Below are 72,089 nucleotides of genomic sequence, written 5' to 3'. Positions count from 1 at the left end.
ATTAGTAGGAGATGATATGAGATTTGTTGTAAATGAGTAAAAGGAAAATGAATCAGGAGGGTAACCAACTGTTGCGTTTGTTCTCATTTGGTCCCTTTCCTTTTTTTTGTACTCAATATACCATCGAACTTGTTGTCTGTGTTCACCATAACCCTTTGACCGGCTATCACAGGTCAAAAGCCGGTCAAAAGGGCTATGGTAAACACCAACAACAAGTTCGATGGTATATTGAATACAAAAAAAAGAAAAGGGACCAAATGAGTACAAACGCAAAAGTTAATTACCCTCAAGAGTCATTTTCCCATATATAAATAAGTTCTCTATAACCTAAAAATATGACTTTTAAGGATATGTTACTTTTCTATTCTATGAGTTATTGAGTCTTTTATAAGCATTCTAGTAATTCAATTAAAAGTTAGTCTATGAATGACTAAAAAATCATAGAGCTTGGCAACTGGATGGATAAAATTACCTATGAATCATTAAGTATTTCTCTTAATTGTTCAACATTTGAAAACCCTCTGAACTATTAAGTTTCCTAAAATACACCTTTTGCCCTAAAAAAATGTAACCATCTCTTTGGAACAATATCTACCACGCATCACTTCTCCTTTTTATGTTCTTTGATTCATGCCTCTAAAGTCTCAAACTATAAACACCCTTTGTATGGGTTAAAAAGTATAATGTTTTCTTTTTTAAAATATTAAACCATTTTAAAATTCATCAAATGCAAAAATAGGTCACAAAGTGACTGATCATTAATTACTTTCATTAGAAGAAAAAGGGCAAGAGTGGTATGATACGTGTGATAAGCTGTGGTGTTTTAGTTTAACCATCGACATAAATTTTTCAAGCTCTCATCAGTGTATGGTACACTACGCTGAATCATCAGGCTTTAAAGATGAAGGTAAGAAGAAAATGAATTGTTTCAGTCCTACTAAGGTGGAATCAACGTGAATCATCAACAATGATAACCCATCAGCAAGAAATGGTTTAATCCTTACATCATAGAGTTAGTTACAATCTAGAATCAAAGATTCACTGTCAATTCATTATGGTACCATGTCATACCTCTGATTATGAGGTCAGGGACATGAATAACCCTTTAGCATTTAAAGACCAGACAAGTAAATCTTACACTGATGACTATGCAATCAGAGTAAGCCATTGGGTTATGCTCAATGTTTCAGCAGAACATGAGACTTGGTGCATACGACAAGCATGCTTCTAGGGACAGAGTCAGGTAAGGTAGTCAGGCGATGAGATGGTTGTCTGACATGGAGGGTTATTTCTTCACGTGTTTTTGTCCAGATGACCAGAAGGTCAACTGCGCCCTGAACCTTCTCAGGTTGGGGGCAAGGGATTGGTGGAGATTGGTGACTAGTTCTTATACTCCTGAGTAGGGGGCGCGAAGACTTGGGAATAGTTCTCGGAGATGTTTCGTGCAAGGTATGTTCCCCTGGTAAAGAGGGAGAGACTGGCCCAGGAGTTTCTGGATCTGAGACAGATGACCGAGTCGGTGACGGAGATCACCGATGTTCACTAAGAGGCCTTTGTTCAGTCTTAAGTTCACTGTTGCAGAGCAGGCTTAGATGACTTGGTATTTGAGCATGCTAAAGACGGATATTCGACAGTTCGTGTCCATCCAGCGTTATGGTTCTCTCACTGAGCTTCAGGATGCTACGAGGAGGCGAGAGATTGAGATAGGGACCCAGGCGAGGGAGCAGTTTCAGGCTCTGGATCAGTCCCAGCCTGCAGCAAAGCGGTTTAAGTTTGTCGGCCAGAGTTCGGGATCAGTTGGAGGGAGACGCAGATCTGTTCCATGCGTCGGTGTGGCGAGGAGGGCGATTTTGGTAGAGACTGCAGGCAGAGTGGGCGAGTTAGTTTCCATTGTGTCAGGAAGGCCACATTAGAGCTCACTGTCCTTTTCTCAAAAAGGTGTTGGATCCTACACCCTTAGCTTGGCAGTTACCCGATGGTCGTCAGGGGACCGCGGGGGTCCCAAGGACCGAGATTTAAGTTGGTACTTCTTCTAGTTAGATGTTGTGGTAGTATTGGTATTTATCTGTAATTTTGTTTGTGTTTCAAGGTTCAGATGTAATCTTGGATGATCAGTTGAATAGAATTATGTTATTAGCTCTATTTTGATTGAATTCTTAGTATGAATGGATTGATTATCTTTGTCCTTGATTATATGTGTTTTGGAATGTATGAATGATGTGTGGATTCAGATCCTACCATGTATCAGGATATCAGGGGTTGGAATCGAGAGGCATAGTTTGAGTTAGTCTTGGTTTCGGAGGACTATGTAGTTCTCAATTTCTAGCATATTTCAAGTGGGGGAGAGTGGAACCTCGTGGCAGGGAGATTTTGTGCCAAGGTTCGGTTCTCAGTCAGATTTCTCTAAGTTCCAGACTTCTGCCTAACTGCTAAATATTCGGGTTTCGCGACAAGATCACAGTCAGCTGTTGGATTTTCCCTTCGATTCGTATTTATCTTAGTTGTGATAGTGTCCATAGGACGTGCTTGTGGTTAGGCCTAAGGTGTTAGGAGCTCAGGTTGAGGGTTTGCTTGTCTGTTATCGTCTGATCAGGGGTAAGCCTCAGTGTTGATAGTGGATAAATCAGTTGGGCTGTCGAATCAGAGTAAGAGTGTGGTTCGGTTCAATAGGAGATTAGTTAATTTTCATTGCAGTGATGCCCTTTTGATGTGGGATTAGACTGTTGGTGTTTAGCCGAGAAGCTCAGAGACCGATTGATACTGCGGATTTTTGGTCATCTTGGTCACTGTGGGGGAGTGCATCATGAAGTAGAAGCGGGAGCTGATTTCGAGGACAAAATCTAATTTAAGTGGAGGAGAATTGTAACATTCCATTTTAAATAAATAAATAAAATAAGTAAATGAATAAATAATAATCCCTAAAACCCCGAGACGTATTTTTATTTTATTTTATTTTATCCCTAAGTCGTATTAAATTAGCAGGGTGTACACCTTGGGTGTTAAAAGTTATATTTTCTGGTATATATGGTCAAAATTGTAACATGCAGACATGAAACGTAAGGAATTTTGTAGAGCAGGGGTTGTAGTGTAAATATTGGACCTTATCTAAACTAATTTGTGGAGTCAGGGATCAAACTTGTAAAAATGTATCAGATTTCATTTGAACATAGGATTTGAACCCGTCCCTTTCCCCTCCCATTTTTAAGGTTCATGTAACCCAAAACCGTAACACTAACATCACCAGCCGCCACTTTATCACCCTTCCAACTTCTAGTCGCCGCCACCTTCTTATCGTCGTCGTGAGCCGCCAACCGAGTCGAGCAACCGCCGTTATTACCGCTTCCGGCAAAGACAATATCCGCAAGACCGACATCGTGTCGGTCAGGGAGATTGGAATCATTGTGGTCGTTGTTGCTGTTATTCGCGGTTGGATCGCACACATTCTTCCCCGTTTCTTCCGTTGTACACCCCAAATCATGTTATGCCACCCGTATTGGCGGCGGCGCCGCTGCCGATGCTTTATTTTGTCGTTACTTTCGTCGCCCCTCCGTCGTCCTCCTCCTGCAAGACTGAAGTACAAGCGTGGTGGGTGTTTTTGCTCGTGTATGTGTGTGTGTTTCAGTATGTTTGGTGTGTGTTGTTGGCCGGAGAACAAGAAGACCACCATGGCAACCAACCATGGTGGTTGCCGCCATTTATGCTCTTTCTGCCGCCATCAGCCACCGTGAATGGTGGCTGTGTGTGTGTGTTGTAGTGTTTATGTGTGTGTTTAATTGTTTGAGATTGTATGAGCATTTCTTGGCCGAAGAATTGAAGGAAACCCACCACCACCATTAAAAATGGTGGTTGTCGCCATGGACCGTCGTCGTCCACCACTGCCCGAGGTGGCAATGGGTGGTGCTCGACCTATTAAGCACCAAATTATATAAATAATTAACTTTAATCCGAGTGGAACATGTTTGGGTTGGAAACCTTAATTAGGGTTTAGAAAACCCTAATGTCAAGAAACCTTAGTTTTTGGAGTTAGTGGAGGCCCGCATTAAAACTATTAATTGAACTTAAAATAATACTTAATAATTATTTACAATTAACTTAATGCAATGTTGGAATTAATGGATTGAGTCCTTAAGGGGTTACGTGTGGAACATTAACCCTAGTTATCATTTTATGTGGAAATCCTAGAATCGGGAAGCTTTATTTTGGAAATTGAGCGGGCACGTATTTGGGCTGTTGATTGGATTATTATTTCACCCAAGAATGACTAAGTCAAACCTTAATCAGTCACACCCGTAAGTGATTAAGTCCTTAATGGGTTAAGTGTTCTTACTTAACCCTAATCGTCATTTTATGTGAAACCCTAATCGTCATTTCATGTGAGGTGGTCACTGTTGCAAGTGACTATCGGGTATTGACTCAAGCATCTTCCTATAGGTGATTGGAAGTGAGTCGAAGCTGGTAGAGTTCTTCATCACTATGGTGACTATCTACACGCATATCGAGGTGAGTTTCGCCTCACTATACCTATAGGTCGAAGGCACCAATGCTGGCCCACTAGTTTTGGTTATCTATTAGTAGAAGGATGCCCTAGGGATTGTATATAGTCATGTAGGATAGATTGGGGACTCTTGATCTAAACTCTCTTACATGTTCCTTGTTTGGTTGTGATTCTAGAGTAGGATCACCTGTCCAGGTGACTATCTCACCTCTGAGTATATATGGGCATGCATTCCTTGGATTGTTGATATTTAGTATGTTGCTATGTTGTAGTGGTCTGTTAGATCTGTGTGCTGGTATTGAGTATGTTGTTATGTTGTAATGATCTGTTAGATTTGTCTCCTGGTATTGAGTATGTAGCTTTGTGGTAACAACCTGTAGAATTGTATGTTATCTGTGCTTGCTAGTTATCATCTATGGAGTGCTCATATGGAATGTATGTGGTCATGTAGGATAGCATGAGAGCTCTTGGTCTAGTCTCTATTGCATGTTCCTTGTTTGGTTGTGGCTCTAGAGTAGGACCATATGTTTGGGTGGCTATTTCACCTCTGGTTACAGTATGGTTACACATTCTGTGAGGGTAGCTGGTAGTGGGACTGTATGTTATGAGAGGATTAGTAAGTAGCAGTGAGTTGTATGATTACTGTTTTCATGTATTATGTTCCTACTTGATCTTGATTGTTTATATGTCGACATTTTGTGTTTGGTTTGGTTTGAGGCAGTCCTGCTTTGTGTGGTAGGCCAAGATACTCGGTGCAGGCTGGTTGTAAGTTGTATGCACGGAGGCTCGAGAAGAGCGGTGGGGTTGAGGTGGTAGGCCAACAAACCCTATAGTATGCCAGATATGAGCTGAGGGCAAGGGAGGGCATGCCAGACTCATACTGAGGACTCATGAGCATTCCAGATACGAGCTGAGAGCCAGGAAGGGCATGCTAGACTCGTACCGAGGGATTAGTGGTATTCAGTCCGATGACTGATCAGGTCGGGGAGCAAGCCAGACATAAGCTGTGGGCCCTTGGGGAAAGCCAGACTTATGTTTTGGGCTCAGGAATAATCCATACTATTAGTTGTGGACACATTGAATGTTGTCATTATATTTGTGTTATTTGTTATGTGTCGGTATTTTGGGGGAAACTAATTAAGATTTAGGCTTAGAGTTTTGGGTTATGTTTCAGGTACCTCAGAGGATCGCGGGAAGGCGAAGGCTTGATCGTGCACTTCCTTGTGTTTTGTGTTATGATTTTGGGAAAACTATGATATTAAACATGTTTTGAAAACTAGGTTGTAAACAAATATGATTTTCTGGGTGGTTTTAAAAAGTTTAAATTTTTCATAAATTTTATGGGTGTTACAACGTCGTGGCCACAAAAATTCCAAAACTTAAATAATGACACTTTAAGAAGAACATACCAAAAACTTAGCGTTACACACTTCAAGATATCCAGGCTTGAACTTGCTAATAGATCCGGAGAATAAGAGTTGCATCAAGTGTCGCCATCCATGGGACCACACAACAAATGGTCACTGGTAGCGATCCAATCGACGAATCGTGTTCGATTCTAATAATGAAATCCTTGGAAGTTCCTACAGACACACCTCAAGTAGCAACAATAGTAAAAAATTGAAGCATGGTGACACCTTCCGGCCCGAAAAATTCAATCTATGGGAAACGAAGAGGAACTCACAACCAAAGAACGAGAAATGGAAGAATACAAAGCCTTTAAAACGTACAAGGCCATGAAAAAACGACAAGTAGAAAAAGGAAAATTAGAATGCACATACAGAGAAAGATTGGGAACTCGTGTCTATTCATAGATACAACTCAAGTAATTCTAAATGCAAAGCTGGAAAGAATCGACGAAATCACGACAAAGGTGAGGATGTAGGGAGAGCGAAGAATGAACCAATGAAAAAGATGCCACAAAGTGTTGTAGAAGTTAGAGAATACAATAAAGCCTTTGATAACCTTAACTTCGGGAATCCACTCATAGACGATATCAATGAAACGCCAATCCCTGTGGGGCTCAAAAGGCCCAAAGTAAGACGTATATTGGTACTGGAGATCCAGATGATCACGTCTCGAACTTCTAGTGGGTCATCAAGATGATTCCTATGGATCCGAAGTTATGGAGCCTTTACTTTGTTGGAACACACATATGGGTCAGCACGATATTGGCTAGCTAGTCTTCTTATGCATCTATAGTTTCGAAGAGTTGTATACATAGTTTTGTAATAGTTTCATATAATAATGGAGATTTCAACAACATGCACATGTTATTCATTTGTAGGCAACGGGATGGAAACAAGGCATATTTCAAACGGTTCAACGAAATAAGCAGGAAGACGCTTACCCACGACAATCTCATGATTATAGTTGGGTTGTTGGGAGGGGAGTTGTTCAGGAAGATGGTGGGAAGAAAATGGCAGAATGTCGAAGAAATGATAGGAAGGTTAATAGGTTCCTTGGGCAAGAGGAAGAAAGTGTTGAGAAAGCCTGGGTGGAAGGAAGAACTAAGTCTAAGGTAGAAAAATATTCTCCTTGGGCCCATCCCTTGGAAATTCCCATCGTGTAGGAAAGTACCATAAGTTTGGTTATAGAGGGAAAAAGAATAGGAGGTGATATGTCCATCCCCTGTCAACAGGAAACATTCGGAGTGCAGTCTCAAAGGAATCAAAGGAAAGGAAGTTGTGGAAACAGTCAAAGACCCATATCCCAGAGATCCCAACCAGTAGTGTGACTTTCACAAAAATTTGGGTCATGCTACGACAGACTGCGAGAGTTTGAAGAGGGAAAATGATAAGAATAAAGAGTCAAAGCAAAAAAGAGATCCTAGACCGAAAGAAGGATAAGATAGTCTACGATGCGGAAGTAATGATGATTCGATGGGAAAGCAACAAGATGCCAATAAAAATAGAAGGTGGAGCAACTTAGAGTTCACACACAGCAATTTGATATCACCAAGCCATCAAGGCACTGAAACCCTCATTATCAAAGGCTCGATCGGAAAAACCTTGGTCCACATGATATATGTCGATAATGGAAGCTCAATCAATATTTTGTACAAACATTGCATGCACAGCTGCCAAAAGATGTTAGAGTTTTAGTTAAACCAAACACGTCATGCGTAGTAGGCTTTGTCGGACAGTCGACGTTGGCAGAGGAGGTGGTGATGGCAACGGTGGTGTCAGGGGTGGTGGAAAATGAAATCACATTAGGGTTAGAACTTAGAAAACGTCTATTAAAATCAAAAGTTTTTTTTTTGTTTTGGAAAAAAAATGTCAAAAGACTTTTTATATCTTTTGTTTTTTTAAAATCAAATGGGTTTTTTTCTTAAATACTCCCTTCGTCCCAATATTATTGTCCACAGACAAAAAAACACACAGATTAAAAAAAGCATTAATTACCACTAACTTTATATAATAAAATGACAGTTTTGTCCTTACTTTACATTTAATGTTACACTAAATGCTTAGTTAGTTAAGTAATAATGAGGGGTTTTTTAGTAAAAATGTTATTTATTTTTAGAAGTGGACTATTATTTTGGGACAAACCAAAAAGGAAAGATGAACTATACTTTTGAGACGGAGATATTATCATTTTGTCTACGAACATAAAAAATATAATAAAAAAACAAAAAAAAAAAACTTCTCAAAAACAACCACCTCTTTAATTTCTTTAGTGGCACTTTGATTAATCTTCATGATTGATTACATTGCAACTTTTATATAATAATATTAATTGCTTATAATTATGTGTTCTTGGTGAATCTTCATGATTTGAAGGAAATTTGTAGATTAAATTACAGTTGTGTTTTTTTGAAATTGAATGTTAAAATGGCAAACAACCACATCATGTTTTGTTAAAAATAGGGTTTAATGTAACAAGATATCAATTTCCGACTGTTCCAAACAACCATGTTCTATTAAAAAAATAGGGTTTTATCAATTTCCGACTGTTCAACAACTTACCAAACAACCACGTATCTTTCAAGTCTTTGAATCATTCAGCCTCTACCAAACAACCATGTTCTGTTAAAAAATAGGGTTTAATGTAACAAGATATCAATTTCCGATTGTTCGCTACAGTTTGACCGGCAGACCAAGAGGTGACAAATGTCACATCAGTTTCAATGCCAGCAGGTCGTAGTGTTAAACACTTGTCAATCAGTATGGTTATTACCACATCACATTTTAAGCTTAATTAACCTCCGTTTCTTGTGTTTCAAATTTGATGAATATTGTTTAAAATATTTTTTTTGGAATTTAAAGTTAGAATATATTCAAAATGGATTCTGTTGCGAAAAAACAAATCAGGAGTCTGGACTCAAACTAGGCCCAAGGGGGAGAAGGATTTTTAGGAGTGCTCAATTTTTCAAAATATTAAACATTGGAAAACCAGTAAACAATCAATTTTTTATTCTGTTAAGTTAAATTAAATTATCAATTTTCTTGAACACACCCCTAGTGTGACCCAAGTTAAGTATAAAGAACATACCTTCGAACTTTATCACAGATTAATTTGTAAACAGTAAATAGGAATATTGATTAGAATTTTCCCAAGTTGTGGCCTAAAGTCCTCATAAGAATGTGCTACTTTGATTCTTTGAAGGCAACTTCAAATCACATACAGCAATTCATTTGGGATCAAAGGAAAATTCACGAATTCAAGGTGCTATTTCAATACCAGAAACATTATCCACCATAACAGTTTAACAAAAATCTCATTACCAATAATCTACCAACAATATCAAAACTTGATAAGAAAACATACGATGAACATAACATTGTATAAAGAAATAGAAGAGTTAATCGAAGAGTGAGAAACCCATGTCATCATCACTCTCCTCCTTCTCTTCCTTCTTCTCCTCAGCAGCAGGTGCTTCAGCAGCTGCTGCACCTCCAGCTGGTGCTGATGATGCTGCTGCAGCACCACCACCAAAAGAGCCACCACCACCACCACCACCAATGATCACCTGCACAGAAGAGGCTCCAAATATTATATGTAGAACAGTTTTTTGGTGTTTGAAAAAAGACTAAATCCAAAAACTAGCAATTTACTTTTGTTTATTTTTTCATTCCAGCATCTTACTTTTAAATGATCTCAATTATAGATTTATATCATTATTATTTCAAATGTTTCCGTTTTAGAGGACTGGATATTTATTAAATCCACCCATTATAGCATTAAATATTGCTTTCTACATTGCTATTAGTAAATAGATTTTTCAAAGTACAATCTTGTAATAAGAAAGAAATAAAAGCAGAATGCTGATAATAAAGTATATTGCTTTTTAACCTCACAAAATAAATGGTCTACTACTACTTACTCTAAGTTTCAGGTTTGATGATTATTCAATTTATCGGTTTTGGTTAGAACTTTTTTCTAAAAAATCTGATATTTAAAACCAAAAAATCAAGGAAAAAATGTAAACAGAATTACAGATGCTCAAATATTTTGATTTCATGTTCAAACTTGTTTACCAAAATCAGACAAGAACTACGAATAGCTGCAACAGAAATCACTCGGATTAAATCAAAATGCATAATAAATTGTGCACAGTGATTGTCGTCTACTATGTCAGAGTTAGATCTAGCGAAATAAGATACACAAAGATAATAGATATGTTTAATTCTAACATTTAAATCAAATGTACAAAGCAAATTCACCATGATTAAGGACTAATAAACGATTTACCATCAATCAACCAACAGCGACATTCAAAGTCGAAATAGAGACAAACAGATATGAACAGATCAAAGCGTAATTATACCTGAAAAACAGCAGAATCGGGGAGGACGTAGCTGAAAGAAGACTGGATACCACCGGAAGAGTCGCAAGAATAAGCGGCCTGAACAAGAGACCTCTGAAGAGCGTAGGTAGAGTCGGCGGAGCCTTCAAGGTCTCCCTTTAGCTGCTTGGCAGTCCATTTGCCGCCGGAGGATTTGCAGACGAATGTGAAAACTCCCATTTTCCGGTGCTTCTTCGTTGAAATCACAATCAGCGGCGGTATGTATAATTCGTGAGAGGGGGGTCATGGTGCTATTTTTCGCTTTATATAGGTGTGTGCTTAAAGAGAAGCAAAACCCTAACTAGCATCTAAAAGACAATTTTGTCCCTAGGGTTAACACCCTCGTGGCCTCGTAATATTGGTTCAAGATCCATAATCATCCTTTGATCTTACTTTATTTTTGTTATTATATTCTATTTATAAATAAAATAACTGGTCTAACGACAACTTTATTTTACATTTGTTCTGACTCATTATGTTACTAGTGATTGATCATACTTATGTAGTTCATATAGTTCATAAGTGCATTTATATTTAGAGTTTACTATCTTTGATTCAATCATCCATTGTCTTATATAAAGGATTATATAAAGGGTTTTCATGTATTTTTGTATCACACATTCACATTGTCTGATGAATCTTTGCATGATCATTAACCTGAGCTAATTTGTCTTATAACTGTTAGGGTGCAAAGTCATGCTTTGATGTAATGTTTTAGGCTTTTCTCTTTGTATGTGTAAATGGGTTGAGTTTTTCTTATAAATAGGAAGTGAGTGACTCCTATTATGTAAGAGTCCATTTTTGGAGTGTTAAACTAGAGAGAGAAATTGTATACAGACTCATTTGTATATTCTTTCTAGATCTAATAAGAGCTAACAAAGATTTATTTACTCCATGTGTTCTTGATTTGTATGATGAATCACTAGATCTTTCCTAATTCCGCACATGCCATCAGAATCAACACCACTACAATTGGTATCAGAGCGGGTGTTCTTGATTTCATCAAGAATTGATCCTTGATGGTGATTTTGATTTAGTGATTCAATTTTTAATCATGGATCTTCGTGATTAGAGAGTGTTGTGTATTCTAGAAGTCGATTTTTCCCTTGATTTGATCCATAATTCGACTTTCTCTCTCTAAAATACTTGTTTGTGTTATTTTCTCTCTCTAGAAAACCCATTCAAAATCACTTTCTCTCTCTAGAATTCTTCAAGTTTTTGTGATCATGGTGAATTTGCCTTACAATTCTTGGATTATGATCATTGAAGGTATCAAATACAAAGTCAATAAAGATCAATATTATGGGTTTGTGTTAAACAAGAAGATATATTGGGGAACTATGGTTTCTTATGGAGGATTGAAGGATGATCATGGAAGCTTGATATTTCAACCACTTTGTGAGATCAAATGGTTGGCTGATATTACATGTTCCATATTATCACGTAGTAGTGATAAGAGAGGAGAAGAAAAATATTTGTTCGATAAGAAATATGTTTCTCTTATTGAAGACCCAAATGATCTTCGTGCTCTTAAGGTAGTTGAAGTTCTTGACAATGGAGTTCAATGTGATGTTCTTGATGTTCAAGAAAAAGGAGTTCAAGTTGATTTTCAATATGAAAAAGTTTTTTGCTCGATTGGAGTTCAAACCGATGATATTTTGTGTTCTTGTGATTCGTTTCAAGGAATGATTCATTATCGGAAGTCGGCGATCCAAGAAAATCACAAATATCAAACTCCGAAAGATTTGATTCAAATTCACAAAGTTGATGTTGTGAAAAGTGGGTTTGTTCATGAAGTCAAGTCTTCAAGATGCAAAAAGATGAGAAAGAAAAAGAAGAAGAAGATGAATCGGAAGAATAAGCGGGTTTACTCACAAAAATCGTCATATGTTGTGAAGCCAAAATCCGTAAAGCAAATTTGGGTTCCAAAGCAACAATCTCCAAAGGTTGAATTGAATTTGAAGTCAAAACCCAAAAGTGTTGGTGGTTCTTTTGAAGATGTTCTTGGATCGTTGAAGAACACGAAGAACCCGAATAACGAGTTGTACATCTCGCATAATGGGTGGTACAATGTTCAAATTGGAGATTTTCTCATTCCAACAAAAGAACCAAGATCTTCTAAATTTGATTCGTTCGTTGAAAACGGAACTCGATTCGACAAAAAGGTATCTCAAATTCTCAAATGGATTCCAAAACGTCCATGATTTCGATTCGTGCTTTGCATTTTTCAATTTTTGATCGTTTTGACTCAATTGGACCGAATTCGTTTCAAATCCTTTTGAAGATCCAATTACAATTTCTTTTGATCAAACTTCATTTCTCAAAATCACGTATGTCACTGTTCATAATTGATTCAAGCCCAACTAAACATATTGAATCTGTTACTGTTCATCAATCCACATATTTTTTTAAGCCCAAAATTGTTTGCATGTTACTATTCATTGATCAAGGAGTCCAATCGATCATTTAAAAGATCTGATCTATATGAGTAAATCCAAAAAGAAGTGTGATTCTTTAATAATAATGTTTGTTCGTCAGTTGACATATACATATGCAAAACTCACTTGTACCTTCAACTCATCTATTACGACTGATCCTAAATCTCAAATCTCGTTATCTCATTTATTTTTTCTGGTTAATCGGTCAAATGAGATTCGTATGTTGATCGAAATCATTTTGGAGGTTTGGTTTGATTTTGAATAAGAATCATATTCGGATTGAAGAGCATTAGAACACAGTTGGTTTAAACTGACTTTTTAGAGTCAAAATCGATGTTCTTAACTGAAATCGATTGAAAATCTGAAACCGCATTCAATTTTTCCTTGAGTTCTTGAGTCGCGTTTTATTCTCATCACTCTAAACGATCGATGAGTTTTGATTTTTGTGATTTTCTTGTGAATCGGTTATGAGTTCTTCAATTTCATACCGATGAGGATCAAATTTTGACTTTGAATGACGATGACTGGTTTTGTGCTAATGTCGATGTTATTTTTTGAGAAAACGATCGATGTTAGTATATTGAGGATTGATTTGTAGTCAATTGTGAATTAAAGGATCGATTATGCAAAGTATAAAGATTGAATGCGAAGGTATGTTGATCGATGGTTGATAAATCGACTATGTATCTGATTGATTTTGAATCAATAGTTTTGGAATGAAGTGAATGGATTTGAATTTCGTGAATCAATATGACGATTTCGTTTTTGATGGGAATATGAAAATGAAGGCTGAACGAAGTGTGTTGTTGATTCGATTTTGAGTCCTTACAATGAAAACAAAGGAAATATGATGAAATCGGTAACTGATAACGAAAGGAACGAACTGGGTGATGTCGAAAATTGACGATTACAAAATTTGGAGTCTGGTTTAGATTTTTAATTTCGATTGTTGATGCGAATGTTTTTTATTACAAAATTTGGATTCGCATTTGTGTGATTATGAGTCTGGATTCGATTTTGGAATCGGTTGGTGAATCGAATCGACTTGGAAGATGATGGTCGCAAGTTTAATTTTTGTACTAGAAGTCGATTGGGTTAATGTTCGCATATGGGTTTACATATGAATTTTTGATTTCGCAAGCTTGGAGTTCAAGAACTAAATTGTGTTCGCATCTGGGATGAAAAAAATTTGGTTCGCATCTATGACTTATGTTTGATGGGTTCGCATTCATGTGACTGCATTTTGCATTTGGTGTTTAGTTCGCATTTGGAGTCAAAATGCGAAGATATCTAATTCATTATTCGCATTTGCTGAGATAAAGATGCGAAAATTGATTGTGTGTAAGATGCGAAGTGTGCGAAGAATGAAATATGCGAATTTGAAACATGAGAAGAAGTCTTTTACAGTATAACTTGAATTGGGGAAGAAGAAAGCAAAGAGTTTCAGTTTGCACCCCTGATCTTTTCACGAAATGACAAAATTGACCCAACTTCGCATATGGGTAATAAAAGCTGAGAAATTGCAACATTTTCAGTTCTGGTCCTTGCAGTTTGTGCGAGTTAACGCTTTATGCCCGGTTTCGCAAATGGGCTAGAGTTTCGCATATTTGACTGTTTTAGGCGCAAAGGGTCCCTGCAAGTTTCAGAAAGTGATAATATCTACCCGGATTTTGAAAAATCTTGCAACTTTCACCCAAAAAGTCAAAATTTTTCATAAATTGAAAATTTTTGTGGTTTTTTCGTGATTGTTTTTCCGTGCAAGATTTTTGGTGATTCATTTTTGGTACACATCAAGGGGGAGTATTGTGAAGACTATTCCTCGGGCGCTTCTCATCCTTAGTGGGTTTTATAATCATTTTTTGATTATAAAAAGGGGGAGAATGATGGGTATTCGAAGCTTCTCGGGTTTGTCGAATATTCATTTGCGGATTTGAAGACCGGTGTTACTTCGAGGGGGAGTTTGGTCTTGATCGCGCTAGCTCGTTGGAGATTAAAGTCGGACATCCCATCCTAACTTTGAGGAGGAGAATTTTAGGGTGCAAAGTCATGATTGGATGTAATGTTTTAGGTTTTCCTCTTTGTATGTGTAAATGGGTTGAGTCTTTTCCTATAAATAGGAAGTGAGTGATTCCCATTATGTAAGAGTCCATTTTTGGAGTGTTAGACTAGAGAGAGAGATTGTATACAAACCCATTTGTATATTCTTTCTAGATCTAATAAGAGCTTACAAAGATTTATTTACTCCATGTGTTCTTGATTTGTATGATGAATCACTAGATCTTTCCTAATTCCGCACATGCCATCAGAATCAACACCACTACAACAACACGATATCAGCACTTTGCTCGAAGTTGGAAGCATTATACTCTATGTTTGTCGTTTTATTTTCTCTAATTGTGAAGTAAGGCTTTCTTGATACTCCTTGACTTTGTCTACTTTTTTCCATTTGGTATTACTTTGGGAAAAATGAAAATTTTTCCTAGATCAAAAGTGAGATAAAAGAATTTGTTGGGTATTGTTTATTTTGATCTACTCGAATTTGCACAATGAACTTTTTTTGTAGATCTTTTCAGTGTCACATAATCGGAATATGAGACCTCTCTGGATTCATATTTCCTACAACGACAATTTTTTTTTTTTTATGATGGACACATAAATTACAGTAATGATCATTGTAGTCTTGATAACTTATCATTTCTTTTGTTAAAAGACCATATGTCACAAATATCCTCCATAGTTCATATCCATCATATTTTACTATGATTATTACTAACATTAGTATTAAGGACATTGTATAAAACTATTGGTTGGATAAACGTAACTTTATATATATATATATATATATATATATATATATATATATATATATATATATCTTACATACTTATAAAGCTTGCATTTTTCCTTGATTGTCATGCATTTGAAACCCCCCATAATAATTTGCTAAAACCTCGTGCATTTGAAACCCCCAAACCTTTTCACCTTCTTAATAATTAATCACACATAATCAATGGTAATTCATATGAGATAACAATTTGCTAAAACCTCATGCATTTCTATGGTACTAAAACATGTTTGAGTTTTTGGGTTTTAGACTTTAGTAAATGGATAATCCGTTTGATACGTTGGATTTGAAGCTATCTTATTCGAATTACCCAAAACAAGAGATAAACTAATAGTATATGCTCATGCATGTTTTATACAAGCCCCAATCAAAATACAACATATCATGATCCTACAATTAAGTGTCTTTTATTCCATTTTTGGCTTTATAACAAAAGTTTGTTTACGTGGCGAAGAAAGAAAACTTGAAGATGAATATTTAGGTTGGATGTTTATATAAGATTTGTTTTAAATATATAATATAGATATAAATACACAAATGTGTGTCAAATACAACCCATCACAAATTTAATGTTATAAACTATAATATAACTCAAAGTGGTTTTCCAAATATAATGTTTATACTATAATATAATATATTAGAAGAACACCATATAGTAGACGAATCCTATATGTTGTGTACAAATTTAGTTGCATAGATAATATATTATAATTATATTTCATTTAAAATATGTTAAGGTCATTTGGTTATTACATTGTTGTATTAGGCACTATAGTCTCATATATTTTGAATGATTCTTACAAAAATGATGTCTGTAATTTGAATATAACGTAATATCTTATGATGTTTATTGAATGATATTATCTTCGATTGAACACTTTTTAATTGGAATCAACTTTATTATAGTTAAAAATTTTGGCTCCGTTTTTTCTTTTCATTAGTTCTAGAATATAATTTTTTATATTAACTTAAAATATGTCACTACCTTAAAATAAATTGAAAATGAGATTTTTTATATTTACTTAAAATACGACATCATTTTCTATTCAATAGTAAAACTAACAAAAGTCGTTAAATATGTATTTTTATAAGGTTCAACATAAATAGACGACCACATATGAGAATCCATATCTAATCAATCATCAACTAATTACATTAGATACTAATGTGTACATAAAAATTACATTTAAAATTTTAAACTAATAGTAAAAAAAAATTATTATTTATTATGATAAAAAATTTGTAAATCAAAAAATATACATGCTATTTAATCGCATACAAGTTTTATGTATGGCTTATTCACAATACATTAAACCATATATAACCATATTAAACTACATAATTATCCCACGGCGCAATGCGCGGACGTTCGCCTAGTGTATATATATATATATATATATATATATATATATATATATATATATATATATATATATATATATATGTTTTTATGAGCATGTAGTTACTTATTTATGTGGCATAAATGGTTTTTTTTGACCTTTAAAATTCCTAAAAGTTGTTTATAACTCTTAATATTTGTAGAATTTCAACGACTCTTTTCTTCTTAAACATGAGTTTTGTCATCTACCAAATACATGTCACGTTTATGTGAAGAAATTATGGATCATCTATAAATACATCAATGTGATTGATAACAAATTTAGATTATATGCTTAAATCGACCCATTGTTCGATCGATGAGATTTTTTTCACACTTGTGTTTCTCCAACCTGTCGTTTCCAAAAACAAAGTTCGCTATAGTAAATCTTGTGTTTCTCGAACCTAGCGTTTCGAAAACAAAGTTTAGCAAATTGTGTGCTTCTCGAGTCTGTCATTTCGAAACACAATTTGCGCTAATGCAAACCATAAACATATAAACATGTCATTTTATATGATAACTAATCCATTATTTTTCCTATCGTTGTAGGAAAATGTTGATCAAAATTGATTTCCTTATCTTGGACGCCGTCAACAAGAACTATTTGGAATTGACTAAAGATATTCAGAACCGCCTAGATGCCCAGGGATTGTTGGATGTCATTTATGATGAAGATGATCGTGAGGTTGAAGTTATCCGCAAAATGAATGCTAAAGCGATGATATTATTTCGCTGTCATCTGTCATACACAGTGGAGTCTGAATTCATAGCAATCACTTCACCCAAGACATTATGAGATTCTTTGAAAGAGCGTTTCGACTGTCAAAAGACCATATGGCTTTCTAAAGCCCGCCAAGATTAGCTCAATTCCAAGACTTCGTTCCAGTTACTGAGTATAACACCGAAGTTTGTAGAATTTGTTCACTTCTCCATTATTGTGGTCAACCATTGATTGATGTTGACTTATTGGAGAAGACTTACACCACATTTCATAGTTATGACAATTTGCTTCAGAAGCAATACTGTCAGTCCAAGTTCGCAACGTTCCCTGAGCTCATTACCCAATTACTATTGGATGAGAAAAATAGCATCGTTTTAATGAGAAATGTCAATTCTCATCATGTTGATACAAAATCAATTCCAATGCTCGATGCTAATAATGTTCGCGGGCCTCAACCACGAAACGTGAACCGAGAAAAGGGTCAGTCATACTGAAAGCAAATGAATCATGGTGAGCGTAAATCTCGCCAAGCTTAGCGAGGTTAAGAATCTAATTCTTACCAAAGAACTCGGCTCCTAAGCAATCTCATAATAAGAACAATAACAAACGTCCAATCGTCCTAACATAAGAGATCATGTTGATGAGCGAACTCTTTGTTACAGATGTGATGGTTATTGTAACATTCCCCTCTGGTACGTATCACAATATTGTCCGCTTTGGGCTCCTGACTCAAAAATTTCCCACGGGGTCACCCATCCTTAAGTTGCTCTTGCTCGGGAACGTTTAACTATAGAGTTCTTATGGGATCTGTTTCCCTCGCGGCTTTAAAACACATTGTGACGAGGAAGTTATCCACATCCCTTTATAAGGAAATGTTTTGTTCTCCTTCCAAGCCGATGTGGGATCAAGTGTAACCCACCCGCATAAGGGGCGTTCCCAATCTGGTTGTCTTTACCATCAGGAACACGGCGATATCCTAAAGATCTTGTAAAAAAACTCTAGTTTCTACTTCGACTAATCACTCTAAACTACCCGCCCTCTATGAGACGACTAGAGAGTGTGCATGGCTTCGAGCTGAATTGGCCATATTCGAAGTAAATGTGATTTGGCTTATGACCCCAATGAACCAATTATCATATATGAAGATAACATTGTTGTTATTGACCAAGCGAAACATGGTTACATCAAAGGGGATAACACTAAACACATCTCGCCGAAATTGTTCTTTACACATAAACAACAAGCATTTCAAAAGATTGAAGTGCAACATATCGGATCAGATAAGAATCATGCAAACTTGTTCACCGAGTCACTACTGAAGTATTCTTTCCAAAAACATGTCAAAGCTATTGGACTTAGGAAGCTCTTTGAGCTACCTAAATGACATGTATCATGTACCCAGTTATGTGTAAATAAGACTTGCATCCCGACGTATGCTTTGCACCATGTTGAGTGCATGTGAGGGGGAACATCCTGATGAATGCTTGTGTACTCTTTTCCCTTTCGCTCAAGGTTTTTATCCCATGGGGTTTACCTTAACAAAGTTTTTTTAATGAGACACTATATGTATCCCATTCTCACATACAATTTTTGAAGTCAGGGGGAATATCTAGTTGAATACTTATTAACCATAGTGCATTCTTTTGTCCTTAGATTTTTTCCCACTAGGTTTTCTCTAAACAAGGTTTTAATGAGGCAAACCATATACGGTTCATTCCCTCTTCTATATACGATGAGGTGTAGGAAGGTTCATTCCTTGGGCAACAAGGAGTCTTAAGAAGTTGCTTAGGACTCAAGGAAATCTAGTTTACTTAAGGATCAAGCAAGTTATTTATATGACAAGTTGTAATCAAGTAGGATTCTATTTAGCCATCTATATATACTTGCATACAGGGCCGGTTCTGAGGATTCAAATTCCCAGGACGAGATGGATAAAAAAGGCCCTTAGGCCTTAACATGTAACAAATTAACTTACATAACCTAATATTTTTATTAAAATGACGATAAACTTTATATCAATAAACAAAGCAAAATCATAGTATTTTAAAGAGTAATTAAATATCCTAACAGCTAACCGACAATCCGTGAAACTCTCCTAGCATTCTTGATTGCAAATTGGTCGATCAACTCTTCATAGTCTACACTCTTTAAGATTTCGTTCTCGATAGATATCATTGCCAAACCGCTAAGTCTTTCTTGTGTCATTGTGGAGCGTAAGTAAGATTTCACAAACTTCAATTTAGAAAAACTCCTTTCTGCAGATGCAACCGTTACTGGAATAGTCAACAATATTCTATATGCAATGCTTTCATTTGGGAAATAATCAAGTTCTTTCAAAAACTTCAAAACATCTATAGGGTTGCTAAATTCATTGGTTTCCAATGTCTCAAATAATTTCAACTCCGTATAAAGTTCCTCGACATCAATATCTGATCTTTCTTCAAACTTTCGTGCTTTTTCAAGACGATGACAATACGACTTAAGATCTTTATCTTCAATTACCATTAAATTATGTGAAAATAAAAAACCAAATACTTTGTCATACTTTTGAATTGTTCAAATCTTGTCTCAAGAGAAGAAATAGCTTGAACAACAATGAATAAGAAATAATTGACTCTAAAATTCTCTTCAGGTGTAAATGAAACTTCTTCGCTATTTGAACTCTCATCAAGCCTTCTTTTCCTTTCAATCAAACGCTTTTGTGGAAATATTGGATCAATACCCATTTCAATAGCAATCTCCTTAGCTTCAACAATCGCTTTTGAAAAACCAGTTTCTCTATAATTCTTGAAGTACCCAATCAATTTGTTTATTTCTGTAATAGCATTATCAAGATGCATATCCTTTGATTGCAACTTCTTACTCACAATATTCACATGGTTTAGTACTCCATACCAAATAACAGTTGATACCAAAAATTCAAAGTCACCAAGTTCTTTTTTCTGCTAGTGAAGTTGCTTCACTTGCAATTACAACATCATTATCTTTTTCTCCAACTTGAAGTAAAGCTTCCCGTACATCCACAAGTTGAAGTTTATGAGCCTTTACACTCTCAACCCGACTTTCCTAACGAGTTTGACACAATGACTTAAGACTCCAAGCTTTAACATTATCTTTCAAAATTTCTCACCTCTTAGTAGAATTTGCAAAGATAGTATAAATGCGTTGAATGAATCTAAAAAAAGTTCTTTCCTTTAACACACTTGTTAGCCATATCACATAATGTTAGATTTAGAGAATGGCAACCACAAGGAGTGTAAAATGCTCTAGGATGTATATCTAAAAATCTCTTTTGCACTCCTTGGTGTTTTCCTTTCATGTTTGCTCCATTATCATAGCCTTGACCACGCATATCATCAATTTCAAGACCAAGAGACTTTAACTCCTCAAGTGTAATATCAAATAGTCCTTTTCCAGAAGTATCATTAACATTCAAAAAACCTAAAAAGGACTCCTCGACAGTAACAAAATTATATGATAATGTTAAATACCTCACTATTATAGTCATTTGTTCCTAGTGACTTGAATCAGGAGTACAATAAAGTATGATTGAGTAGTACTTTGCTTTCTTTATCTTCTTGATAAGTTCTTTTTTAATTTCTTGAGCTAGCAAAGATATTAGTTCGTTTTGGATTAAGTGGCCAAGATAATGCACATGAAGCCCATCACTTGTGATCCGCCGCACATGCTCTTTGATAACCGGGTCAAACTCTTCCAACATTTCAATGACACCCAAAAAATTTCCGTTACCTATTACATACAATTAACAAATAAGAAGTGAAATCAGTCATAATAATTAACAAAAAGGTATTTGGTGGAATTAGAACAAAAAAAGTACAATTTATATTTACCTTTTTGATACAATTTTTCATTGGATCCACGAAATGCTAAATTATGTTTAGCAAGAAACTTCACTACTGCAATGATTTTCAAAAGGACTTGTTTCCAGTAATCTCTTTCTTTCTTTAATTGCTCGTATTGAACTTTATCAATTGTTTCATTCAAGTTCAATCTTTTACGCATATCAAACCACTTATTCCTATTTGTAAGATGATCCAATGAAATTTCGTGTTCTTTAACCCTAGTGGTAACATGGTGCCAATCTGCATAACCTTCACCATCCAATTTACCTTTTGAAATCCCTTTTCTAAACACTTTACAACAGAAACAAAATACTTTGTCTAGTTCTTTGAATATACTAGCCATTCTCTATCACACTTTTCCAAATTTGATAAAGTTCTTGTATATAAAGCTGCAGAAAACCGTCTACCAAATTTACAGTAGGGACCATACATAATACTATTATCTCTTTTCGGGCCTTTCTGGACCAAAAGTTTAATCTCCTTAGAATTAAGTTTTTCCCACCTTCTTGGATCATATATATCAACAAGCTCTTTAACGGGCTCTTGCTCTTTTGACTCTTCTACTTCTATATGCTCTTTATCTTCAACATGCTCTTCAATGTGCTCTTCAATAGGTTGTCTATGGATAAACTTATCTAGAGCACCGACGTCAGCCTTTCTCTTTTCTTCATCTAGTTTTTTTTTTTTTTTTTTTTTTTTTTTTTTTTTTTTTTTTTTACGTTTTTACTACCGGATGGTTGTTTAGACTTCATCTCTATAATTTTTCAAACAATAAACATAATTTGATTCTTTAAACACTATGGTTTCTGAATTCCAAATTTCTGATAAACAATTATACAATAAACATAATCTCATAATTTAATTTATGTTTCTAATAATCTATTCCAAAATCATTCATTGATTTCATTCAACATTGTGAATCATTCAATCAAATTTTAATATGATAATATGACATAATGACAATACGACATAGTGATAAATAATAAAAAATTCATGAATCACATTCAAGAATCTGAAAATTAAACAGTTGTTTATCTAAACAATTACACAAGAATCTGAAATTTTGATAATACATTCAACTCATTCAAGTATGCAATTGAATTGAGAATTATAATTTACAAACTCATAATCCTCTATTCCTTATTTCTAATTCCTTAATTTCTCATAATATATTACATTAGCAGGATAAATCATGAATGGATAATTGGGGCATTGATAAATTGATAACATGAATAGGAATACATGATAGATAAATTCTAATATTCTAATTGTCTAAGACTCTAATACCCTCACCTAGAAAATAAAAAGTTAGAAACTGCTGTAGTGTTGTATGCTGGAGGATGATGAATGATAATTGTTGTCTTGTTGATTGTTGTCGATGTCGCTAACCTGATGGATCATTGTCCGCTGATGCACTGCGCCACTGCCCTTCGTTTGATCATTTCCCTGCCCTGATTCCAGTCTTCCACGATTGTCGATTGCTGCAATCGCCTTTTTTTTTTGAAGGATAACGAGCAAGACCAATCGATCGATCGCTGATTCGCTGCTGTTCGCTTTCTGTTTGACACCGATTTCCCAATTTGAGATTTGAATGGTGTTGGATTGCTTGGGGATGACCGTTGACGGCTTACACAAAAAAAAATTGGGCCCCTTAAATTTTAGGCCTTGTTCCATTGCCCATTTGGCACCTGCCCTAAACCGGGCCTGCTTGCATATGATCAAGTAGAATCATATCGATTTTAGAGAGAGCAAGAGAGGAGAGATTGTAATCCAATTTTGAGTTATTTCTGAATTACAATAAGAGTTTATTTCTTTCAATTTTTGTGTTCTTATTTCTTATGCATATCAATTGTCTTTCACATAATGAGGTTGAACATAGATCTATGACAAAAAGAAGCTTTGAACATTCTTTGAGACATTTTGTCAAATACCTGATATGCATTGCATCCATAATAAAATTGTAAACAAAGTTTTATTACTAAAAAACAAGGTTGTAAAAATCGATCGGCGGTAGCTCGGCGGTCGACTGGCGATAATCGATTAATCAGACTCGGCGGAGATTAATTTGGGACCATAAATTATTAATAAAATTATTTAAAAAATTAATATTTACTAAACAATTATGTATTTGGAAATTTTAAATTTTAAAAATTTTAGTATAATATTTTAAAATTTGAAAGCTTAAAAATTTAAATTTTTAAAATTTTGTTGTAATATTTGAAATTTTTTTTTGAATTTTTTAAAAATTTCCCGCCTATGACCGCCGAGGACCGCCAAGCCCGAGTTTGACCGATTTTGACCAATTTCCGCCAAGCACCCTAATCGTAATCGGTTCGAGGCCGCCAAACGATTAATCAGCCGCCAATGCCGATTTTTGCAACACTGCTAAAAAATAACTAATATGTACAAAAGGTTCATCCCCAACTGAAAATGATTGATTTCAACATTTTTTACATAATCTGTTTCAATGCCTCTAAAAATCTCAGGAGAAAATTAAGAAAAAATCTCATTACTTACCAGAAGAGAAGACAACATAAAATATTCATTGATGAAAAGGGGTTGAAGCATCGAGCGATTTTATTTAGTGCTTGCAGACCTTAAAAGAACGATCTTGCATAGTCCTAATTCACAACAATACCAGAAGGGTTTGTAGATGTTGTGGGAGACTTTATTGGAGTATAAAGGCGATGAAGGGGTGGACGTATACATGTGTGCCGATGATAGAAACAACTTCAATTCGACGCCGACGCAAAACCACCGTGCATCCAAGCCACCAACTAAACCACCTTATCCTGGTCTATAATCATCTTTGGAATCGGAACATCATTAGTTTCTTAGTAAATTTCATCCTGTTCAATATCGAATGAAATTAGGTAACCTTCAAAAACAAAACTTAAGTTTTAGAACTAATTTTTTGCTTGATACATCTAAAGTTGTGGCTGAAGGTTTACATGCACCAATTCCATTGCTTCAATGAATCAAAATACAACACCCTTTCATGAAACCAAAAAAAATCCCCGCAAAACTCACACATACAAGAACAATTCACACAGTCGCAACAAACAGGCAACACAAATACGTTTACCAAAAACAAATTCCTCCGTGAACGACATGGGGCTGTTGCACCAGAAGTGGAGCCCCTTTTACGGTCGTTGGGATTCATCGCATAAAAAAGAAAGGAAACAACAATCACAACAAAAACTGAAAATCAAATAGAAACCACAAACATCATATCCAAATTCGAAACAACAACAAAAGACATCTGATTGTTTGCGACAAGAAGCGGCACCCTAAACCCTTACCTAACGATGCAATGGAAGCATGAACCCCAAAATCTTTGAAACGAACAAAAAAAAAAAGAACAACGGATAGGGAAATAAACCCAAATAGTTTGAAATTGTTGGAGAGATAATACGTGGGAAGCATAGTAGAAGATCATCTATGTGCAAACATTCGATTGGCTAAGAAGGGCGGTGGAAACATGGGAGGACAAAAAGAGACAATGTGTAGAAATTGCTATGGGTAAAGTCGGAAGTTACAAACTATTGTGGGGAAAGTTGGAAGTCGATAAACTCTACTATTCATAAGAGAATGCCCTTTAATATATGTATATAATTATATTTAAAATTGACTTTATATTTTATTAAATTATTTAAATAAAACATGTGCGATGAAAATGATAAGAACGATCCATTTTTTGTGTTTAATCCCTATTCTAATAAAAAAATAGGTTTAATCTCCTATTGAAAAGTGTCATATAATTAAAGCTCTTCATTAATGTTATATATCACCAATTATGTCATTTGTCAACCTATTAATTATCCAATTTAAATTTCAAATTTTAAATATCCACTATAATTACACTGATTAATAATTGATTATCTATTTTAAATTTTAAATTTTAAATTTTCCACTCTAATTATATTAAATTCATAACATTAGAATGAAATATAAAATAAAGTTAATACAGATTATAAGGTGATATAACTTCAAGTATTTATTTAAATCAACAGTTATAATTTTATATAACAAAAAAATCTCTTAAGTAATAATTTATTTAAAATAATTGATTAATAATTTTAATCTTTTACTATGAAATTTTAATTAATTTTATAACCGTGTTTCTCACGGGTTATAAACTAGTGATGAAATAGATGAAATTGGGACGAGAAAGAAAAAAATTGATATGCCATAAAGGATTGGATTTGGATTGATGAAATAAGGAGGATCGACGTCAAAAAAAAAAAAAATTAAATCTAGTATTCATTATTCTCATATTTCTCACCCCTCCATACTTAATCATTAGATGCATACTTAGTCCCTTCATTTTTCAAAAAGTAATTGTACGGTTATTTAGATGTCTTTTGCATAAGTTTATTTATTGTGCTCAAACTTGCATACATCCACCCACTAGAAGAATTCCAAATCACGACTAGGATCTTGTTAAACACACATGAAACAAAACTACGATCAAACATTAGAAATAATTTTTGAATCAAGCCTTATAAACAAATCAACCATACATCATCTTTCGTCATTATGCATATTCGATCCCAAATCTTGCGTGGGTTAGAAGTATAATCAATTGGGATTCATCAAAACAAGGTTAGTCTACATGGGCAAGGACCCCATAATTGCCCAATAAGTAAAACAAGGGTTGTAAGTGGTCTACAAGAGTATGGATGGTTGTGAATAATGGGGCAGAAAGTGATATCGAATAACGAGGAAGGAGGCGACATGTTTTTCTTTTAAAACCTAAACCACGAATTTGTAGATCCATCTTCAAAAAGTATTCAATATTGATCGCCTAAGACATCGTCTATTTTAAAGGCACAACGGTTTTTGAAGTTTGCACTAAAATGAAGATTCTCAAGGAACCATAAGACGTTAGGAACCATGTTTGTTGTACGAGTTTGGCAATTATGTACTGATGGGATTTTATGGCAAAGTTAGCATTGGTATATTGATGTTTAATGGCCACAAAGTGAAAGATGTAGCGGTGGAGATGGCTGTCACCAATCATCGATGCTGATTTTTGTTGTTTTGGTGGTTTTGATATGGTGGATTGGAATAGACATGTTTGTTAGGACTTTAGATGGTAAAGCTCTACATGGATGTGGTAGGCTTCATCCATAACATTGATATAAATAATGAGAAAAACTTAAAAAAAAAATAAAAATAAGGGCAGATCGATAATTAAAAAAAATTTGTAGTTAGTTATGTTAAGTTTCTGCCACAATTAAAAAGCAACATACCATACCATAGAGATGATGTAATATTCTCTAACATTGTATTTGTATGAATTCATATTCATATTATTAAATAAATTCTGGATTATCTAAGAAAGTAATGAGTAATGACACTACCCTTACGTCATCACAAATCAAACAAATTGGCGTTTTGACCCGATTGTTGCCTTGTGACAATGACACACTTCCTCCTCAAAAACTCCATCCCACCTCACCTGCCCAAATGCCACGATAATTTCACCGCACAAATCATCACGTTGAATTCCATGTAATTTTAGATACCCGAAATCGAATGTTTTTGCCACCATTGTTTCAACCCCAATGACTACCCACCTTCTTCCTCCTCCTTCAAATCCTTGATTTTTTTCAAGGGAAAAACCCAGAAAAAATGTTACCTACGACCTCCTCATCATCATCAATCTCACAATCATCATCAAACCAATTTGTGTTCGTCTCATTACTCATATTCCTCTGGTACTCATCAAACATCGGCGTTCTTCTCCTCAACAAGTTCTTGCTCTCCAGTTATGGCTTCAGATTCCCAATTTTCCTCACAATGTGTCATATGTCAGCTTCCGGCATCCTCAGCTACATCTCCATTGTGTTCCTCAAAGTTGTGCCATTTCAGAAGATCAAATCTAGGTCGCAGTTTTTAAGGATTGCGACCCTGAGTGTTGTTTTTTGTGGGTCGGTTGTCGGAGGGAATATTTCTCTCAGATTTCTTCCGGTTTCCTTCAATCAAGCCATCGGTGCAACGACGCCGTTTTTCACCGCCCTGTTTGCCTATATGATGACCTTCAAAAGAGAAGCATGGATTACTTATGGTGCTCTTGTTCCTGTTGTTACTGGCGTTGTGATTGCAAGCGGGGTATGTATCATGTTCACGTCTTATTTTATTACAATGATAGAATTAAGAAAAGATTTATTTTAGTGGTTTATGATCTGGGTTTTAATCTTACCATATATGTCATTACAGATTGCCAATCTTGACTTTTAATAGTAAACTGAATTCGTTTTTGAATTTGAAGTTCATAAAGTATTTGCCAATTTGCCATGTTAATATAAAGAAGTCCATAACTTGATTAATCTATATGGAGACGTTTATTATGGAAACTTTTTGAGCTAAACAATAAAAGCATCAATGTAAAAACATATAAAGGAAAATGTAAGCATTTATGCTTTGATGTCTTTACACATGATTTATGCTTTATTGTGTCTATATGTTTCCCTTTTTGAGTTTTTTTCGTTGTATTCCCAATGTTTCGGTTGTCGGGTGGCCATCGATGTGTTTTACACTTTTTTATAAAATGTTTGTATGCTTGCTTTATGTTTTTATTGTTTGTATCTGCTTACGCTTTATGGGTCTTGTCGTTGTATTTCCTATGTTTCTTTGTATTCCCTATGTATATACATGCTTTACAATTTCTTTACATAATATCTCCTATGTTTCGTTGTATTCCCTATGTATATACATGCTTTACAATTTCTTTACATAATATCTGTATACCTGCTTTATGCTTTATTGTCTGTATATGTTTCCCTTTTATAGGTTTTGTTGTTGTATTCCTTATGTTTTAGTTGTTGGGGTGGCCAGGGATGTGTTTACATTTTCTTTGACATCTACATTGAACCCATATAGTTTTTTTTTTTTTTTTGTTTTTTATTATTTTTATTTATTTATTTTTTTAGTATTATTATTATTTATTGTTTGTAACTTTTCATTAAAGCCCATTTTCATCTTTTTATTGAAAAACATGTCAACCCAATCCTCTGAATGCAATTGGCATCTTAATCAACATACTATATAAAAGCTTCAATGTAGAACAACTTATACTTTATCTACATTACTGTAGTAAGTAAAAAAAGAAACAACAAATTACACATTCCCATGGAGAGTAATGTTGAGATTTTGTTTAAGCGAGGCAAAAATAATAAGTCAAATTGTTTGTTATTACAGGGTGAACCAAGTTTTCAGCTGTATGGATTTATCATGTGCATAAGTGCAACTGCTGCTAGGGCCTTCAAGTCTGTTCTTCAGGGTATCCTACTTTCTTCAGAGGGGTAAATAAACTAACTTCTACTTTCTGCTAAGGGTGTATATGTAAATTTGTTTTTGACTTGGAGTATGTCAATGGAGCCAAATATGTGAATGTACATTTAATGATTTTATTGTTGCAGGGAGAAGTTAAATTCAATGAACCTTTTGCTTTATATGTCCCCAATGGCTATTGTGTTTTTATTGCCAACAGCACTTTTAATGGAACCAGATGTGTCAGATGCCACCATTGCTCTCGGGTTAAAGCATAGATTCATGTGGTTACTGCTTTCTGTGAATTCAACCATGGCTTATGCTGCTAACTTGACCAATTTTTTGGTCACCAAGCACACAAGTGCACTAACTCTACAGGTTGCTTGTTTCTTCTTGCTCTCTGTTTTCACTTTTGAGTTCAAACTTAGTACATTCCATATTCATGGATCGAGCTTGCGAATTTAGCCATGATTCTTTCTTTTTTATACTGCAAATTAAGTTGAAGTATTTGTATATGGTATGGTCAGGTATTAGGGAATGCTAAAGGTGCTGTAGCGGTTGTTATCTCAATACTCATTTTCCGTAATCCGGTTACCCCTTTAGGTATAGCTGGCTACTCCTTGACTGTTATGGGTGTGATTGCTTATGGAGAAGCCAAAAGGAGATACAAATGAAAACGATGTTTGCAATTTAGTCAGTATAGTAGAGCTTATGAGAAAATTTGATCTAGCTCCATTTATTATTGGGAGAGAGTTAGATACCAATTATAGTGTCCCCATTCTTATATATAATTGCGTTAGATGCCAATCGTGGTCTTCGTTTTGTGGGGGAGTGAATACTAAATAGTGAAGTTGATATGTGTTGTATAATTGTTACCGTTTAGAGATGATTATGCTTAGGATTTTGCATGACTTAGATGATACGAAATTTGAAATTCCAAATGGTACATACAGGTGCATCAAAATTGTTGAGTTATGGAAGCTTTGAGCTATTGTTAGGGTTGTTTGTCTAACCACCGAAAAAAAAAAAAACAGTTGAGAAGTACCCCTTGTAAATTGTAAATGCTTCATAAACCTGAAGTTGGGTTTGTTTATGTTCTTTTTGGCATTTCATCAAACACCATCTGGGCCACCAGGGATAATAACATAACCATCATGGCGTTTCTGTTGTTTCACGGGTGACTTCTCAACAGGAATGCACTTCAAAACAATGGCAATTGGCATGCTCACGAACCCAATTGCAATGCTAAGTGCCCAGAGTTCCCAGTCTAGTGGCACAGTGCTCGCAAAAGTGCCAAGGAACTCCACAATGATAACTTGAAAAACAACTGTAGACACCATGACACCAACGAAAATCCAACTGCTCAACATGCCATGAAACACGTTTATCTTATGAATGTCCCGGCTGTTTACTTCATTAAAGACCTACACATACACAATTCTCCAAAAAATTGTTATAAAGCACATATAAATGAAAAAGTAAGTTGCCATTTTCAATTACCTGACAGAAGACAAATGTGTTGAAGATGAAAGTATTGAGGATTTCAGTTGAGTCCAAATTGAGAATGGATTTTCCGGCGAAATTCAAGACGAATAGGACAGCCATTTGGTAAACACTTTGGCCAATAATATTTCGCCACATGGTCTTTGTAATAAAACTTTCGGTTCGTTTAACAGGTGGCCTGTTCATGAGTCCATCATTTGGTGGTTCAGTGGCTAGAGCCAATGCACCTAAAGTGTCCATGATCAGGTTCACCCATAGCAACTGCACAGCAGTAAGGGGTGCAGACCCTGAAAAATATTCAAACCCATGCAACTATGTAAGTACAATTTACAAAACATGTGAGAAAGAAAAGAAAAGACTAACAAACCAACCTGTAATGCATGCTGAAACAAAATTAATCATCAGAGCAACGATATTAACAGTTAACTGAAACTGAACAAACTTCTGAATGTTTATGTAAACTGCACGTCCCCATTTTGCTACTTTTACGATTGTTGCAAAATCATCGTCCAACACGATTACATCAGCTTGTTCTTTTGCAACCTATACATAGACATGACATCAGCTTCTTCTCACTAATATATTATAGATGGGATCGTGTTTTCATTAACTTAATTTTTTTTATACTAAATTGACATGAATATGAGACATAAACCAACCTCTGTTCCAGCTATACCCATGGCGAATCCGATATCTGATTCATGTAAAGCTGGAGCATCATTTGTCCCATCACCTGTGACTGCAACAACTTCAGACAGACCCCTCAAATGCTCTACAAGCTTTAACTTGTCTGTTGGGGATGATCTAGCCATTACCTGTAATGTATTTAAGGATTGTGAGTCATTACTTGTCTTGGAGAATTATGGACCTATTCTCCCGAGTTTCAAAATAAAGGAAAAGAAAAAAAAATAGTTACATTTGTTCTGGAGTTGGAAGGAAATGAAGGAAAGTTAGTTATGTTTGATTGTTTTCCCTTCCTAATCAGCCCAAAATTGGGCAGATGGTTTTGAAGGAGAAAAAAATGATCATTTCTTTCCTTCAAAAAAAAAAAAAAAAAAAAAACTCGAGACCACGTTTTTTCGTTTGTACCTGAATTTTTGGTGCTAGTTCACGCTTTTCTGCCTCAGATTTAGCTCGAAACACTGGGCCTTCAATGGCTAACCCACCTTCAGTCAGTATACCACATTCCTCAGCAATGGCTCGAGCCGTGTTAATATTATCACCCGTAACCATACGAACAGTAATCCCAGCTGCTAAACAAGTCTCCACTGCTTCCTTAACCCCTGGCCTAAGCGGATCCTTAATACCAACAACCGCAATCAACGTATACCCACAATTTGGCAACTCTTTTTTCATATCAAACTCACCTTCCCCTTCCACATCAACATAAGCCAAACAAAGAGTCCTCAAAGCATTACTCGCAAATCCATTTATAACACTCGTAATAAATCTCACTTTCTCTTCAGATATTACAACACTTTCTCCACTTCCATCCAATAACTTGTCACACATTCCTAATACTATTTCAGACGCGCCTTTGATAAACGCGCGTATCTGCCCGCCGGGCAGTTTGGTAATGACCGACATTCTCTTTTTGGAAGAATTAAACGGCTCCATTTTTAGTATCTTAATCTCGCTACGAACTGTCCCAAAATCACCACCTAAATGTAATCCATATTCCAATATCGCGGATTCGGTAGGAGTGCCTAGAATTGAAGTTTTTCCATCGGTACCCTTGACCACTTCGGAACTCGTACATTCGAATATACACTGTAAGAGAATGGTCAACACGTTTTCGGGGAGTTCCGGAGGGGCGTTTACGTCTTTTGTCTTACCGGATACGTATATTTTGTCAACGACCATATGATTTGTGGTTAAAGTCCCGGTTTTATCGGTGCATATGTTAGTGGAAGAACCCATTGTTTCACATGCAGATAGATGTCTCACGAGTGCCTTGTCGTTCATCAATTTTTTCATAGCAAACGCGAGACTTAAAGTCACGGCTAATGGCAGTCCTTCCGGGACAGCAACAACGATAATGGTTACTGCAGTGGCAAAATAGTCTAACATAGTTAATGCGTCACTCGAATTCCAGCTTGAAAATTCTTGTCGCAATGCTTTTTCTATTAAGAACCGGATAGTCAAGACAAGAAAAGTCAACACTGCGAAGATCAAACCGATTTTACCGATGATTGTAGCGACGCCGTTTAATTTGACTTGAAGTGGGGTTTCGGTTTCTCCCTCTTCGCTTAAAGTTTCCATTAATTTTCCCCATTCGGTTCTCATCCCGACGGCGGCTATAAGCATCTTGGCTGAGCCGTCTTGGACTTTGGTCCCACCGAGAAGAAACGGTTTAGTCTCGTCTACGTTGACTGCACGGCTCTCTCCGGTCAAACTAGATTCGTCGATCAACAAACTGTATCCAGATATGAATATTCCATCGGCCGGAACTTGATCGCCGATTGATAAATGGACGACGTCTCCGACAACCAAATCGTAAATCGACACCTTTTTCCGGTATCCATCTCTGGTTACGTGACATGAAATCTTCTTCTTTTCCTTGTCTAAATCCTTGAATTGTAAGGATTGTCTGTAGTCGCTAACGGCAGTAACGGTAACTACTAGTAAAATACTAAGAAGGATTCCCAATCCATCGTATATTCCATCTGGAAAGCCTTCCGTGGCGAGGCCTACACCTATGGAAACAACTGCACAGACTATAAGGATGATGAGAGTTAGATCATGAAGAGCCTCCCAGACGAACATAAAAAAGCTTTTCGAAGGCTTTTCTGTGTATTTGTTGACGCCGTAAGTGTCTTGTCTAATGGATAAATCCGTGGATTTGACGCCTTCATCTATAGATACGTCTATGGCTTTAGCGACTCCATCAACTCCACCCAGCGATCGTAACGTTTTGATGCTATAGTTTTGAACCATGGATGCGAGGTTATCTGGATTATTACGGATGTCGGAGGCTTTTGCATCTGGTGTTTGATGATTTTCTAAATGAGGAGCGCCTGTTGAGACAGGATTGCAAATTTGTAATAAGGTGGTATTAATTTGTTATTAATGAATGAATAATGGATAAAGACATAACAGAACTCCGATGGTTAATTAGAAAGAAACGGTTGATTGATTTCATGCAGCATTTCAATTATCGCAAGGAGCAGTAGCATACCATCCATAAATCGCAATGCTGCTCTCACAGTGTAAAAGCTAACCCGCAGGTTTTCCTGGGAACGTTGAAGACAAAAGAGAGAACATTATTAGCTTTTTATCATATGAATGTAACTATAGTCATGAGGTGGTTTGGGTAGTTAAGATTAATAAATAAATAAAGTTCCAATTAATCTTTGCAAGTATGAACATTGCATACAAAGGGAGAACTTGGTGAAACTAAAGTGAGAGATCGGGAGAAGATGAAGACTGAAAGTGCACTCTTCAAAATTCTTAATAGAACTGAACATGTGTGCAAAAAATAAGCCACTTCATAACTTACCCAATTTAAAAGGCTAAATGACACAAAAAACACTCTTTTTACACATAAATTCGATTTTGACACCGTGTTTTTTTTATGTTAATTTTGACACTGTGTTTCAATTTTGTTACAATTCTGACAACTTGACCGATTAACCAGGTTACATGCTGACGTGGTAGTTTTGATGACGTGGCATGCTGACGTATCAAAATTGATTTTTTTTCCCACATCAAACACTAAGTTTTCATTTTTTTTCGATTTTGACACTAAGTTTAATTTTTTATTTCAATTTTGACAGTATGTTTTTTTGTTCCAATCGAACATCATTTATCAAATTTTGTTCAATTTTGTCTATTTTTCATTTGAAACAGTATAAATATATTTTTTTATTACATTTTAACCGTATAAGCATATTTTTTTCGTTTAAAAACCACATTTTAAAGTTGCATATTTAATATAAACTACAATTTTTATATAACTAATTCATATTTATACATAAAAATATGGTTTGAGTGTAAAAAAAAATATATTTATACAAAACTATGGTTTTTAAATGAAAAAAAAAACATATTTATACGGTTTAAATGTATTAAAAAAATATTTATACGGTTTCAAATAAAAAATTGTTAACATTGAACAAAATTGAAAAAAATAATGTTCAATTTGAAACAAAAAAACATAGAGTCAAAGTTGAAAGAAAATATTAAACTTAGTGTCAAAATCGAAAAAATGAAAACTTAATGTTTTTTGTAAAAAAAAAATCAATTTTGACACGTCAGCATGCCACATCATCAAAACTGACACGTCATCATGCCACGTCAGCATGTAACCTGATTAACCGGTCAAGTGGTCAGAATTGTAACAAATTGAAAAACACAGTGTCAAAATTGACAAAAAAAAAAATGGTGTCAAAATCGAATTTCTGTATAAAAAAAATGTTTTTTTGTGTCATTTACCCAATTTAAAATGATTTATTAAAGGCATGAGGATATTTTGTAATTCCAAAATTTATCATGAATTTGTTCCATGAAGTCACCAGAACCGATCAGTATTTACTATTTATGTATCTTCGTTTGTTAATTTTGTATTAGACTAAATTACGTAAATCATCGTATGCTCAAAACTATGTATTGAGTAACTTACAACCTTTTTAACCATTTTCTTGTCTTTTGTCCATAGGTTGGATGCCGATAAAATTAGATAAGAGGATTTATAAAATAATTTTATTTAATTTTGTAAAAACTTTAAAAAATGACAATGATTGAGATGATTTAAGTTAATAATATTTGGTATGATAAAGTTATAGTGGAGATATAATGTGGCAAAGCAATCGATGATTGGAGATTTTAGTTAGTGGAGCCCAAAAGTCTATGAAAAATGGAGAGAAATTTCGAGGAAGCTGTCACAAGTCTGAAGATTCTGAAATACTAGTTAAATTTCCTAAATAACTTCTATTCTGGATAAAGGGATCTTGAAAAATTTATCACCTGATAGAAACATTATGTTAAGAAAATAAAAAATAGATAAAGTTAGAATCATTATATTATTTGAAAGTTTACCTTAAGTTTAATATAAACATTTTCTCTTTCGAAGAATTTAAATACATTTTACCATGGACTTTAAGTGCTTGACCAAATTTATGAAAAGCATCTATATGTTGATGTTGGTTAGGCTCAACAAGTTGTCTCCACCAAACAACCAAGGTAGTTATAACAGCCTCTAAAATATAAATCAAGGCTTAATATTTTAAAGAAAAAAGATAACGATTATCAATTCTATAAATTTAACGGAATTATGAAAGACGCATCTGATAAACTTCACGAATATGATTCTTTACCCAATAAAAAATTATAATAGAAAGGTTACTTTCCGAACAAAAAGTCATGTTTGGGCTATATTTTTTTTTTCTTCTTAAAATACTGAAGAAATAAGGTTCTTTGGGAAAAAGTTACAATAACGAGTGGGAAATACAGGTTTCGCTAACATGAGCCGAGTGGTCACGATAAGGAAAAACCTTAAAATAATATACTATATATAGATATTTGCCAATTTTGTTATTTCTCCGACCCCGCAAACACAGCATCTTCACTGTTATCATTTTATTATATTTCATATAGAATTTACTTATCATAATGTTGTATGATCGTGATCCCTCAATAGTCTCTATACCACATAAATAACACTATAACGCAAAGATAAAGATAATTATCATGAATGTCTCATCATCATCAAAAACAATGTCAGAAGTCAATAAAAACAAGTATGGTGTTTCAAACTAAAAGTTGTCTAAATGTGAAGGCATTTTCTTTTGATAATCTACAGGATCAGATCCCACCTTTTGTATTACAAACAAATTACCATAGACACATAATAAATTAATAACTAAATTTGTTCATTTCAATAGATTTTGGGTATAATGAAGAACAGTGATATGTATGCTCGGAAAACTAAGAACGATAGATAAAGGAAAAAGAATCCAGCATTTTCATAACTCTCCAATCAGGAATCAGTAGTTTTTAATGTCGATGGTTATAACTTATAATCGAATAATCGTTTCGACTGTTGTATTTACCAGATGATTTCAGTGATTTACTTTGTTCACACACAGCATATATACATTAAAACACACAGATCTGAAATCATTCAATCGACAAAATAGTAATTAGCTAGGTTGGAAGGTTAAAGGAGAGTAATGGAACCTTGATTTTGGAAATCCTATCCCGATGAATAGACCGCTTAGGGAGGTCTGCGACATGCCGGAATCTTCGGCTACGGTTCTTGACGAGGTAGCAGGCTTTGCGCCAGTTCTTCAGTGCTTCATCCGACGGATTCTTAGGCGGAAGATGAAACTCGTCGCCTAGGTAGCTTTCCACCATTGCAGATAGTTGATCAGTTTAGCGAGAGAGTGAGGAAAGGAAAATCAGGGAACTTAATCGAAACAGAAAAAACAGCGAGTATTTTGAAGCTTCGGTGAGCCAAAAGCAAGTGGTTGTTAAGGTCGAATAGACCAATGGAAGACCAGATGAACAATAATGACTGATCACAGATCCAAACGCGCCTCGGTGTCTCACTCGTGGTCAATCGAACACGCTCTGAATTTGCTCTTTAGATTGGGACATTTTATGTAAAAAAGAGAGAATTTTATTTTAGTTTGTACTAAAAGAACGTTTTATATACAATTTTGTAGATTAGAAATTTTTATGTGAAGCCATATAAATCATTTTCACCATCTTTATTTGAACAAAAAAAATACGCAACTATATAATATAGTTGAGGTATGTGATAATAAAATCAGGAACAACTCTTTGGTTCGCTATGTAATCATTTCATAATGTTTTACTAGTCAACAACATTTACGGGTCACCATTAAATGTTGTATAGGAAAAATAAAGAATAATCGAGTCAAATTTATCAGGTATTATAGTTTAAAGTATTTGATATTCATCAATTTTTATGACTTTATTTTATCAATAAACGTTTTGACTTTATCACCAAATTACAAATAAAAAAACTCAATAGATACATTATTTGATATTAATAATTTCAAACGACCTCAATCATTTAGGACAACACCAATTTTGACTTTTTGAGAACAACCTCATATAGCTAAATAAATACAATTAAGAACGAAAATTTTAATAGTTTGCGAATTTAAAGATGATTTTAAAATAAATATTGAAAATTGTTTATAGTAATGTTATAAATGAAAATTGATACTGTAACACAACCAAATTTGGTGTTTATTCCGAATTGATCATTAATTTTTAAGGCAATATGTCATTAAAGTAACATTTTGCATTTTAAATAGGGAAACCATCGAAATTGAATCTAGAAACCAGGTTTCTTAGATTACATACATAATATGTGCTTTGAATTAAGAAACACATTCTTAATAACTTGTTTTATTGTCATATCTTGATCGTTTAAAACTAGTGTTGGTTTTTTCCTATGAATTTTAAGAAACATTTTAAGTAACCAATAGTAAGACTCAATGTTTTTATTTCTTAGCAACCCCGTTCCAACAGTAATTGACTTTTTATGATGGTCAATAGCAGTAAATGAAACAAAAATCATTCCATACCTATAACATTAAAAAAAGTGTTTATTAAAGTCAATTTTTGATGTATTCATAAGTGAATATAAAACTATTCATGCATGAATAGAGTTATAATAATAATAATAATAATAAAACATAAATATAAAATTATATTAAAATAATTTCAATATTCAAAACTGGACATTAAACATAAAGTTAAAATATTCATATATAAATAAGCTATAAAAAACTAGATAAAATAACTTATTTGTTTGTTCGGAAAATCGCATCAAATGAGATAACATCACCAAATTCAACATAATATGTTTTCTCCATTTCATCGGCCCAAAATATAGAGTCCAAAACATCATATTGACAATTAAACTCCAATAAGTAATTTCAGAGTCGGCCCTAAGTATGTGTTGGGTGTGCGACCACACTGGGCCCGTCTTGATAAGAGGCGAGATGGTTAAAGCATTTTTCACTCCATACTTGCGTACCATGATCGAATCCAGGCGTTATGAATGGGACTATTAGTATTTTTTCTTGTATTACGCTATTCCATCTTATATTCCTCAAATAGTCCTCAAATTGAAGCCATGCATCACACAAGCACCATTCATTAAATAAATACCATTAAGGCCCAATTATCATAATAGTCCACTATCGAGTTTATTTTTATAGTAAATTACACGAATGGTCTCTATGGGTTAGTGTAATTTGTGTGTTTGGTCCCTAACTTATTTTTTAACTCGGAAGGTCCCTATCATTTGATTTTGTTACGCATTTGGTCTCTATCTTACCTAAAAGTACTACGTTGCCCTTGATTTTTTAATTTATTTAAATAAACACCCTCAACCTTGCTACCCTCATCTTACCTTACTCATCCCATCATTTTTCCATATTTAAATAATAGTTTTTTTAGGCAATACAAGGACCAAGTGTGTAACAAAAACAAATAATATGGACCAAACGTGTAACAAAAGCAAACAGTAGAAACCTTCCGACTTAAAAAAATAAGTTAGGGACCGAACGTACAAATTACCCCAAACCATAGGGACCATTCGTGTAATTTACTCTTATTTTTATTATTTAATCATTTTATTTATAATTCATTTTTTTGTATTTTATTTTATAATTATAAGTTTACATTGTTGTTGACATTTTTCTTTCGTGTATTCTGATTTTTGATTTATTCAACTGAATCATAAAATTTTATTTTTATAATTTTAATTTAATCGAATATTTGAGTCAGGCTTTACAAACTCATAGTTACCTCTAAGACTTGCCTTCAACTTATGAGTCATATTTGAGCCTATTTTTGATGTGGAAACACACTATAAACTCTTTTTCTGAATATAACCTTTGTCTCATTTTTTTTTTAAATCACTTCTCATCTCAAGTGGATGGTTGTGAAGTTTATCAAACTGAAAAACTTTATAATCTGGAGTTCCATACACAAATTTAAATATAATCTTTGCTTGACAACCAATAATTCTTGAATTTGAATTTCGTTTCCTCCTAACACCACTTGTACCCAATGTGTCACAAGATTTCTTTTTCTGTTTGCCACCACGATTACATATAACATGTTTTTTCTTTATAATCTTGTTATCAAACATTATCCGTGTGCTCAGTCCCATATCAAAACCACCAGTTTCAGCATATTCAGAATACATTTTGATGACCAATTTAATGATTTGAAGATTAAACATTCAAATGGAATAAATTAAATAGGTACATTTGACTTATAGACATGTTCTCCAATTACATTACTACAATCATCTACTGAACTCGGAGATTTAACTAATAAATAATTATAAAATCTAAGTCAATCTAGTGACACTTTATTATAATCAATAATAAACACAAAGACACACTTTATTCACATATGAATAAACCAAAAAATAATGTTTATGAATGTATGGATAAAACAATCATATATGAATACATGAAATTCATATGATTCAAAAAAATATAAAATAAAAACAGTACTTATTCATATATGAATAAAACAAAGTTAATAATAAATTCAAAATTACAATTATCACACGTTTATTCATATACAAATAAGAAAATAATTTATTCAGATTTATAGATTCATATGTAAATACATGATCATCAACAAAATTAAAAACAAGATAAAAATTTAATTAGTGATGTCTTCAATAAATGAGTAATCAACATCTTCTTTTTCACTCTCATACATGGAAGAATACAATTCACCATCAATAACACTCGAATTTGACATGATAAACCAATTAAATTGTAATAAACAACAAAAACAATCTTAATATCGATGAAAATCATGATAAAATAAAATAGAAACTGAACGACACCAAAATTAAAACAAAAAACACAAAAAACGATCTGCTTGAAAATTAAATCAACTTCGATCAGATGTTGTAATTGCAATATAGATCATATGAAACCTTGATCAATTTCGAATTTGTCTCACTTCAGAGCGTAAAAACGATCTGCTTGGAAATTAAACCAGCTCCGATCAGATGATGCAATTGCAATACATATCTCAAACTTCACAACAAATATTTGATTAAACAATTGCAATACAGATGTGAAACTTCTCAATAAATGCATAAAACGACGCAAATTGAACAAATATGTGTAATTGCTAACGAATTATATAAAGAAAGAATCTTGATAATGAATTCCGATATATCCGATTCAAACGAGATAAAGATTAACGAATTACGACTAAAAATGAAGAAAGAATAATCAGATTGATATTCAGTATTTGAGGAAATCGGTAATTGAATACGAATAAAAAAGAAGGAAATCTAAAAAGTGGCTAATTAAATTATTTTTGAACCACATATAAGTTATATGTGGTTCAAGAAAAACAATCATGTAATTATTCAAAAACAATCATATAAATTATATGTGGTTCAAGAAAAACAATCATATTCAAAACTTAATATATGTTTACTTCTTACGTGATTCGAAACTAACATCCGAAAAATATGTAATTATTCAAACTAAAAGCACATGTGGTCACTGTAACTTTTCTTAGGGGTCGTTTGATAGTTGCTAACTGAATTAGAGTTGACTGAGTTAGAAGTTCTGACCGAGTCCACATCTAACTGAGTTTATGTTGTTTGATTATTTTTCTGACCGACTATGATGAATGATAAAAAAAATGACGATATTACCCTTATAACCACATACGAATTGCTCGACTCACTTACACCTATAGTTATTAATTATTATATTTTGTCATCTACAAATATAAGTTATTAAAATATAAAAATAATATTATAAATAAAATAATAATATTTGACAATATGTATTTTGCTATTTTAACACGATGAAGTAGTGTTGTTGTACATATAATATAATTCATACTACATTTTGGAATAAAGTGGATGAAGGGTAAAAATGGAAATTCAAGAATATAGAAAGTACCCTTTTAGCAAGACTATTGTTATCTGTTGCTTCACTTTTTCTTGCTCTAACATAAACATACCCAATTTTCCCTTCTTTAGAGTGTCTCATCTTCTTGTTTAGGCGTAAGGTTTTGGCAGCTCCTTCACTACTCTTCCTTCCATAATTCCAGCTTTCACATTCTTTGCTTCATAATTCATCTTCCAATCCGAAGGTAATATTCACTTTTCTTAAATCTAATCCCTTCTTCATCTTCCAGATCTTTTCAAATTTGCATTTTTATGAACCCACCGATCAAAAAATATGTTCTTCTAGTAGTTTTCATCTAGTTTTCTGAAATTGTTCTATACAGATTGTTAATATACATTATCCTGCATATGCAGTCCATTCACTTCGATCTGGGTCTTCACCCAATCGATGTCATCTTCCGAAGCCGAGATCCGTTCTTGTGGTTGTTGTCTACTAGCGAAAATTAAGTCACAGTCTCCCTTAATTTCGATAAGAGGAGGCCACAACTACGACCACAATCATTCGAAGATGACCTTCAGGAAGAAGCAAAGGCGTACAGGAGTAACAAAGATGAAGGGAAAATACGTGAAAGGAAAAAAAAAAGGATCGAGTCGGCTTCTTTTTGTTGGAGGACCGAATCAGCATAAAATTAGGGACCGAGTCCCTGAGTTGGACCGAGTCCAAGGATGCTAAAGACAAAACAAACAAGCTAATTGGGGATTAAGTATCGGGTCCTAATTTTGGACCCAATTAGAAGACTTACCAAACAGGCCCTTATTCTTTTTTATGTGATTTAAAGACCTAACAAAATTTCTAACTAAATCAATGAGATATTAATTAACTATTGGCATATTATTTTGATATTTGTAATTTTCTTTTTATGACTAATAATAGTGATTTTGAATCTTACCGATTGAAGATGAACGGAAATAGCGGGCTGGAGAAGATCGTCGTACGTATATGGATTTCCGAGTTGATGTATGATTTTATTTTGAAAAAAAAAACTGGTATTTAGGTTAAGGATTATTATTTACGTAAAAATATATAAGATCTTATATTATTAGCTCCTATATTAATTATCCATATATTAAGTTCATACATTAATTATTCCTTTGAAGTATTAAATCATTCATCGGAAAAATCAACTACCATTTTAGATTGTTTGTGATTTGTGATTCATATCTTTATCTTGATATATTTTGTACTCATCGAAATCTTGTTTTGTACTATTTTATTGGAACAAAATCTCTATATACTAATAATGAAATAGTTATTTTGCTATGTGTCACCATATTAGATCTCCTAATTAATGTCATGCCACTTGTCAACCTATTGATTTTTCATAGTTATTTTGTTACACGAATGATCTTTATGGTTTGGGGTAATTTGCGTGTTTGGTCTTTAACTTATTTTTTTAATTCGGAAGGTCCCTATTATCTGTTTTTGTTACGCGCTTGGTCGCTGTCTTACCTAAAAAGACTATTTTTTCCTTGATTTTTTAATTTATTTAAATAGATACACCCCAACCCACCCCTCTCACCTTATCTTACCTATCTCACCATTTTTTTGTTTAAATAATATTATTTTTAGGTAAGATCGGGACCAGGCGCGTAACAAAAACAAACATTAGGGACCAAGTGCGTAACAAAAACAAACAGTAGAGATGTAACAACGTGAATTTCCAAAACAATTTTTTTTTCATTTTTAAAATATAATTTCATTCATAAGAAATATCAAATCCAATGTGACACATGTCCTCCAAATAAAACAATCCCAAGATCTCAAATACATATAACTCCATCAATATGTACAGATCATGTCGGCGCCTTCCCACGATCCTCGTTGGTACCTGAAACACATATCACATAAACGGTAAGCATAAATGCTTAGTGAGTTCCCCAAAATACCACATACAGTATATACGCCACTTAAGGATACAACTCTACAAGACCTTCCGGTCAATGTGTCTCAGGGGACTTCCGTCCCATAGTCCTGGTAGACCTTCCGATCCCACTTCTCTGACCTTCTGGTCCGTATCATCTTGACCTTCTGGCCCATACACTGTTGACTTTCCAGTCCATATCATAATACTCATAACATAACATAACACATACATATCATATAACAACATGCATCACATACTCATCATAACACATAAGACCTTCCGGTCACATAATTACCACTCTAGGTAAAGTATAGTGAGAAGACTCACCTTGTACGATGTCGGATAACCTCTCGTGTTCGATAACCAAACCTAGCCTCCTCTTATCAGCATAATAGCATCTCTAATCAATACTTTCTCTTGTCCTCATTTCTAAAGAATGGGTAGAAGACCATTCTACCCCTCCCTGACCTCTCTTGAACCAGCTTGACCAAAACCCTAAGGTCAACTGAAGTCAACTCTAGTCAACGGTCAAACTTTGACCAAACTCGTCCAGTGCACTCGTATGACTCGGCGAGTCCATGCGTGTCCTCTTAATCCTCATAAATCCTCACTCGACTCGTCGAGTTAACCTTTCACTCGACGGGTTACCACTTGTAGGGATGAAAGTGGGTCCAAACCCGGACCGGATGGACCCGGATCCGGAAAACCCGGAACCGGTTAACGGGATTTTATAGAACCGGAAACCGGACCGGTATATAGGAACCGGTTCCGGTTCGGTTCCGGGTATGGTTCCGGGTAAAGTGGTTCTAGAACCGGAAAACCCGGAAACATCAAAGTGGGTAGGTTGGAACCGGATAAAGTGGGTTTAGACCCGGAAAACCCAAAAAAACCGAAATTTTTTGGTAATAACTTACTACTTAGTGGGTTGAACTTTGAAAATTTTCATATTGGTATCCCGACTTTGGGGGGCTGTAACTTATTGAATACGAAACCACAATTAACAAAATTAGAGTCTAAAATCATGTACAAACTTTAAAATACACTCTGGAAAAACCCGCATGTCAATCCGAATTTAAACGAATGAGATATACTTGTGTTAATATTTTCACATAATACAAAGTACAAAAACAAATAGCTGAAAAGTTGAAAATTTTCAGTTTTGATATCCCGACTTCGAAGGACTGTAAATCATTGAATGTTAAACCAAAAATGACAAAATTATAGTCTAAACTCATGTACAAACTGTAAACTAGAAGTTGGAAAAAACCACATGTCAATCCGACTTCAAACGAATTAGATATGCATGTTTTAAAACTTTCACCGAATACAAAAAAACTAAAAAACTAAAAACTTTCAGCTTTGGTATCTCAACTTTTGAGGACTGTAAGTCAATGAATATAAAACTAAAAATGACAAATTTATAGTCTAGAATCATGTACAAACTCTAAACTACATGTTGGAAAAAACCGTATGTCAATTGGAGTTGAAACGAATAAGATATGCATCTTGTAAACGTTTCACAAAAAGTGGTTCCGGCCCTAAAAGTGGTTCCGGTTCCAAAAACCGGTTCCGGATTTTAGACCCGGTTTACCCGGACCCAATGGACCCAAACCCGGATTACCTGGAACCCGGATAAAGCCAATTTTTAAACCCGGAACCGGACCCGGTTCTATATATTCCGATTCTAACGGGTCCGGTTCCAGTTCGGTTCCGGTTCCGGTCTGGTTTTCCGGTTCTAAATCTCATCCCTAACCACTGGTCACGAATCGCGGGGCAACTTGTCACACCCCAAAACCGGAACGGCGGAAACGTTCTGGGGTGGATGACGTCATGTCAAGTATCACAACATATACCGTATAGTAATCAAAGTACAACAACCATTGCATTAATAGTAATAATTTTTACATAGTTTACATTTCATAGCAACATCAAAGTAATACAAGGAATAATATATATGCAGCTCGGTACTAGGCTGTCTTCACAAAAGCTCCCGGAATGTACCTGTCTATCGCTGACCTGAGAATACAAGTTATTTTGAAAGCGGGTATCAACATTTTTATAATGCTGGTGAGTCCATAAGTATTTAGTGTCATTTGTATAAGTACGCATTGCTATTCAAAATAACTTTATGAAAGATAGTAGTTTAGAATCTACGGTGTATAAGCATCCTTTCCAGAAAATCCTATATTTTCTAAATAAAAGCAGTCTTCTACAAAGACCCGACAGACTTATGTTTTAAGGAGTAATTTTCCCCGAAATACTATCAATACCAAAATACGGTATTGACTTTAAAGAAAATATGAGAATATCACTAGTAAAAATACTAGGGGAAAAATAACATATGCCTCAGCAGTAATACTGCTGACTAAGGCAAAAGAAATCATAGACTCCAGGAGAGTATCGAATGAATGATACACCTGTCTCAGTCTAACAAAAGGAAGCACATACTCCAGACAGTATCTAATGAACGACACAGCTAGCAAAGTCTAAAACAAGGAAATACAGACTCCAGACAGTATCGAATGAACGACACAGCTAGCAAAGTCTAAAACAAGGAAATACAGACTCTAGACAGTATCGAATGAACGACACAGCTAGCAAAGTGTAAAACAAGGAAATACAGACTCCAGACAATATCGAATGAATGACACAGCTAGCAAAGTCTAAAACAAGGAAATACAGACTCCAGACAGTATCGAATGAACGACACAGCTAGCAATGTCTAAAACATCCGGTAATCCTAAGTGGGTTGTTTCAAAAATACCGTGTTACCTTAAGGCCATGAATTATAAGGTAAACATAGATATACTCGTAACCATACTGATTGATAATAGAGTACTTGACGCCCTGCAAGCATAGGAATAAATGTGACATTTGTCACCCCTTGGCTTGGTAGGTCGGGGACTGTAGCTAGCAGTCAGGGTGTGGGAGTGTCGGTCCCGTATAGATCTATACACACAATGTATGCTCTCCCTCCAGGAGACTCTGGTTACCAACTTGACAACGGGGAGATCCGTGTCCTGAAGATGCATCTCGTATTTTGAATTCTATTATAAGTACTGGAATAATGATATAGACTCACGAATGAACTGACTCCTTTGGAATTCTCCGTACTAGAAAAAGTAAATAGAATCTCTTAACTATTCCTATAATAGTTACTAGTGTTTCTGGTCTATGAATGATGAATGGAAGGATGCCCTTGCTACCCAAGGGAAATGAACTGGTCGATGTAAACCTTTATGTCTATACATGTATACATGATATATAACTAATGTTTAAATGACCTTCGGACGGATAACCAATACCCACCAGACCACATCCCAACGAGGAAAAGGAAATATGGCGAACTAGCCTTCCTAAGTCCTTTAAACATTATTTATATAACGATACAAATATAGGCATGCATTTAACGAAGTAAAAGCATAGAAGGAAAACTTTGATGAAACCTTTGGAAAACTTTCATACATAAGAAATTTACGACTTGATGTCATTTTGTAAAACAAGTTTTGAAAATCTTTGGAATCCTTTGAAAAACCTTTCATAAACAACTTTGAAAATGATTTGTATAAAACGGTTTAAGTGAAGAAAACCTTTGATAAGAAATTACGACTGGATGTCTCTTAAGTAAACAAACTTTGAAAAACTTTGGATAACCTATAATGATCTAAAAAGGGATATTCATACTTTAACAAGATTCGAAAACATGATTTGGAAACCTTTAATCTGGATAAACAGTTTAACATGCAAAATCTATTTTGCTATACAGTTATTAATCACATGTGATTTATCTAATAACTGTACAGTTCAACTTGTATTCCCCCCTATAAAAGCAGTTAAAATCATTTAAAAGGTTAATTCAGGGGTATGAACTCACCTGACGTGGGCGATTCGGATGAATGGGCGGTATAGGACGCTAGGTGTCAAGTGGGGACTTGAACACACACTCGGATCCTATTAAACATATAATGATACATTTAAGTATCTAATTAGTCATTTAATAACTAATTAAGCAAGTAAGGATGTCCTACTACATGAAAACACTTTGCTACAAGTGCTAGGAGTACCAAGGGTTGCATATGAAGAGTGTATAGTCCCACTTTGGAGTTTACTCCTCAAATGCTAATACCTAGGGGTGTTTTCGGTTTTGGAGCCATATCCCCCATGAGTTTACGGCCTTAAACTCATGGGTGGGGTGTATTTGTGTGCTTTAAGGCTTCATGCCTCACAAGGAAAGGTCCTAGGGTTGATTCAAGGGCTATGGAAGTGATTGGGGCTCAAAATGGACACTTTATGGATTTTGTGGTCCTTGGACCACTCCCTTGGGAGTTTACAGCCGTAAACACATGAGTTTACGATCATAAACTCATGTTATTCCATTTCTTTTGTGTTTTTGTGGTTCTAGGTCATGCATGCAAGGTTCTAGTCATTTATATAAGCATTGGAAGGTGTTAAGGGCACTTAAACACCCTTAAAAGGTGTTTACGGTTTTGGGAGACCTTCCCAAACCGTAAACTCATGTTTGTCCCTTCAATACATGTTCTTGGGGTCCCTAATTCATGCAAGTAAGGTTCTACTCCATCACACAACCATTAGAAGGCATTAGGGGCATCTAAACACCTCTAGGAGGTGTTTACGGTTTTTGGGATGAACTCCCCAAACCGTAAACTCATAAGATCATGGGGAAAAGATAATTTTCGAATGCTAAACTCATCTAGGAAGGGATCTATGCTAGTTGTCAAGGCTTAGAATGAACCAAGGCACACTTTGACACCCTATTTGGAGTTTACGGTCCAAGAACACCTTGGACCGTAAACACCTTGTTCTTGGTGTTCTTCAAGGTTTTGACATGGATTCTAATCAAACAACTAGCTAGGAGAAGTATACTTACGTATAGGAAGCTTGAATGATCGATTTTGGCGGATTTGACGGGATGAATTTATGATAGTTGAGAAAGAATCCTTAGGTGTTCTTGAGGTGGATGTTGGAAAAATGAGAGAAAATGACTAAGTGTCATATTTATACTCTCGGGGGTTCGCGGTCAAAAACTCCGAAATTTCGTCCGTAAATTCCAAATTTTGGAGTTCCGCGACTTACGCTAAACACGGCAACTCTAAATTTTACTTTCTTATTTTTGGTTCGCTTGACGAATATTATTTAAAATATTCCAACGGGCTTAAATCCGGCCAAAAATATTTTGGGATAAATTTGGCTAATTTTTTTTTGACGTGCTTAATTACGGAGTTAAAACAAACGGAAATTTCGGGTTGTCACATCATCCCCCCGTTAGAGGGAATTTCGTCCTGAAATTAGAGTTTAGGCAAGGAAGTAGGCATGAACAATCGAGTAAGAGACGAGGGTACTTCCTATTCGGCTGGTCCTCGTGCTCCCAAGTGAACTCAGGTCTTCTCTTGGCGATCTAGCGACCCTTCACTAACGGAATGCGGGTTCGGTTTGTTTGCTTGACCTTTCGGTTCACGATTTCCTACAGGTTTTTCTACGAAGTTAGGGTTCCCAATGATCTCTATCAAGACAAGTGGAACTTCGAGGGTTACGTCGGGCAAGTACTTTTTCAAGTCTAAGACGTGGATTTTTTTGGGGTGAAACTTATGGAATTCCGAAAGTAGTCGTGGTCTGACAAGGGTTGGACCAATTCTTATAAAGAATCTCGGATGGTCCTAAGCTCTCGGAAAGATAGAGCTTTTCAGTACTTAGAACGTAATGTACCTCTATGGCGAGATCATCACTGGCGTGATCGCCATGTCGAACTTCCAAAAGTTCTCTCTTACCGGAGTGGGGTTCCCGGGTTGGTTCTTAGAAGGCTCATGTCGTTTTCGGATTCGTGCTTCCTGCTGATTGGCCCTCAGAGGTTTTTCTGGATTATCGGATGTATTGGCTACACACTGGCATGTAATTGGTTTATCTAAAGCGTGCTCCAACCTCCGGTATACCTGAAAAAGACATGAAAATGTGCAAATAAGGTTGTTCTAGAGACTAACATGAAATATAATGAAATGCAAGACAAATGAAGGACAATTATGCTAAATAGATGCATGAAATGGGACTAAAATGTGAGCAAAAATGTGCACAAATTGCACCTAACACATGCCTAACAAAGTACGACTATTTAACCGTACTCTATATGTATCCTATATATAGCATTACAACCATCACATAAAAAGAATCTAATACACCAAATATAAGCATCTAATACACCATAAACAACCGTACTTGATGTCACATCCCGTATTCCTGATATCCATTCCTAATTGCATTCCACCCATTCCGGCTTTGCATTCCAGATTTATTTATCACCTAATTCCACTCTATGGATGTTGTTGTGGAACACATGGATCACCATTCCAATTTAAACGAACCCTTCAATTTCTGCAAAGCTTATACTACAACATAAAGAAAGAATTTCTACTTCATAAGAATCCTTTTCAAAGCTTCAAATTCCAAGAAATGATTTAAAAGTTCCTTCGTCAATTAAAGTTTTGGGCTCTGACAATTTCAAAGAACTCTATGGCACTAATTATGGTATGACTACCTTTTACAAGTTGTAAAGTTATTGTCAAACTCCTCCCACTAACAGAGACTGTTATATTTAGCACAAGAGCATTATTAATATCTCCATTCATTTTGACAATATCAATCTCGTGAAACAAGTTATCACCATATATAATGATGTCAAAAACCCGTTGTCCCTCCCATGTGACTGAAGGATCAATCTCTGCAAAATGCAACTAAAACAAGTATGAAGAAGGGATTTTAAATTATTTATTGTATGGCATTGTACTTTGAAAAGTTTACCATTATAGCAACGAGGGTAAACAATTTCAAAATACAATGTCCTAATAAGAAATAAGTTGGAAGTAAAATTTTGTAATGAGAAATGAAACTACAATGCTATAATAATTTTTGTTTTTTGGAATTTAAGTGATCTAACTATGAATTGAATATCCTGTATATTCCATACAAGTGTTTTGTAGTTCCAAATCAGTACCTTACTTCAAGATGGTTTGTTTTGGGTTTACCAAAATTTCTTCTTCTCCACTTGATCTTGGTTGTTTGCATTACTACCTCCTCCATATGTAATTTGCTAACATACGAACAAAGTCAATTATTAGTTACATGGTTTGAAAGTCTTATGGTATAGGTAACTCAAGTGCTTAATTTGGGATGAAGCCTCGATGATGCACCGTCATTGTTTCGAAACATTTAATTGGAAACTTATCGATGTTATCCTTTCATCGAACAAGAATAAACCATTTGGAGGCAAGACTTTTGTATTTGGAGGTGACTTTCGACTGATTCTTCCAGTAAATCAAAGAGGAAATCGTTCAGATATTGTCCAGAAATCATTGCATTCATCCGAATTATGGCGTAAATGTAAAGTTTTACGTTTGACGGTAACATAAGGCTTCAGATCGGTTTTCCAAACAATAATTCCGAAGAGACACAATAATTTTTTGAATGGATTCTTAAAATTGGTGAAGGTACTATCGGTGGCCCTAATGATGGTGAAGTTGAAGTTGAATTTCCAGAAGATATTATTGTTCTCTCTACGGGTGACCATATTCATTTAATTGTATCCATGCATGGTCAGTTATATATAGTTGTTTCCCGTGCCACAAATAAAAAATGTTTGAAGATACTCATATGTGACGAGGAAGGTCGTTCAACAAATAAAACAAAAAATATTGTTTATAAAGAGATCCTTCAACGATTATAGATATTTATCGATTTCAGTGTATCTTCTACACATTTCAATAATACCAATAGCCATAAAAAATATGATAATTATTATGTAATATATGTGGGTATTTGTATGTTTTTTATGTGTTCCCTTGCATTTACTGTGGGTTATAATCTAATATTAGGTATTTTATATAGAAACTTTTAGGCCTGAAAAGGTTATGTGGAGGGCTATGGAGATGCCACCTAACATATTGGCACTCTTTTATTAGGATACTAGGCGAATGTTCGCGCGTTGCGCAGAAGTATCAATATAGCTGAAATCTTTATAAATATATGTTTTTTTAAATATAACAATAATGTTGTTAAATTTGATATAATAATTCGTATACTAAGTTAATATAATATATTGATTATTTTGAATTATATGATAATATATAAATCTATTAAAACTGCTTAATCTCAATCTTTTGAATGACTTCTACTCGCGAGATACTCATGAATAAAACTAAATATAATATATGGTTTAATGTTATTTATAGTTGTTGTTATTGTTAATTAATTTTTTAAAATTTATTTGCTTAAAGTTTTAATTTCTATCATTGTAATTATTTAAAACATCAAACAATTTTTTTTTATTTTAAAGATAACAATATAATCATTTATATAGAGTTATTTTTAACTATTGTAATTGTAAGTTATTTTAAGCTACTTATTTAAAAAAAATTAACGATTATAAAAATATCTTTAAGAAATATTTTAGTTAAATTGATATTACAATTTAGTTTTTGCATTTAGCACTACAATTTATCATTTTTAACTAATCACAAAATATTCTTTGGGTATTTTAAGTGGAATAGAAATTTATATTAAAGTTGACCATATAATGTTATATTTAAATTAACAATTTAAGTATTTTGTCCAAATTGTTCAAAAGTTGTAGCTTTAAACTGATAATGGTTTACATAAGACAACATATTAAATCTAATACATTAAGAATAATATGTTAAAAGTTAAAGACATAACTTTATAAGTAGAAATAAAAATATTATTTTAATATTGAAATTTAGTTTATTTATAATTACATTTTAGGTTTGATACTTATTTAATTATTAACCTACTTCTAATCATTATTAGAAAGACAATATAATTTATCATTCATAACTATTTACAAAATATTTTTTGGGTTGTTTAAGTTGAACTAAAATTTATATTTAAGTTGATCCTATAAGGTTATATTTAAAATGACAATTTAAGTATTTTATACAAATTGTTCAAAAGTTGTAGCCTTAAAATGATAATGGTTTACATACAACATCATATTAGACCTAATAAATTAAGTATAATATGTTAAAAGTTAAAAACATAAATTTATAAGTAGAAGAAATTATATTCTTTTAATATTGAAATTTAGTTTATATATGATTACATTTTAGGTTTTATATTTATTTAACCTTAGTAACCAACTTATAATCATTATTAAAAAGAAATTGAAAAGTCATGGAAGTTTCAAATGAATGTGGTGAAAGGAAAAATGAATGGGGGTTTCATATGAATGTAGTGAAAGAAAAAATATTTCTTTTATAAGTATACTACGCGAATCTCCGCGCGTTGTGCTGGATAGAATTATATAATTAAAATAATAACTTTTACAAAATTATTATTTAATATTTCTACTTTGAAACAAAATATTAATAGTAAAGCAAACATATAGTTAACATATTAATTTTATTAAACACTAAGCGAATCTCCGCGCGTTGCGCAAGAATAGAATTATATAGTTAAAATAATAACTTTTACCAAATTATTATTTAATATTTCTATTTTGAAACAAAATGTTAGTAGTAAAGCAAACATATAGTTAACATATTAGTTTTATTAAACATTATAGTTTAATTTTTAAGTCATTGTAATATATACAATTACTTGATAATTTTATAAACCGTTTAAAATTTTGTAAATTATATATCAAATGAATGATAATATAACGGGTAACAAAACGTATGAACAAAAATATGAACGACAACTTTTAGTATCATAAAAATAGAAAAACATTTATTATAACATTTGTATTAAAAAGAGATATATATACAACGAATAATAAAAAATATGAAAAATAAACACTATAACTTTTAATAACATAAAAAGACTAAAACATCTATTATAACATTTATATTAACTCTTCATATTTAAATCACAAATCTCTTCTAATACATTAATGTTTTTTAATGAGCAAAACTTTACAACCTTATAAAAGAAAGGAAAATAAAAATTTATTAGTGATTACTAATTAATGATCATAAGTTAAAAACTTTTGAGTTGTAACTAATAAATATATATAAATTAGAAAACTATTGAGTTGTAGTGTGATTTCAAATAAGTGCGGTAATTGGAAATGTATTATTATTATTATTATTATTATTATTATATTCGTATAAATAATTGGTTTGATGCATCATTTTAATCTCTTCAATTATTAATCATAAAGATATTTAATTATAAATTTATAACATGCATAGGTGCATATACATGTTAAACAAATCACATATAATATATATATTTTCGTAAATGTCATATGTAATTCTTGTCGTAGTAATATGGATAAATTACTTTAATATGAAGAACATATCATGATAAGTCAATCATAATTACATATCAAATGTTCAAAATTATGTTATCTTTTAAATATTGTCTTTTAAATATGTTGTGTATGATAACTCAACAAAAAAATAATAGAAAATAAACATAATCAAAATAGAAAAACTACAATCAAATAAATAAGAGCATTGGTATTATATATTACTTAAATATGTTGTGTAGGATAACCCACTTTTGACTTTTGAAGTCTTTTTTGTTCACTTTGACCATAAATATTTTTATTTGTATTATATATTACTTAACAAAACTTATAACAATGAAAAAACATTTAAAATAAAATCCATTCATATATTTGGCATCAAGTATTATCTATCAAAAGCAAAAATATTTAAGGTTAAAATTGAAGAAAAAAGACTTCAAAAGTCAAAAGTGGACTATCAAATTGGGACGGAGGTAGTAGAAAATAAACATAATCAAAATAGAAAAACTACAATCAAATAAATAAGAGCATTGGGTGGTTAAATATATAAATAAAGATGTTACATAAACATACATTTAAATCAAAAGAAAAAACTAACATTCGTCAACTTGCTCAAACAAAAAAACCTATATTCATTTTATGAATCTTCTTTCTTCATTTAACACCATTCAACCATAGAAACTTGATGACAATTCTTCACTAACCTGCAATCAAAATATTTTTATTGAAAAAGAAGAATCATAAAGATATTCCAAGCAAAACAATGATGTTTGGAGAGTCACATTCAAGATTGAGTAATACACACAAATCACATATAAAGATTAAATGAGAAACTAAATATAAAGAAAGAATAGAAAAGCTTCATTTGTTTTTGTTGAAAGAAAAAATCATATTATAATTACTATCGATGCGACATAACTCATTTCTTCAAATCATCATATTTGGATCGTGAATGCTTTGAATCACAATATCTTCAAATCCTTCTTACATATAAGATTTTATATAACATAAAAGACACAAAAGATTGGCCTTTTTATAGTAAACTTTTCACTAAATGCTAATTAAACATAATATAAGTTATAAAACTTTGAGTTGCATTAGTTAAAAAAATAGAGTTTCAAATGAATGTGGTTTGAGGAAGTTAAAAATGGGGGTTTCAAATGTATGAGATTCAAGAAAAAATGCTAGCTTTATAAGTATGTATGATAATGATAATGATGAGATTATAAAAGCATAAGTATTATAAAATTATAAGTATTTCATTATTGAATTAATATGATCGTGTAATCGGATGACTATAATTTTAAAACCATAATACCAAAATTATCTTTTAAAATAAATCTTATAATCGGTCTAACAACCGGCCTAAAATCTCGAGCTTGGCTTTTTTTGATTTATTCAGATATTTTTATCATCTATGTTGACACGCAAACTAAATTAGTAAATCCTTCATAATAAATGAAAATAATTTTGCCACATGTCACCTTCTTATTAACTTGTACACATGTCATTTTCTAGTATTTTTGAATAAATGTTTTTTTATTTGTCATTTTCTTATTTTTTTTTTAATCTTTTCTTAATTAACACATCATATTTACACCTTAATTAATAATTATCTTAATTAAAAATAACCAATAAATTACAATATTATTACTTATATAGTATTTAATATGTTTCTTTTTAAATTCAAAATTAAAATTTTAAATTTCAAATCTAAATAAAATTTTGTTTAATCCTTTATATTTAATATTTTTGTTTATCCAACCGTATAAAGATCACAACTACCTAGTTGATATAAAGTCTATTTTTTCTTATAGTTAACCTTATTTTGGCAGTGATCTTAATTTAGGTTTTAATTTTGGTGACTCATATCTTGATGTTGATATATATTTTATTTATAGAAATAATGTCTTTTACTGTTTTGTTGGAAGGATAACGTTGAAATTGATTTTTTTTTAATAATGTCTATATTCTTATATCGTCCCTTACTTTGTTTTTTTGACTATTGTTATTTTTTCAAACAAAATATCTTATATAAAAACCAATCAAGATACGAGAAAAAAACAAACATTATATATCAGATATAATAAAAAGAAGGGTATGCAACCATTCAACCAAATTAATCTTACACTTACAACTTCTATTAAAGACTAAAAAAAACTAGGTCTGACAATCGTGTTGTGTTCGGGTTGACATGTCGCGGGTTGGCGGGTCAAAATATACCAACCCAAACACGATCTATGTAACTATACATGTCACGGGTTGGCGGGTTTGGAACATAAATTCATATATGACCCGTCAACCCACTTATTTATACGGGTTCAAAGGTTGGTGGGTTCATGGTTCAGATTTGGGTTCGTGTGTTCGTAGGTTGGATCACAGCAAATCGATTGTCTACTGTGTTGTGTGTCTGTCGTTCACGTTCAAGCATCGAAGTTGTTCGATAATGATTTAATAATTCATGTTGCCGTTATTCGTGAGCTTGTTCTGTCGTTCATCACAGACGAGAGAGCGAGAGAGGGTTTATTCGATTTTGTTTGTGAGATACTGAGAATATTTAGGGAAAACGCCAAATGTCAAATGGTCAATGGTATCGGATATCCTATCCTAGTATAAAGTACAAACTGTATAGTGTATAATACTTAATACATTTAAAAAATATATAATTTTTTTATTAAAATTCTAAACAGGTTAGCAGGTCAACCCATATATTCTTTTGAAAAACTCATATATGACCTGTTTAATAAACGGATTGACGGGTTGAAAAACTCAATCCAAACCCGTTAATTTCATGTCTTGTCGTGGGTCGTATCAAGAAATGTCAGACCTACAAAAAAAAATGAGTGATGTTTCTATCAAACAAAACCGTTTTCTGCATTTTGATTTTTCCAAAAATAATTTTGTTAGCATAGCTCCATATAATTCAAACAGCTGTATTAACAATTGTATCGAAGCATTTTCTTTCTATATATAAAACTGAGTATTAGTTTATCCACCCAAGTCACAAACTCTGAGAAGACTGAACCAACATTTAGATTATCAAAACCCTAGTAAGTAACTATAAGGCACCAAATAGAAGCCCCAACCTTGCAAGTACTAAAAATATGATCCGTTGTTTCATTATGAGCATCACAAATATGATAAACAACTTGGTTAACATCCAAACCTCTATCAATGAGGTTTATTGATTAAACTTATAAGCAATTTTTTAAACGTAATTTCTAACCCAAAATGTTCAACTTAATAAAAACAAAAAAATTCATCTCATAGAGCTACAAAATATTCTCCATAACCAAATTGCTCGAGGACTCGAGTCTACCTAGGACCAATAAAATCATGAGGCAAGATCCCTATTAAAACTAAGGGTGTCAAGAGATGTCACAAAATGTAAACTCCTTTTATTTGATGAAATTTTCTTTTAAAAATTGGGTCCATCGTCTATCCCCAAGGTAAGACCCCGAATGAAAAAAAAAAAAAAAAAAAAACCTTCGAAGGCATGATTGCTTCGATCAAGAGTTGCTTAACATCATTGAGATCAAAAGATTTGGTAGAGGATAAAACGAATACGGTGAGATACGATTTAAAATCTCTTGTAGTTAACCTAGTGGAGGACAATGATCTTCTAAATGATCACTCGCCATAACAATCTATGATAACTATTAACTAGTGTCATCAAGTCAGTCTAAATTGTAGAGATCGTGAAAGTACCCATTAAATCTAAATTCATCCATCTAACATGTGATCTGAGATGGCAAAAGAATAAAGTAAGTTATCCATTTCAGAGTTCACACCAATGCTCCTCTTCCTTTATGTTGGCTAGCTACACAAGAATGAATGCTAACAAAGAGTCGAAACTCCATTGTAAATTGAAGCCGATTTGTTCATCTCAAGAGCGAAAATTCAAAGTTTGTTTAAACTTGAAGATTATAAATATCTTCCCAAAAACTTGGTTTTTTTTTTCTTTTCATTTCTCACCTTTAAGAGGAGAAATAACTAAGATCCAAACCATTTCTTCTGATTGCACAAGAGCTCTCCACTATGAGTACTATAGGACCGAACTTCCAATCATCAGTTGCCCAAAAAACACACATTTGTTCCATGAGTTTATTTTATAATAGAACTTATAAAGTTTGATCATCTTGAACTTGTAGACACCTCTATCTCCATTTATAGAGAAGCACTTACAAAAACAAGCCACCGACAACAAGACCCTTTTCCAACCCCTGTGCCGACCACACTTTTTAACCCTACGCCGACGACATGTCATCGCGATAGGCTATATTGAAGACATGTCGTCGCACATATTCGTCGGCATAGCCTTGTCGGTATAGGTGGAAATTGTCATCAGGATAGGTACATACCCCTATATCGATGACATGTTGTCGGCACAAGTTCCGTAGGGAATGATTTTCGAAAAAAAATAAAAATAAAGGCCTTTAACCGTATATGTTCTATAGTATATATGAAAAAAGTATCAAGAATGCCTTGGGAGTGAATAAAACAGTGTTCTCAAAACAATCAAAAGATTGAAACAACACAGGGAGAAATAATTAAGCATATGAATGAGTTGCCAATATATATTGGATGCATAAGAGAATTACATGAAACATAGAAGAAATCATTTGGACCTATTGTTATCCATGCCTGCTTATGTAGGAAATGAACGAATCAGTCTCCTTACTAGATTCACCACCCTCCACCACCGACTTCTTCACTGTGTCCGCCAATTCCACCGCTCTCTCCCTCACCTCCTCCCCTTCCTTCGAATCCATTAATCTCCTAATAACATTTTCCACCACCACCGACGTCACCAACTCATCTCTATGTTCCCAATTTTGCACCACCAACCCAATTCTAAGAACATCAGTCATCAAAAACGCGTTACGTGGCTGATCAGAATGCATTGGCCAAGTAGCCGTTGGCACGCCATTTGATATACTCTCTGTACAGGAGTTCCATCCGCAATGAGTCATGAACCCCCCGGTTGCAACATGACCCAAAATCCCCGTCTGCGGTGCCCACCCCCGCACCACCAATCCCCGCCCTTCCACCCTCTCTTCAAACCCTTCCGGCAAATCCGCCATTTTAGCTTCATCCCCAAACACATCCCCTTTGTCCGCCGAACGAACCACCCAGATAAACCTCTGCTGGCTTCTCTCTAACCCAATGGCAAGCTCTGTAATTTGTTCGTCACTGAAGGTTGTTGTTGTCCCAAAAGACACATAAACGACGGAGGTAGGAGGCTGCAGGTCCAGCCATTGCAAGCATTTGTGATGGTTTTTGGAAACGGTAAAAGATGTTCTGTCAACATGATTAGACGACCCTATTGCCCAAAGCTTCTTATAGTCGTTCAGCTCTTCTCTCTCTAAATATTCAAGATATTCACCTTCAATGACTCTTGATGAATCGAATAACTCTCCGACGTGATAACCGACATGGGGTAACTGTTGTTTAACGAATTCTTTAAACTCCGGCGACAAAGATCCATCTGCAGACGGGAGCCGTTTTAGCATTCCCGGGTCCACCGGGAAGGGTCTGCTCAATCTCTCCCAGGTTAGCCAGAAGGTATGGAAAGCGGATAGGGGTCTGAAGATGTAAGTCTCGGCATTTGGTATCGCTTTCACGTCTTGAACGACGTAGGACATCATAAAGTCATGGATGACAGCGACTCTCGTTGTGGAGCTAGAGAGTGATAATATAAGGTCGGCGACTGGGCGGCGGAGATGGAGACTTGATTCGAAAGCGGGTTGTAGGTGAGACGGAAACCGACTGGAAGGGTTGGGATGAGGAGAAGTGAAGGGAGGAGTTGGGAGTGCGTGGAAGTGGATGAGATTGGAAGCGGCGGAGTGTGAACTGAAATCGTGGAAGCGGGAGCGCACTTGGCGGATGTGGGTGGTGGTGGTTACGAAATGGACAGGGATTTTGTAGGTGGATATAAGGCGGGAAAGGTGTAGAAGCTGGTTGAGATGGCCCTGAGCTAGGAATGGCACCATCACCACCACTACTTCGGCTACCGGCGACGGGGAGTGTATTGTAGCATTTCGCTCGTCGCCTTCCATTTTTGGGTTTTGATCCTATTGTGGAGGTTCTAGTTCTAGATCTGCTGAGGGCTGAGGCCTTTCTCATAACTTGTTAGTGGTTAGTTAGAAGCAGTGTTTTTCTAGATATTAATTAATATTATAATTACAGCATAATTCAAATTAACTAAACGCACGTGATTTGGGATGGGTGTTCACTACTGACGCCTTTCTTGTCATTTTAGTGTTGCATATGGGAATCATAGACATTCAGCATGTCATTGGAAACTTAATTAACGGAATGAAAAAATATCTTAATTATCATCAAAAACAAAAATACAAAAAAACGTACAAAGTTTTGGTTTTAACGTTCCAAAAAGTGATGTTAGAATAAATATTCGTTTTTTGAAAAAAAATTCTTGTTTTCATGTCAATAGCCTAAAAATATATTTAAAAACACCATATATTAATATTGTGACAACTAGCACGACCAGCGTCTTTGCTTTGCTCCTATAGCATATTTGGCTTTCACCAAGAGTAGTTCATTTACTTCATTCCGTTAATTATGTTTTCTCCGTCTTTTTTATTTATTTTTGAAATTTAGTTGGTGAGTCTAAATTAGAGGTGCACAAAGCTAACTGTTTTGTTTTTAAACGGTCAAAAAAACGAACCGATATTTTATCAAACTAAAACCGAACCGCTGGTTATGAGTAGCTTTTAATAAAAATCGAAACCCATTTGTCAAAAAAAAAAAAAACGAATTTATCAGTTTTTTTAACTGAAAAAACTATTTTTTTAAGCAATTTTAGTTACGAATAATTGAAACGGCTATAAACGAAACCTGTATAAAAAAAATCAATTAAAAAATAACTATTTTTCTTTAAAACTAAAATCGATTTAAAACTGATATTTGTGCACCCTAGTCTAAAAGTATCAAAATCACAAAACTATGACTAGTCAAACGAAAATTTTAGTTGCTGTTCAGAAAAAACGAAAAATCTAAAGCAAGAAACTTCGTCTTTCATTCTTCATGTAGAATAGTATCTTAATAGAAATTTGACCTTTCCTTCATCACTTATAGAAAAACCTCAGCAACTCAACGATCAAATAACAAAAATGGGCTCTGACGAAAGAAATTGTCACACCCCCAAACCAAGGATGGCGGAAACGTCCGGGGGTGGAGGACTTCATGTAAAGTATCACAACAACGAGTATAATAGTGCTCAAAGTAAATACAACCATCATAAATATAATTGAAAAAGTTACACCAAAGTATATGTTTACATGATTCAAATCAATTACATTATGATACAAAATGAACTGTTCGACGATTTATCGTCCCATCCTCAAAACGTGGTTGATTTCCTGTTTCACTGAATTCCTGAGAATACAAGTAGTTTTGAAAAGTGTCAACACAAAGGTTGGTGAGTTCATAAGCTTTTGACAGTAAGAGTTTGAAAATCGATCTTTGTAAAGAGATGTATGATACCAAGAAAAATCCGATATTTTCCTTACAAAAGTTATGTAGTCCTAGATGCCAGGACCGAAAAATGAACAACTATATGTCATACTTAAAGATATAAAAGTGATTTTAAATCGGCATAGAACCCTTTCTGATGTGAGAAAAATCCCGTAATGAATGATGTGTAATCTTAAATACCAAGACCGAAAGTATACAATAAAGTATGTAATTGTTGATGTAAAAAGTGATTTTAAATCGACATAAAACCCTTTTTGATATGAAGGCGTACAAGTATTTTTCTATACTTAAAGTAATTTCAGTGAGCTAAATAGACATAACTCGCTAATTTAAAGTTAGAACCCGTAAATCTTATGATTGTTAATACCACATGTGAGCTATTATAACCATACTTGACTTGGGTGGCCTCGTAATGCGACGTTCTTCAGGCGTCGCCGTTAAATGACACTTGTCACCACAGACCTGCCGGTCTAGCTGTAGCGAGCAGCTCTGGTGTGGGTTTGTCAAACCCAATATAGATCTATACACAACTATCACGTTCTCCTTACAAGAGACTCTGGTTACAATTTACAGGACTTTTTGGCTTTGTTACTTTGGAAGTAACCCGAAGGGAACGACTCACAAATTTATTCATTAACAGATTTACGTGAACTAAACGGAAAACTTTTGATAAATAAGTTTAAGAGGTAATGATACATAAACTATACCTATTATAGTTTATCCAAAACGTTTGTAATATGTAAAAATTCTTCTATGAATGCTTTAATGTTATAAATTCATAAACTATGCTCATTATGGTTTAATATACTTGTTCCAAATAAATGAATAATCTTATCATATATGCCTATACTTCGGTATGATGATAGACTAACAAGGTAACACATTCAATATTTAGAACTTGACATTATACACTTTGCTCAACATAATACAAAGTGTTATAAAAATTACAAGCTGTTAACAATTTTTCAGCCTTTCTACACTGTTTTTGAAAATTCATAGAAAAATCATACGAAGTCGAAAACTAAATCCGTAAATTCTGGGAGTTCCCAAAATGTGTCTAGTTTACTCATAATTTTTATCATGATTTTTAATGACCTCCAACTTGGGTGAAAAAGTCCATAATCACAGACTGGTCCGGATTGGTGTTTGAAATGATAGGCAGTTTTGTAAAAATCACCATAAATTGTAGAAAAATCGTATGGAGATGTGCAAGTAGTCATTTTAAAGCTAAGAAGTGGAACTACATGCACCTAAAACAGTTTTGAAAACTAAAATGTTTAAGGTGTCCAAAACAGTCCGTGAATGGAGTCTAGCTTTTCTGATGAAAGCTGTTAGAAAATTTTAGTTATGTTCTTGGTGTTTTAGCTTGTATTCCCCCCCTAAAAACTTAAGAAAACATGAAAATGTAGGGGTACGAACTCACCTTAAGTGTTTTCAGTAGATGATTGATGAAGAATGGAGGTGCTTAACTCAAGGACACTTGGAATGTCTTGAAGATTTCGAGAATCTAGCATGATAGTTATGGAGTTTGTATGAGCTATCAATGATTTGAGTAGAACGAAGTGTGAGAATTACAAGGAGGGTGGATTACACTTACCAAGAGTGGAATAACACTTGATGATTAGCCTTGAAATCGTGAGTGAGAGAGAGAAGTTGGAGAGAAAGAGTTGGAGTTCAATCTTGGTGAAATTTGAGAGTGTTTGAAGAGAATGAGGAGAGAGGGTGTATGATCAGCCCTTAGATTGTGGGGATGACTTGTGAATGAGAGTAAAAGGTACAAGGTATGGTGGGGAGGAGTGTGGGTTGTCATGGAGTGGGTGTGGGGGTTGCTTGCGTCATAACTAAGGTAAGGTCAACACTCTTCTTTTTGTACTTTACCAACTCCTTTTTAAATATGATTTTATCCTTAAAATGTGATTAAATCATTAATTTAGGGGTCTTATAATTAAAAATAAAGTTTTGGGTGAAAATCTTATGTTAAAATAATTAAAAATGGGTTTAAAACGCGAAAATATGCAAAAATGGGCGAAAAATGTAATTTCCAGCGAGTTTCTTCGGACCTAGGCCGAAGCTCGGTCCCTAGGCCAAAGTCCGGTCAGGCGGAGCTTGGTTCGGACGCGGGTGGCTGGTCTCGGAAGCGAAGGCGCGAGCCAGAAGAAGGGGCGAGGCGAGGGTCTGGTCCGAGGCTCGATTCGAAAGGAGGCAGTCCGACGCGAAGGCAAGGTTCGGTCCGAGGTCAGGCTAGAACCGAAGGTACTGTTGTGAACAGTAATGAACAGTACTTTCGGTTCGGATTTTTCCTTCTATGCTGGTTCGGTTCGGATCCTCCCTCCAAGCTGGGTTCGGTTCGGATGAACAGTGTCCTCGGTTCGGCTCATGAACAGTAACTTCGGTTTGGACCCTCATGAATAGTGCTTTCGGTTCGGTTCATGAATAGTACTTTCGGTTCGGAGGGTTTGTTTCTTAAGTCCGTTTTTCGCGTCGACTTCCATTCTTGGGCTATTTTTCGCCAATTTCGAGGGTCGGGATGCCCCGAGTGATTATAGAAAGTCGGGGAGAGATTTCGAGAGAGATTCCACATACTCAGAGAGATTTGGGAGAGATTCGACATACTTGGGGAGATTTGGGAGAGATTTGGCATACTTGGAGAGATTTCTCATACAGAGAGATATTTGAGAGAGATTTCACATACTTAGGGAGATTTGGGAGAGATTTGACATACAGAGAGATATTTGAGAGAGATTTCACATACTTAGGGAGATTTGGGAGAGATTTGACATACTTAGAGAGATTTGGGAGAGATTTGACATACTTGGAGAGATTTCACATACAGAGAGATATTTGGGAGAGATTTCACATACTTAGGGAGATTTGGGAGAGATTTGACATACTTAGAGAGATTTGGGAGAGATTTGACATACTTGGAGAGATTTCACATACAGAGAGATATTTGGGAGAGATTTCACATACTTAGAGAGATTTGGGAGAGATTTGACATTCTTAGAGAGATTTGGGAGAGATTTGACATACTTAGAGAGATTTGGGAGAGATTTGACATACTTTGAGAGATTTCACATACAGAGAGATATTTGGGAGAGATTTCACATACTTAGAGAGATTTGGGAGAGATTTGACATTCTTAGAGAGATTTGGGAGAGGTTTGACATACTTGGAGAGATTTCTCATACAAAGAGATATGTGGGAGAGATTTCACATACTTAGAGATATGTGGGAGAGGTTTCACATACTTAGAGATATGTGGGAGAGGTTTCACATACTTAGAGATATGTGGGAGAGGTTTCATTGGTGACCTTTTTGAGTGTTCGGCTTCGCAAAGTAGGGTCCGTAAGCCCCGTTAAGCCTTGTTTAAGGATCTTGCATACTCCCGATGAGTATGTAACATTGTTTTATCGGTTTGGCTCGCCACGTACCACCGTTTTAGGTTAAGGAGATCTAGATGTACGCACTTTTCGATTTACGATCTCTCATTAGAATAGAGAGTTGTTTAGAAGTTACGTAACGTAATCTCTAGTACTCATGGCAAATTGAGTTGACCGGTTTGACTTGTTGACTTTCGTTGACTTTGACTCGACCGAAAATTGACGGTTGTCACAGAAATAACACGATAAACCCGCCGGCAGCCGAAGTGGTGGTGGTGATGGTCCCCTTCGTAGCTCATGGTCATCTCAACCTGCTCGTTCACCTTTCCCGCCTTATATCCACCTATAAAATTCCTGTCCACTTCGTAACCACCACCACCCACATCCGCCAAGTGCGCTCCCGCTTCCAAGATTTCAGTTCACACTCCGCTGCCTCCAACCTGATCCACTTCCACGAATTTCGAACCCCTCCCTTCACTTCTCCTCAACCCAACCCTTCCAACCGGTTTCCTGCCCACCTACAACCAGCCATTGATTCATCCCTCCATCTCCGCCGCCCAGTTACCGAACTCATACGTTCTCTCTCTAGCACCACCAAGAGAGTCGTCGTCGTCCATGATTCCCTGATGTTGTACGTTGTTCAAAACGTAAAATCTATACCAAACGCCGTGACTTACATCTTCAATCCGGTCTCAGCTTTTGACACTTTTTGGGGAGCCTGGGAGAGAAGGAGCAGACCCTTCCCGGTGGACCCGGGAATGCTAAAACGGCTGCCGTCTAGTGATGGATGTTTCTCGCCGGAGTTTATAGACTTTGTGAATCTTCAAATCATAGCCCAAGACGGTTCACATGTTGGAGAGTTATTCGATTCATCAAGAGTCATCGAAGGTGAATATCTTGAATATTTAGAGAGAGAAGAGATTAATGGCAAGAAGAAGTTTTGGGCAATAGGGCCGTTAATTAATCATGTGGATGTGGACAAATCAACTTTTAAGGTTTCAAATAACCGTCACAAATGCTTGCAATGGCTGGACATGCAGCCTCCTAGTTCCGTTGTGTATGTGTCTTTTGGGACAACAACCACCTTCACCGACGAACAAATTACAGAGCTGGCTATTGGGTTAGAGAGAAGCCGGCAGAGGTTTATCTGGGTGGCACGAGCGGCGGACAAAGGGGATGTGATTGGTGAGGAGGCTAAAATGGTGGATTTGCCAGAAGGGTTTGAAGAGCGGGTGGAAGGACGGGGACTAGTGGTGCGTGAGTGGGCACCACAAATGGAGATTTTGGGACATGTTGCAACCGGTGGGTTCATGACTCATTGTGGATGGAACTCATGTACAGAAAGTACATCAAGGGGAGTGCCAATGGCTACTTGGCCGATGCATTCTGATCAGCCACGAAATGCATTTTTGATAACTGATGTTCTTAGAATTGGGTTGGTGGTGAACGATTGGCAACATAGAGATGAGTTGGTGAAGTCGGTGGTGGTGAAGGATGTTGTTAGGAGATTAATGGACTCCAAGGAAGGGGAGGAGGTGAGGAACAGGGCGGTGGAATTGGCAGACAAAGTGCAGAGGTCGGTGGAGGAGAGTGGTGAATCTCGTAAAGAGATTGATCCGTTCATTTCTCACATCACTAGGCATATATAGCATCGTACACATCATTTTATTAAACACCAATCTAGTATACTAGTATACCATTCTAAGTATACCATTCTAAAGCACTATACGTAGTCTATTTATTAGTAAATTGTTAGTTACTTTGTTTTCAGTAATTTGTTTTTTTTTCTCATATATATATATATATATATATATATATATATATATATATATATATATATAATAAATGAAAATAATTTTGTCATATGTCACTTTCTCATTAACTTTGACACATGTCATTTTTTGGTATTTTTGATTAAATGTTTTTCCATTTGTCATTTCTTATTTTTTATCTTTTCTTAATTAACACATCATAATTACACATCAATTAATAGTTACTTTAATTAAAAATAACCAATAAATTACAATATTACTACTCATATAATATTTAATATGTTTCGTTTTAATTTTAAATTTTAAATTTCAAATCTAAAATTTTAAATTTAAATAGATTTTTGTTTAAACTTTCATATTTAATTTTTTATTTTATCAAACCCGTATAACATATTAGAAACATTTGAAGATTTTTGTAGTAGTAAATAGTAATAGAAAATAAATCTTATATTTTAACTTTCTTGGTAAAACAGTTTAGATCTAGGGAAAAAAATCACTGAAAACATGATAATGGTATTCATGATAATGATATTACGACAGAGAAACTAGACTATCTAAAAAAAATACTAAGTACCATATTTGACTTGAAATTTTCCCCTCATATTCATGGAGATGTCACAGAAACTCTCGTCATCCGAGAGAGAATAATGTATCTTTGGCGTATAATGAGAATGTGAGTGTATGCTTATGAATGTAGTTGGAAGTCTTGTTAAGTTTTTCATCGTGCTTAAAGTCATAAGGACATAATTATAATAAATAGTATGATTGTCAATCAATATGGTTGAAAGTCATACTCTCATATACTTGGTATAGGATAGAATTTACTATTTATTAAAAAAAATATTTGAGCAATCTTAATTAGGCATATATGTACTCATACTCTCGTATAACTGTGGATTATCCCAAATTGGATTTCATGGTACCCAATATGGGACAATCCTCAAGGACACATTCAAATCCATTCATTAAATTGAAAACAATGTTACCCATGTTAACTGTTATCTTCTTTGGTATCAGAAGAAGATCCAAAAAGAAAAATAATGAAGTTTTAAAAGAGTATGTATGGGTTTTTAAGGGCTAGATAGGTTCTTAATATCATCTTCTTGGGCATACCAAGTTGGTATGATTTTTGTCAAATGAGGATACAAATCCTTGTACGAGTTTCTGATTGTCCCTTCTGCAACTCCAGTTGCAAGTGCTACATCTGATGCATCCATAAAATTCCTTTTTTAGCAACTTTTACATCATAACTTACATTTAACTTCACCATTTATGTAAAGTCAAATGTTGCATTTTTATATATCTACCTTTGAGGGGCTTTTTCTCATCCGAAAGTTGAGTTACTATGTAAATAATAGCTGCAGCTATAGATATCGGGCTTCTCCTGAAAAACAAATTGTATAAATTTTGTAAGAATAACCCAAATGATTCAATATATTGGATATGAAACCAAAACAAAACAAAAAAAAAATACCTTATATCAAACTCTTCTGCCTTCTTTACAGATTCTTGGGCAGCTTTAACAGTTTGATTGGTCATTCCAAGATTCGAACAGAATCGTCTCTAATCATTAGAAATACATATCGAAAGAACTCAAATTAATAAAAAATATAATGAGATATTTACAGGGAAAAAAATTAAAAAAACTGACCATGAAATCACCAGCATGAATAGTCCCCATTTCAACAGATTGACCCATCTCAAGCTCTAGTTGTTTGACAATATATTCTTTTGCCCGACCGATTTCTTTCTTTGAGGCTCCATTGGCAACCGAACATATTTCTATTTGAATAGAGTTCAAGGAAGAAATCTATTTCATATATTTCTATTCGAAGAGAGTTGAAGGAAATCTTGAGATTGAGAATACATAAATTAGAATAATCCAAATATAAATATAAATGATATCAATGTTTGTTTGTACCCTTTACTGTTCGTGGTTTGTCTTCTTGACGACAAGCAATGTAAAGGCAAGCAGCCAAAATGGCATCCTGATTTCTCCCTCTGCTTGACTTCTGATCTTCCACCTTTTTGTATATCTCATTAGCACGATCCTATAGTGTGTAAATACATAAACAAAATCAAAACTACACACCAAAAATGGGGGAAGAATTCAAAAGGATAAGGCAGTTTATATGACTGAAATACACAGTTGCATTTGCATACCTTTATTGTTGCAACAAGGCCCAACCTGAACAATAAATTAAGTCTATCAGATACAAACTTGACAACCCAAGTAAATCAAGTGAAAATTGTTGAAACAAGAATGATAATGTTCAATAGAACAGATTAAAATGATGCCCTGAAATTATTCATCTAAAAGAATCAAATGAAATGCAAGATGACTACTTCCTGTCGTTATCATCACAAGAAAGTAGAAACAACAATTCTCCTACTGTCCTACATATTCTCAATGATACCCCGCAAATTCAAAATCCACAAGTCACAAATAACTCCTTACAATGTGTACAAGTTTAACTATCACTTACAAAGCTTAACTAGAGGGAAAACACAGACACCAGAGATGGAGAAATAGGGTTGCAATACCTAAGCCTTCCAACTTACAGATCAATCAATTAAAGAAGCCATAGCCAATAAATCCACAACATTCCTTATCTCTAATTCCTGGGGAAATATAAAGATGCAACGGTATTGCCATCCCTAGTTACTTAGATTGAGAGCATTCTTTACGCACAAGATGAAACCCTAAATCATCGAAATTCATACATCTTAGTAGACCAATGAATAGACAAAACGTTCACCTATCAGACATGGTCGCGATCGTTTTAAACGCCAAGATGAGTGTACGATCGGGATTAGAACCTCGGTTCTGCCACCGTCCCAACGAAGACGAAAGGAAATCGCTGGTGCCGCCGTTAGGTTTAGAAATCACGGTGGACAAACCACCGTCGTTGAGGAGGATATTGGTGGGACCGCCGACACGAACGGGATCGTTATCTCCGGACTCGTTGGCAAAGGTACGCCACTCGGAGGTCTCATCGATCGAGTGGGATTCAAGGACGAGTCCACACTCAGAACAAACGGTATCGCCGGCAGAATGATCGAACACCACCTCCGTGTTCCTCTTGCAGTCGCCGCAGTAGGCATCTGCCATAGTCTTCGGTTTAATTTGAGTGTTTCTTTGTTAGATTTTTTGCTATTGTAATCTGTCTCAAACTTGAATTACGTTAATGGAGTTTGTTTGTTGAATTGGTGCGCCCTGCGCCCTAATCGTGTTTTATTTTTTTATTTTTTTACTTTTTACCTTTTTTATTTTTATTTTTTATTTTTTATTTTTTTTTTTTGTAGATGCCGAGAAATTGTATTCTTTTTGCGAACAAAAGATTTGTCAAATAAATTTGCAGTGGATTTATCTTTTAAATAATTGTGATTCGTTAGAAATGTCTAAAATTTTACCAGTTCTTGCATAACTTAAAACGATAATTTAGTATGTAATGAAGGGTTAGGTGTTGTTTGATTTTCTGAAGCTAAAATTCATAAAGTCCGGGATCACCTCTGCAACCCTCTGCAGTAGAAGAGATGGACGAAACGGCTGCAGACTGTGATAAGAAGCGTGTTTGTTTTTTTAACATCTGCATGCTGCTGCAGATATTAAAAAATTAAAATAAACTGATTTTATAAACCGAAAATAGCTTTTTAATACGTAAAATTTAATAATGTATAACATTTCGGTAAAAATTAATAATATTTCAGTAAAAAATAATGATATTTCAACAAAAAAAAATAAAGATAATTTAGTAAAAAATAATTATATTTCATCAACAAATTATCATTATTGAATATAGAAAAACAAAAAATAAATTCAACAACAATAAACGAAAAAAAAATGTGAAATAAAATTTTAACAACATATAATCAAAATTTCAGCAATAAAAAAAGAAGAAGAAGAAGTTGGAAGAGGTAGTACAAGTGTTGCGCCAAATAGAGTGCGCGTAAAGGTTTTTGACTCAGAAGATTTCTAAAAAACAAACAGCTGCGAGATGAAAAGTATTGCGCGTGTGCTGCGCCGCGCAGCAATAAGAGGTTTGAAAATGTTATTTTCAAAAAACAAACAACACCTTAATGTCATTTTAACCCAACGGATTTTTCTCTTTTATTTTAAAAGGTCACTCAAGTTTTTTTTTTTTTACTTTAGGGGAATAAACTCGTTTTTTACCTGTTCATTTAGTCCTTATACCGGCTATAGAAAGTTAAAATGTTACATGTGATAGGAGTTGTTGATGTGGACAAACACCTCAGCAACCTCGTTTTTTACCTATTCATTTCATCGCCATTAGTACTCTTCCATTCCTTTGATTCTATTTCCCGTTGCATAGACCGTCTCTCTCCCACACATACTTTTGCTTTTTCTTGTAACAATGTTGTATGGAAATGATGTCGGTCTAACATTTATCTCTATTTTTATAATGTTCCAAAAAACATAGTAAAAAATTAAGGAAATAAAATGTGTTTTTCATAAAACCATAAGTCATCAAAATCCTTGTTTCTCCACGTGACATAAAATTAGAGTATCAAAATCATAACATCTTTCAAAACATAATGACCAATGGATGATGTGCACAGTCGCGTCTTCGCTTTACCTCGATCGTCAAAAATACCTGAAACATTTAAATCAACAATTATGACATCCCCAATTTTATGGCCCAAAAAAAGACTTTTTCTTTATGCTTATTTTGAACACAGTATAGTTTATAAATGTGGAATTTGTCCTATAACAAATATGAGATAAAAGCATTTATGAATAAATTTTCTCATTGATTATTAAAAACTTGGGATGTCATAATTGATACAAGAAACATAAGCATAAACATTGTCATTACAGGCCTTACAACAAATTATTATACTAATGGCCTAAACTCCTTAAATCTCTCAGCGGATTCAAACATCATTATCCATGTACCTTCGTAACTTTACCTATGATACAAAGAAACGAAGTGGGTCATGCTGGAAAGTCTGGTGAGTACATAGGGTTTTCCACCCATAATAATTAAATCATTTAATTATATTTTCACAACAAACAATTAACCATGTTACTCATTCCCGTTATTCTCACTCCTAAAATGATGATCTTGAGGGACATGTCCTAAAGGATCACTATAAGCGACGAATAAACAATACTACTTTGGGGATTCCATAATAGTATATGTCAATAAGGCAACCATGAGGGGGATAGAGTACCCGAATGAACATTTTTTCCTTTTCCCTGAAAAGCATTATCATTAACACCGACAGGTGGCAAGCTTGCTAGTGTTCCATCAGACTTTCTAGAATAGTCAGTGGTCATCATTTATACTCTGTTAGATGATTGGTCCTAGTAGTACAGTAGTACAATGCATGGCCTCTCATCATTATTTTATTTTCCCATAACTCTTCACTAATCGATATAGTTTAAACATGATAAAATAAATATACTTGTAAAATCATATCATATAGTTTAAATACGATAAGGAGAAACCAGGTAAGATCATATAAGAGGTGGGGTATGTTTGGTATACAGGGTATACTATTTGAAATCTCACTATAAACATCTCACTAAACCTAGCATAGACGTCACCCCAGTAAGTAGATCAATCAATATTATTACATATAATCACTGATAAATCTTATTTATAGATTCATAATAACGATTATGAATATAAATATAAGTTACAACATAGTAAGTGCAACTTAACTTATAAAGATTTCTCAGCAAAAACCGGAAACTGCGTGCAATATTTCGAAACCGAGAGATCTATTTCTCCAAGCTCTCAGACGCTCTAGAGCTTCGCTAAAGTAGTCGGGAACCAGGGCGTATCGAGGCTAGGGTTGAGAAAAGGATTCCAAAAGAATGGCGATGGAATGGGTGAAGAAAATGAGCTGAAAAACGAAGTTATATATAGGAGTCAAGAGGGGTGCATCGCGCCCTATAGCTAGGCGCGCCGAACCTATGGGAAACGAATCCAACTTCTTCTGGTGGAACATGTCACGATCTAGGTTGTTTGCGTCATCTTTCTAGAACCTAGGCGCACCGCGCCTACCTACCCGGCGCGT

At 34.4% G+C, this 72,089-nt stretch overlaps 7 protein-coding genes and 1 long non-coding RNA gene across 8 annotated transcripts; 3 read left to right on the top strand and 5 right to left on the bottom strand.

The window, feature by feature from the left end:
- Window positions 1-9,149: 9,149 nt before the first annotated feature.
- LOC145073692 (large ribosomal subunit protein P3z-like) lies at window positions 9,150-10,543 on the bottom strand. Its single transcript, XM_079020206.1, has 2 exons — window positions 10,266-10,543; window positions 9,150-9,467 (listed from the first exon to the last, which is right to left on the bottom strand). The coding sequence occupies exons 1-2, from the start codon at window positions 10,461-10,463 to the stop codon at window positions 9,300-9,302; spliced, it is 366 nt and encodes a 121-aa protein (XP_078876332.1). The 5' UTR covers window positions 10,464-10,543; the 3' UTR covers window positions 9,150-9,299.
- Window positions 10,544-19,735: 9,192 nt separating this feature from the next.
- Window positions 19,736-20,505, bottom strand: LOC145075524 (uncharacterized). The gene is made up of 2 exons (XM_079021741.1): window positions 20,211-20,505; window positions 19,736-20,157 (listed from the first exon to the last, which is right to left on the bottom strand). The coding sequence occupies exons 1-2, from the start codon at window positions 20,503-20,505 to the stop codon at window positions 19,736-19,738; spliced, it is 717 nt and encodes a 238-aa protein (XP_078877867.1).
- A 6,456-nt stretch (window positions 20,506-26,961) lies between these two features.
- Window positions 26,962-29,923, top strand: LOC145076691 (UDP-URONIC ACID TRANSPORTER 1-like). Its single transcript, XM_079022501.1, has 4 exons — window positions 26,962-27,645; window positions 28,735-28,838; window positions 28,956-29,184; window positions 29,334-29,923. The coding sequence occupies exons 1-4, from the start codon at window positions 27,166-27,168 to the stop codon at window positions 29,478-29,480; spliced, it is 960 nt and encodes a 319-aa protein (XP_078878627.1). The 5' UTR covers window positions 26,962-27,165; the 3' UTR covers window positions 29,481-29,923.
- LOC145076690 (putative calcium-transporting ATPase 11, plasma membrane-type) lies at window positions 29,696-36,847 on the bottom strand. The gene is made up of 7 exons (XM_079022500.1): window positions 36,487-36,847; window positions 33,488-33,542; window positions 31,399-33,326; window positions 30,969-31,124; window positions 30,681-30,852; window positions 30,307-30,596; window positions 29,696-30,230 (listed from the first exon to the last, which is right to left on the bottom strand). The coding sequence occupies exons 1-7, from the start codon at window positions 36,661-36,663 to the stop codon at window positions 29,919-29,921; spliced, it is 3,090 nt and encodes a 1,029-aa protein (XP_078878626.1). The 5' UTR covers window positions 36,664-36,847; the 3' UTR covers window positions 29,696-29,918.
- A 4,288-nt stretch (window positions 36,848-41,135) lies between these two features.
- On the top strand, window positions 41,136-42,141 carry LOC145077277 (uncharacterized). The gene is made up of 2 exons (XR_013693063.1): window positions 41,136-41,439; window positions 41,609-42,141. It is a non-coding gene; the product is annotated as an uncharacterized LOC145077277 (long non-coding RNA).
- A 15,801-nt stretch (window positions 42,142-57,942) lies between these two features.
- On the bottom strand, window positions 57,943-59,531 carry LOC145075882 (zeatin O-glucosyltransferase-like). Its single transcript, XM_079021964.1, has one exon. It carries the CDS (start codon window positions 59,449-59,451, stop codon window positions 58,027-58,029), a length of 1,425 nt encoding a protein of 474 aa, XP_078878090.1. The 5' UTR covers window positions 59,452-59,531; the 3' UTR covers window positions 57,943-58,026.
- A 2,198-nt stretch (window positions 59,532-61,729) lies between these two features.
- On the top strand, window positions 61,730-65,918 carry LOC145075522 (zeatin O-xylosyltransferase-like). The gene is made up of 2 exons (XM_079021740.1): window positions 61,730-61,764; window positions 64,505-65,918. The coding sequence occupies exons 1-2, from the start codon at window positions 61,730-61,732 to the stop codon at window positions 65,916-65,918; spliced, it is 1,449 nt and encodes a 482-aa protein (XP_078877866.1).
- A 1,005-nt stretch (window positions 65,919-66,923) lies between these two features.
- LOC145074327 (transcription initiation factor IIB-2-like) lies at window positions 66,924-69,245 on the bottom strand. Its single transcript, XM_079020728.1, has 7 exons — window positions 68,801-69,245; window positions 68,205-68,229; window positions 67,963-68,092; window positions 67,693-67,823; window positions 67,516-67,604; window positions 67,349-67,425; window positions 66,924-67,245 (listed from the first exon to the last, which is right to left on the bottom strand). The coding sequence occupies exons 1-7, from the start codon at window positions 69,151-69,153 to the stop codon at window positions 67,112-67,114; spliced, it is 939 nt and encodes a 312-aa protein (XP_078876854.1). The 5' UTR covers window positions 69,154-69,245; the 3' UTR covers window positions 66,924-67,111.
- Between the last annotated feature and the right edge of the window lie 2,844 nt (window positions 69,246-72,089).

The sequence above is a fragment of the Lactuca serriola genome, chromosome 9 (assembly GCF_051521515.1).
Source record: "Lactuca serriola cultivar US96UC23 chromosome 9, Lser_US96UC23_V15, whole genome shotgun sequence".
NCBI lineage: Eukaryota > Viridiplantae > Streptophyta > Magnoliopsida > Asterales > Asteraceae > Lactuca > Lactuca serriola.
This window is presented reverse-complemented; position numbering and strand designations above follow the sequence as displayed.

Coding starts and splice junctions, on each gene's coding strand:
- LOC145073692 (XM_079020206.1), bottom strand. CDS start 10,463: ATGGGAGTTTTCACATTCGTCTGCAAATCCTCCGGCGGCAAATGGACT. Junction 9,468..10,265: donor CCGATTCTGCTGTTTTTCAG/GTATAATTACGC, acceptor TCTTCTGTGCAG/GTGATCATTGGTGGTGGTGG.
- LOC145075524 (XM_079021741.1), bottom strand. CDS start 20,505: ATGCATCTTGATAATGCTATTACAGAAATAAACAAATTGATTGGGTAC. Junction 20,158..20,210: donor AAGATTTGAACAATTCAAAA/GTATGACAAAGT, acceptor TGGTAATTGAAG/ATAAAGATCTTAAGTCGTAT.
- LOC145076691 (XM_079022501.1), top strand. CDS start 27,166: ATGTTACCTACGACCTCCTCATCATCATCAATCTCACAATCATCATCA. Junction 28,839..28,955: donor ATCCTACTTTCTTCAGAGGG/GTAAATAAACTA, acceptor TTATTGTTGCAG/GGAGAAGTTAAATTCAATGA. Junction 29,185..29,333: donor CAAGTGCACTAACTCTACAG/GTTGCTTGTTTC, acceptor TGGTATGGTCAG/GTATTAGGGAATGCTAAAGG.
- LOC145076690 (XM_079022500.1), bottom strand. CDS start 36,663: ATGGTGGAAAGCTACCTAGGCGACGAGTTTCATCTTCCGCCTAAGAAT. Junction 31,125..31,398: donor AACTAGCACCAAAAATTCAG/GTACAAACGAAA, acceptor AATACATTACAG/GTAATGGCTAGATCATCCCC. Junction 30,853..30,968: donor TGGGTATAGCTGGAACAGAG/GTTGGTTTATGT, acceptor GTCTATGTATAG/GTTGCAAAAGAACAAGCTGA.
- LOC145075882 (XM_079021964.1), bottom strand. CDS start 59,451: ATGGAAGGCGACGAGCGAAATGCTACAATACACTCCCCGTCGCCGGTA.
- LOC145075522 (XM_079021740.1), top strand. CDS start 61,730: ATGCCTATACTTCGGTATGATGATAGACTAACAAG. Junction 61,765..64,504: donor TATGATGATAGACTAACAAG/GTAACACATTCA, acceptor CGGTTGTCACAG/AAATAACACGATAAACCCGC.
- LOC145074327 (XM_079020728.1), bottom strand. CDS start 69,153: ATGGCAGATGCCTACTGCGGCGACTGCAAGAGGAACACGGAGGTGGTG. Junction 67,426..67,515: donor GCAGAAGAGTTTGATATAAG/GTATTTTTTTTT, acceptor TTTGTTTTTCAG/GAGAAGCCCGATATCTATAG. Junction 67,246..67,348: donor TGAGAAAAAGCCCCTCAAAG/GTAGATATATAA, acceptor TGGATGCATCAG/ATGTAGCACTTGCAACTGGA.